Source organism: Sphaeramia orbicularis, chromosome 4 (genome assembly GCF_902148855.1).
Source record: "Sphaeramia orbicularis chromosome 4, fSphaOr1.1, whole genome shotgun sequence".
NCBI classification, from domain to species: domain Eukaryota; kingdom Metazoa; phylum Chordata; class Actinopteri; order Kurtiformes; family Apogonidae; genus Sphaeramia; species Sphaeramia orbicularis.
In genome coordinates, this window is record NC_043960.1 from 3,521,135 (window position 1) to 3,586,108 (window position 64,974).

Sequence of the window (64,974 nt, forward strand, 5' to 3'; positions counted from 1 at the left end):
GATAGTACGATGTAGACCAGAGCCTCCCACATGGCCTTCGGATCAGGTTACCTGTGTGTGTGTGTGTGTGTGTGTGTGTGTGTGTGTGTGTGTGTGTGTGTGTGTGTGATGGGATCTGCAGATGTTGCGAACATTCCTCTGTGTGGAGGTTTTCACTTCATGTCACCGCCACAGACTCTCACCACGTCCACTCCTTCCATCGCCTCCGACCTGCTGCCTTGCCCAAAGGAGCAGGGAAGCCTCAGCCAGAGTGTCGTCTGGAAAAACACACATTTGGACTTAATTTTGGTTTTTGAAGAGGAGAATCCAATATTTACTCTGCGTTCATTCTTGTTCTTTTGAATATAGAGATAGTAGATTATTTTAGGCTGAAGTAGTTGTGTTTTTTAACCCATAAAGTCCCAAACAGCCTGCACTGACCAAAAGACCACTGATGTAAAATGTTTATACCTGTTGATCCATTAATCCATACATGTTAACAATTGCGGTAAAATGCAGTTTCTCAACTTTAAATCATCATCAGATATGACCTGTTTGGACTTTCAGAGACTCTGTAGTGAACATAGAAACACCGTCATCTTCTACAACATTGATTCACCAGTCAAACCCATGGAGCTGGATCAGTGACGGTGGATGGAGACCGTTGTTCTTATGTTCAGTTATTGATGTCTTTGCTGAAAAAGTCACTTTTTCTTCAGTTTTCTCTTTCTGTATTTTCAGTTTCTATAGGATCAGTGAATTCAATACAGGAAAATATCTGATTTTCACTGAAAAAAATGCAAATTAACAAGGATAATATTACAATAAATGGTGATAAATCACTTAAGAAAGGTTCAATGTAGAGAGAAATTCATTTGGGAACTGCTGTAAAAGTAGCACTGGGTCTTTATGGGTTAAAATGCAAAATTAATAAATTAAGGAATGAATAATGATCTTTTTTTATGCATTCCTGCGTGAAACAAAATAAGCGTTTCATATCAATAAAGAGCCAATCTGGTATTAATATGTATGGCAATAAGTAACTAATAACACTGGGTTACAAAAAAATGTTTTTTGCAAGTTGTCTCGGTTTTTTCAACTGAATTGGGACCATTTTGCACCGCTAAATCCAAAAATGACATCTGTTTTCCTCAGTCAGGTCAGGTTTTTTTTGCTAATCTGATTTTGAAAAATTTGATCTTCTCACAAAATTGATTACATTTGTGTGACTTTATCAGTTGATTTTTTATATAGTTCTCACCCAAAATAGGTTTTAAGAGAAAAAATCATTTTCTAACAGGATGTATTTATTAAGTGTTACAAACTTTAATTCCTGTAAACTGAATTATAGATATTGATAAAGGTAAGAGCTACAGGACGACGTGCTGATTCAAGATCAGGATACTTGAGGCTGCTTCGGTTCTTTCTGTTGATTCCAGTCACATCAATAGCACAGAAGTAGCAGTCAGTGACATGGTTTGTCGGCTCCCTCCAAATCATGGGAATTCCAAACTTCAGAGAACTCTTCTGGCCTTTGGTCCACTGACGCAGATACTCGGTGCATGACTTGCATACCATGTGTGGCGCCCAAACTTTATCTTGGTCACCAAGTTTAATACCAAAATAAGATTGGTAAGCACACTTTATGAAACTTGTGACTTGATTCCTGTTAGGTACAATGGTGTATTCACTGCAGATGGAGCAGAATACATCAGGCTTATTTTTGCCAGATCTTCTAGTCGAAGCCATTTCATTCACCTGTAATATTAAAAAAAACATTAATCATAAATTGGCAAAAGTAAAATCTTCAGAACTCGTTTATTACAAGAAATATGAAAGAATTTAGTATCATATGATGTGAAAATGCCCATAAATGTAAGCAAAAATGTTCAAAAGCCAATATGTAGCATAGTTCAGAAAGTTGACCTGATTGAGCAAAATGAATGTGATTTTTGGATTCAGCACCAAAATGATCCTAAATCAGCTCAGAAAACTGAAACAATACATTTGTTGTTGACCTGTGTTATTTTTGGCTCAGATACTTTGTAAACCACTGATAGAAAATAAACTAAACTAAACCCAGGTCAGTCCTCCTCAGTGCTGTTCAGACGTTTTCTGTTTCTAACGTCGTGCTGTCGACTCCCTGATGTTTTCTGCTCCTGTCAGGAATGCGAAGGGGAAAAGGTCGAGTGTAACAACCTCCTGCAAAGTTCATTAAAGATGGTTTATTGCCTGTGTTCGAGGGTTTGTCAACACAGCGGGGGGGCTGCGGAGTTTCTCAGGACATCACCTCCGTTTGACCGCAGACCTTTCCTGTCACCTCCCAGCAGCCCCGGCGTTATGTAACACGGTTTATGATGACAGTCCAACTTCCTCCTGAGCCGCTGTGGATGAGACGAGGCCACCAAGGCAGCGATACGGTCTGACATTTTAGAACAAATATAGTTTCAGTCTCCAAAATCACTTCAAATATTACCCTTCCTTAAACTCTTGTGCAAAGTGTAAATATTTCCATTTTTTTACCACAACTCTGCACTTATTTTAATATAGAATTCTTGAGTATAATGTTAAATATGTACTCATTATTTTCTTATTTCCATGTATTACTTTTGTGTGACCCTTTGGTTTCCATCAAAACCATCATATGATCAATCACAACCTAACATGTAGTTTTTACATTTTATTACATTTATGTGTATGAAACAGCTAAACTATAACAAACAAAAGTACCACGATTGTTCCAGTCCATGATAATTCAGTGCATTCTTAAAGGTGTTCTATGTAGTCTTGTTATTCCAGACTCTGACCAGCAGGGGTCACTCTGGTACTAGAACACACTTAAAACCAAAACCACCAAAAAAATCAACCTTATGTATCCACAGACTGGATCAGCCACTGAATAAAGGATAAACAATTGTTTCCACACATCTGTATTTATGAATTGTCAAGTTTTCATCTTCAAACTAAAACTCATACACACTTATTTTGACAGTCGCTCAAAATAACACTGTCTCACAACCTTCACGTGCTGCATCAGCTGATAGTTTACATTATAGCTCTGTTAGCTTAGCTCTGTTAGCATAGCTCTTTTAGCTTAGCTCTGTTTTTAGACTAAAACAGCCACAGTAAAACCACAAATCACATAGTTCAGTTTGTTCATTAGTTAATAATTTTTTGTTAATTTGGTTTATTTTAGGTCTTTCTGGAATGATTGTGTTCATTTTTATAATTCTGTTGCTTATTCTGTCCATTTTAGTTGTGTTTGTTCATTTTTTTTTTGGGTTCATTTTAGTTAATTTTGTTCATTACATTTGTCACTTCTTACTTCTGCTTATTTTTTGTTCTTTTTAAAATTATTTTGTTAATTTTTAAAATTTCGTTGCTTATTCTGTCTGTTTTAATTATGCATTTGTTCATTTTTTTGTTCATTTTAGTTTATTTTGTTCGTTACATTTGTTACTTTTGCTTATTTTTTGCTCTTTAAAATTGTTAATATTTTTTTTAATTCTGTTGCTCATTTTGCTCATTTTATTATCATTTTAGTCTTATGTTCGCTTTTTGTTTGTTTCACTCAATACTTTGTTCACTCTTTGTGAATTTTAGTTTGATTGTATCCTTTTTTTTTTTTTGGTCTGCTTCATTTATTATTTTTATTTAGTATGAACCGTAGATCAACAAATGGCAACTTACCAAAGGCTATAACATCCCATAATCCCTTTAAACCTTCATTATACCTTTTCTTTAGCATCTCTAAAAGTTGTTTCTTTGTGGTTCTCATCCCATGTGATCACTTTCAGACACTTTGCTCAAAGGCCCTGTGGTGTTAGTTTTCGTCACCATGGGAGACCAGTAGAGTGACTCACTACTCCCTCTAGTGGTCACAGAAATCCACCGGCCCGTCACTGGGAATAAATTGACTTCATATCTTTACACTCCAGTGCATTGGCATCTTTCACAGAACTCCACACCTCTTTAATCTAAACACTTTGATGACAATTTTAAGTCATTTTTAAAAATATATTTGAAAGTAGAAATTTTCCAATTATCAACTTAACCCTCCGGTATCCTGTCCAGCGAGGCCCTCACTAAGCACTGAGTGTGTGTTTTTGGCACACTTGTGGAATAATGTCCAAAAAAAATTTCATTCATTTTGTTTTTAATTCTTTTACTTTTTTTTTTTTCTTTTTCATCAACTTGAGCCGTAAATAAAAATACCAAATACTCAATAATTGTCACATTTTTTAACCCTTTAAATGCGTTGTTTGTAATGTAAACAAACCATTTTTTGGATGCAAAAACACACAAAAAATATTTTTTTCAATATACTACATAAAAATTGGATCACATGTAATTTGATTTTTTCATCCTGGCGTATGTCAATGATTAACAGCAGCACTGGTTAATTTGCATTATTATTTTTGGCGCTAGGTCAAAAATGTTCAAAAACACTAGCATCTGTCACCAAGTGTGCGTAAAATGCACACCTATAAATCTAACTATTAAATATTACATATTGATTTATTTTTCTGCTCTGATTTGATTTTATTCTTGTAAATCCAGCTCAGTCCTAATCATACAGATCAAATGTTAGAAATAGTGCGTTTTAGGCACACTTGGCAGACAGATGCTAGTCTGGTCATTTTCTTTTGTTTACAATGTGCACATTTTAGTTGGTGGACAGAATTTTAAAGATCATGCAAAAATGAACAACTTTTGAATTCTAACCTTATTTAAATTGTGAAAAATAATATGAAGTTTTTTAACACAAAGTGCAAAGTGTGCCTAAAAGGCGCACCCGGATACCAGAGGGTTAAAGTGTGAAATTATTCTTGCATCAATTATGTGAAAGCCTTTGTCTGAAATAGTGATAAAAAATTGACTATATGTAATCTGATTTCCTTTTTAACCCTTTTATTCGTTTGATAAATGTGTTTCTTTTTTGTTATAGAAGACACTGAAACTGTTTTCTTTTTCTGTGCATCTGATAATAAATACTGAATTTTATTGATGAACTATCTGTTCGTGTTTGTCATAATCATTATAAACATCTGACTCAACACAAAGACACGATGTTTGTCTTGGTTTTATTCAAGTCGTTTCAATGTAAAAAGCGGCAGTTTTCACATAATGCTTTATTCACATTTGATTTTCAGATTGCTTATTAAGTTGTGTGTTCATTTTCTTCCTATTATGAAACACAGTGGATGGACTAAAAGGAAACCGAGGACACCCGGGAACACGCCTACAGAAGGGGAACGGAGGCCACCCTAAAGGAACCATGCACCTCCTGCCATCACGAAGACGCTCACGAACACGTAAATAAACAGGTTTGAGACGTCCGGGTTGGGTTGAAGTGGGAAACATTTGCCGTGGTATTTACAGAGTCCCTGTGCTGTGGAAAACGCAGAAAGCACCGTTTAGCTCTAATCGAAAGGGTCTCATTTGGTAAAACATCAAACTGCCCCTTTCCCCAGAGAGGATGGGGAGTCCCGTCACGTGACAGCCATGAGGGCCAATCAGATGCAGTTTAGTTTTGTTGGGCAGCGCGGCGGCGTCCTACTCTGCCTTCTTGGCCTTCCTCTTGCGGGCGCCGTCGCTCAGCTCCTCCTTGGTTTTGAGGGGGGAGGTGGGGGCGGCGGCGTGGTGGTCTTCTTCAGCGCCGGCCAGAGGGGAGCCGAAGAGGAGGTGGCAAACCCAGGACTCGATGAGGGTGAAGGGGGATCCGTGGGAGTGACGGGCTGTCATCACCACCTGGGGGCGGGGCACAGATAGAAGACAAATGAAATATGAGTGGAAAAGTTTCAGCTTATTTGCATTAAATAAGTGAGTTTGAAAACAACATGACACAACAATGCACACACTTTGTAATGGATCATTCTGAACAGTGGACAGTGTGTTCTTTATAGGGCTGTCAAAATTAACGCATTAACGTGGATTAATCCATCATCATGATTAATCTGATTACATTTTTTTTAACTTTATTGCCATTATCAGCAAAAGACAGGTAATGAACAGGAAACAAAAAGACTGCCTTGAGAGTAGCTTTCACCTTACATTAATGTATGCATTAGATTTCATCATACAATAAGAGGAAAAGAAGAAAATAGAAAAGGGTAAAACAGCCTTTCATATATATATCTTCCATTCTTGTAAATGTACATTCCTTTGGATTACACTGTGAAGATAAATGTACATTCCTATTATATATATTTCTACATTGTCCACATTTAGAGATGCATATTACAGTAATGATGAAACCTACAGTATACGTACATATACCATTTTATTTATTTATTTATTTATTTATTTATTTATTTTTCCACCTTGGGTTACATCAATGGGAAGAAAAAGAGAGAGAGAAAAAAGAACCAAAACCTAACTGAGATAATCAAGGATTGGAGCCCATCTCCTTTTAAATGTATGGAGTTTTAGTTGTAACTGGGCTGTTAAGCGCTCCATCATATACACGTCTGACTTTTTGTAACCATTGAACCGTCGTGGGGGGGTTAAGCTTCATCCAGTTGATAGTGATCATTTTTCTTGCAGTCATCAGAAGAATGTGTAGAATATAACATTCATCTTCAGTGAACCTGTGATCCAGAAACATATCTAATAAAACTGATAAAAAATTTTAACACAATTAACCCGTCTACTGAATGACTCTGAACGTCTCTGGCAACGTATTTCAGACAGTTTTTCCAGAGTAGAGATTCTGGCATTTTCAGAAATTTGTCGCAACATGCAATGTAGGAGGCGGAGCTACACACAGCCGCATTATGGCTGCAGCAGCAACAAACACAGAAACGGCTTCATTGCCTCTTGCTACTGCAGCTGTGTGGAGCACCCCTTCCCACAATACATGTTGTGACAAATTTCCCAAAATGCCCGACTGACCTACTAGCTCTGTTTGTAAATAAATGGACTGTTTATGGTGGAGTACACTTCGAAATTGTTCACCGTAAGGGAAGAGATTTAGGTGTGTGATCACGGAAAGGCTTAAGGATTCGTGGTACTTAGACTATGACTCGGGTTTTACAGATCTGATGGAAAATTGGTGATGAAAGACATACGCCGCTTTAAGTGGAAACATGTTGAGGTTTTTCTAAATCCTGGTAAATGAGAGAAGTTCCTGGTAAAGTTAAGGGGTTAATTATTTGAAAGCCTTTGTATTGTGACGATAATGCCCTCTGATGTGGTGATGCAAAATTGGCTAAATATACTTAATATTGTATCTGTGGTGTTCTGTTTTCTTGCTGCTGTTTTCTTTCCTTCTTTTGTTAAGGCTCTACAGGTGTGTGTGAGGAGGCGTGGCTCACAACCAACGCCTGCCTCCAGTTATCCTCATCTTCTCCTGTGTATCTAAGCCCAGTTTCTCCACTACCACTTCACCAGAGGATTCTGACGAATGAAGACCTTCATGGCTCCCCTGTTGAGGGCTTCAGCCTCCTGTTTCAGGTCTTTGCACCCTGGACTCTGAAACAACCTCTAGTATTCTTTACCAGTTCGGACCTTTCACTACTGTTACTTCATAGACAAACATTCAGTTATTCTCCACCTGGATCTTCACATGCCATGGGAATTAGAGTAAATACAAGTTACTAACTTAAAAAGTACTTATGAATGCCCCCTCACCCTGTATTTTCCACTGGAGAACTGGGAAAAAAGTTTTGATCCACAAGCTGCCAAGATGAATTGGAACTCTTGAACATGGAGGAGATCCAGAGATTCACCCCGAATGGTAAACAATACTTTTATTTTTTTTACTGCTGCTGTTAGCTGATGATTTTGCATGTTTACAGTATATGTGATTTATGAAAAAAAAAAAAAAAAAAGTATAAAGCAGATTAATTAATGTCAGAAATCGTTTTACCCAAGTAGCAGCTAACAACAAATTGTGTGTCAGCCATTTTTCATTTTGCACTTGAACATAACGTACTCCTAATGTTGAATTCACAAGTGGAAGGGACTGTCTTTCCAATAGCATGTGAAGGCATCATTAGCCTCTACTTTCAGGGTCCAGTTTTGAAATACTTTAGGCTCAGGACTTGAAAATATTCTTTTTAATTGGTTTGGTTAGTTGTTTGATAATTGTGTTTTTTTTTTAGTTATAGAAGGAATTTATCATAAACTATACTTTGCATCAGGGATGTAATCATGTTGGGTACGATACGTGTGCAGACTGTGACGATATAATCTACTGAATGCAAGTGAAGATGGAAGAATGACATCTCCACATAGAGAGATTTGTGTCTTTGTCAAAACTGGACATCCTCAGAGTGTAGTTACTCTCAAAGGTTGTTCTTTCACCTTAATAACACTGATAGAGAAAGGAAGGAGAATGACAATCATGATACTGCATGATGGAAAAAGTGGTGTTTATTCTGGGAGATTCTGTAAATTATGCATCATGATGGATTCCTTTTCTTTATTAACTGTAAACCCACGCTATCTTCAGCCACAAATAAAGGAACCTCAACTTAATATATTTAATTATTTTTCATTCTATTTAGAAGAAAATCCATAAAAGTCTCTGAACAAGGAGGTTTGAAAACTGTCAGCATCATTCATGATTCATAGATCAATACAAATTTAATCCAAAATGATCTATGAAGACAGAGAAAATAGAAAGTAATATTTTGAGATTGTTCAACGTTTCACCCATAATGATGTAGTAAAAGGAGCTGGTTCTCCTGTACTTTACATCCTCATGGAGCCAAAATCTACTAAAGAAAATTCTAAAGTGTCCAGAGACTTGATTGTGTCTACATTTACAAATGCATTTTAATGCTTTGCTGCCACCAAATCTAATGTGACTGAATTAACTCAGTGTTCTGTGTCACACATATGTACAGCACCTATGAAGTATTCACGTCAGGATATTTTTCCGTTTTTATTCCTTTCATGCTCAATACACATACTGTATATAGTTTTTCCATCTGTCTTTTCTCTCTGCAGTTGCTTGTTGTATGCTGCTGCTGTTGACTGAAATGTCCCCATGGTGGGATAAATAAAATCTTATCTTAAAATAATTGGCCATTTTTAAGTATTTGCAAAAAACAACTTTTTAATGTCAAAATGAAACAAAATTTCTAAAAGTAATATAAATTACAAATTTTATAACGTAAAATATGTTTTGATAAATATTGCAAGTGACTGTCTATCAACTGGTATTAATAGTTTCACATCTAGTGGGAAGGAATTGTCTGCATTAAACAAAATGAACATCTGGAGAACACACACTAAACGTTAGTTAAAACAGAGACCCGTTCTGCTGCCAGTGACGGTGGTTTGACTCTATAACCCCGGCGGTGTGCGGAACCACTGAGCGCTCACCTTGCTTGTCGCCATGAAGAGGGTGAAGATGAGGATGAGGGTGCTCTTGGACACCGGCAGCCAATGAGCCTCCTGCAGCGTGAAGAGGATGGCGCCGTACAGACTGGCTTTGGTTGGGCTGCAGAGATGGAAAACGGACAGATGAAGATGATCCAAAGGTGAATTACACTGAATAAAGGACTAAAACCACAGCATGAAACTAAGAATCTAGTACAAGAGCAGGTTTACAATAAAAACCTAATATAAAAGTATGTAGGATAAGGATTTAGTATCATATATGGTGTTTTTGATGGATTTCACTGTTTAAAACTGAGCATATTTGAACTATTTTTCATACGGTAGGTGGTTTAATTTACACTAATGCATCATATAATAGTAAATGTAAAGTTGTCTTATGTCTGTGGTGTTGCTGCCTTGAGAGAACCATGTATTATTAGTGAAAAGCTGATTTTCATTAAAAGAGAGGGAAAAAAAAAAAGGCAACAAAGCACGTTCCCGCAAGACAGAGTAATTTAGTTTAGTAAGGAGGAAGGTCTTTAAGTTGATCAATAAAAGAGATACTGCATTCTTCAGTTGATCACAAATAATAAAAATCGACTCATTTGCAGTTTTTCCATTGGACAGGAAGGAGATGAAAAATTGTAAAAGGAACTGAAGCTTAGAGACAAAGGTAGTGAAGTAAAAAGTACACCTGTTGCCCCTGAGATGTGGTGGAATAGAAGGATAAAGCTGCAGAAAATGCATATAATCAAGTATCATAATCACAAAAAGTAATGTTCAACTTCGGGTGGATAAGGACACATACTTTAATGATAGTAAATCCTTCATATTTTCATCTTAATATTTTTTTGATTTCACTCAGCATTTAAACTATTCTCTTAAGTGTAATTTAAAAAAAAGTTGATATGAAATTTCCTTAAACTTCAAGATTTTCATCCACCATAATCATACAGTTATGGAAAAAATTATTAGACCATCAAAAGTCATCAAAACAATGCTTATGCAATCCAGTCCTAACTCCTGTGTGTATCATGTGACTAAAACAGACAGAAAAGAAAACATGAAATGCCTAAAAGCACTGTTTTTGTCAGTACAATGCCATAGATACTGATGTAAGAACTGAAGTGATTTTGGTTTTTATCAAGAAAACATGTTAAATGGATAGATATCAGCTGTGAAATTAAACTACTATGAGCTATTTTTGTTGTTTATCATTACATTTATCCAAACAAATGTACTTTTAGGCATTAAAATGAACAAGAAATTGAAGAAAACAAGGGATGGTCTAATATTTTTTTCTGCAACTGTAGATTCAGGTGGATAAAAGTATCTTTAACGGTGTATTTTTGGATGTGACCACTAGAGGGCGCCAGTGTGACACATATAAAATAATACTCAGTAGGTTGTCTGTGTTATATGTCTGAATGCAGCTCTTTGTGTTTTTCCTTATGTGTGGGGGTGGTGGTGGTGGTCGACGTCCTTACAATGACATGTTGAGGATCTCGTTGGTCTCGGGCCTCCACACACCGCGAAGCAGCTGCTCAAAGTTGGACATGAGCGCCACTCCAGATCCTACAGAGATAAAAATAGACACCAGAGAAAAATGAGGACAAAAAAGTCTGTGTCTCGCGTCACTGCTCTTATTTGGCTTTGGCTTTCCTCCCCTTTTTTATATATGATGCCTTCAGGGTCTCGCTAGTGGAGCACGAACAGTCCAGGGTCGGGACAGTGACCGAGAAAGACAACCCCCACCCCTTTTCTTTTTTCTTCTTTAACATATACACAGCATCACCAGCTGATTCTTTAACGATTTTGTGTAGACAAGGTTTGCAACAAAGCCTAGAGTCAAACATTACAGATAAATTACACTGGTCAACAACAAATTTATTGTTGAAGTTTTTGAGCTGATTTAGGATAATTTTGGTGCTGAATCCAAAAATTACATTAATTTTGCTCAATCAGGTCAACTTTCTGAACTATGCTACATATTGGCTTTTGAACATTTTTGCTTACATTTATGGGCATTTTCACATCATATGACACAAAATTCTTTCATATTTCTTGCTATAAACGAGTTCTGAAGATTTTACTTTTGACAATTTATGATTAATGTTTTTTTTAATATTACAGGTGAATGAAATGGCTTCGACTAGAAGATCTTGCAAAAATAAGCCTGACGTATTCTGCTACATCTGCGGTGAATACACCATTGTACCGAACAGGAATCAAAGGATTTTTTTTCCTCTTAAAACCTATTTTAGGTGAGAACTATATAAAAAAATCAACTGATAAAGTCACAAAAATGTAATCAATTTTGTGAGAAGATCAAATTTTTCAAAATCAAATTAGCAAAAAAAACCTGACCTAATTGAGAAAAACAGATGTCATTTTTGGATTTAGCGGTGCAAAATGGTCCGAATTCAGTTGAAAAAACCTAGACAACTTGCAAAAAACATTTTTTTGTAACCCAGTGTTGTACACTTAAAACCAGTAACATGCAGATTCTTTCTCATTCTCCTGTTAAAAGAATGTGAACTATCTGGTGTTTTATACCACGTATACATCTAAATGTTCATCTACAGTCAGTCTGTTTGTACTGTAACTTTAGAGAAACACATTTCTGTTCTACATGCATAGTCTCACTTCTAACTTGCTGCATGTTAACACTTGGTCCGGGCATCAGTTTTCATTGCAATGAAACTCTTATAGCTCTGTTTTTCAGCGTGTAGTGTTGTCCTAAAGATGTGTAAACCTGCTTTTCTTAAACTGGAAAATGGTCAGGGAATTTTTTTCTATTGGTAACAACATATGAGAAGAACATACACACATTAATATGACATTTAAGTTCACTTTCTTAATTAAAATAGAAAAGTGTCTGATGGAAATGTTCTGAAGTGTAAAAGCAACAGTGAAAATGTTGACGTAAAAAACAAAAGCTATGTAACAGGCACAAAAAGATTTTAAAAAAAAAAGTAAATTATCCAAGAATATAAAAATTATGTAAAAGAAACAAGATGAAAATGATGTTCGGACTGTTTTAAATATGTTGTTAGTTGTTGATATTGTGTTTCGGCCCAAAATTTCATCTGTGCACATTTAGGTCCTGAGAACACATAAAATAAATTTTCTGGGGGGAGTTTTGTGTTGGAAAAGTTTCGGAACCCGTGACCTAAACAATGTTGCAACTGTGGTTTGGTTCGGACTGAAAAGATGTTGGTCATGGTTATAAAAAGGATCAGGGGGTAATGAGGCTAAAATAAGAAACACAACAAGGAAAAAACAAACACAGGAGACCAGGGTTCATGTCTTAAGTCCATAAACTTTGGTATTTCACCACAACCACCTCCTTTTAACATCCACAAGGTCATCAGCCACATCTTTTAGGATTAGAGTCATTTTAAAACCGGTGTAGTTCAGACTGTTTTTCATTTACATGTTAAATACAGAAACTAGAACATGTTCCCTCTCAACTGGGATCTGTTAAGGTTAATAACATTTCCCTGTCATCAAGTTTTTTTTATTCTTAAACATACGCTGTAATTCTACCCACTGCATGGATTTGACACATTCAGACTGCACACTGTATGTACTATTATAACTCGTATGACACATAGATGAGATATTTTTATAATTTCCCTCTACCATCTACATTTATCACACCTGTCTACAACTGAAGCTACAGGAACAACGAGTGGATTGAAAACTGATGCAAATGCGTCATGAAGCAACAGAATCTGACTATTTAAGAGTGAAAACATAATATTTGGGGAAGATATTACAAAAATAATCATGACCTCCTCCAAGGAACAGCAGAGGTTATGTTTTCATCGGGGTTTGTTTGTCTGTTTGTTTGTTTGTCTGTTGGCAAGATAACTCAAAAAGTTATGGATGAATTTGGATGAAATTTTCAGGAAATGTTGATACTGGCACAAGGAACAAATGATTAAATTTTGGTGGTGATCGGGGGCAGGGACTGATCTGTGGAGGTCTGCGCTCTCTGAGTGCTTTTCTACTTGTTAAATGTGAATGTATTTACAGAGTAATGTGTTTTTCTGCTTTGGCTTCCCCCTTTTCCCTCACTTACTGCCTTAATATCTCTTAAATTTCTTCCATTTTCTTTTTTTTTTTTTTTTTTTTTTAAATAAAAAATATAAATGAATAATATATTTTTTAAAAACTAAACTAAAAAAAACCCACATAATTAATTATAATCTTTAAAAAAAAAACATTTCTTACACACACACACACACATATATATATATATATATATATATATATATATATATATATATATATATATATAAATGCATGCATGCATATATTTTATTCTGTTTTTAAACACTTCTTCGTGCCATTGTTGGTTGTATGTGGGTGTCTTTTGTGATGGGTCAGTGTGTTTTTGCTTGTACTGTTGTAACAAACAATTTCCTGCAAAGGATCAATAAAGTATCTATCTATCTGTCTATCTATCTATCTGTCTATCTGTCTGTCTGTCGTTCGTTTCATGCCTGTGCACACTATCCGTCTTACTTACGAACATTACTTCACCAACTCGACTGAGCTCCATGTTTCCACTTTACTCCAGCAGCTCTGTTGTTGTTCACTGGTATTCAATGTCCCTCTCACCTTTGACGTATCCAACGATGACCATGATGATGAAGCCGTGGTGGTAGGCGTGGTGAGCATGGTGAACACCAGCGGCAATCTTGCGGGTGCGAACGACTTCCTTCAGAGCAACTAAGACCAGTTTGACGGGAAGGAACGCCACGCACTTGTAGAAGAGGTTCAGTGGGCAGTAGAAGATGAGGTACCTGGGTTTGGACCGAGCAGAAAGGTGAAGAACCGTTAGACAAACGTATGTCCTCTCTGATTTTATTTTCTATTTTCATCTGTCATCATTTGTACTAAAAAAAACACACATCTCCTTAAAAAACCTCCTGATTTCAACACATTAATGTCAATCAAATTAACCCATAAAGACTCAAACATCCACCAGTGACTAAAACAATCTACTGATGTAAATGATTAATATCTGTGGATCCACTAATCCTATCAATGCATGTAAATAATGGGTGTAAAATACAGTTTTTCATCTTTTCATGGTCATCAGATATGACCCATGTGGATGTTCAGAGGCTCCATAGTTACCATGGAAACACTGTCATCTTCTACAACATTGATTCACCAGTGAAACCCATGGAGTTGGATCAGTGATGGTGGATGGAGACAGTTGTTCTTACATTCAGTTATTGATGTCTTTGCTGAAAAAGTCACTTTTTCTTCAGTTTTCTCCATTTCTGCATTTTCTGTTTGTACATGATCAGTGAATTCAATACAGGGAAATACCTGATTTTCACTGAAAAAATGCAAAATAACAAGGATAATATTAAAATAAACGGTGATAAATAAATAAATATAAAGTATAATATAAATATAATAAAAATAAAGAAAGGTTAAATGTAAAGAGAAATTCATTTGGGAACTGCTATAAAAGTAGCACTGGGTCTTTATGGCTTAAAATGCAAAATTAATAAATTAAGGAATGAATAATCATCTTTTTTATGTTTTCCTGCGTGATACAAAATAAGTGTTTCATATCATTAAAGAGCCAATCTGGTATTAATATGTATGGCAATAAGTGACAAATAATATATGATAAACGTGTATGTAGTGCTAATGAGTTACAGAGAAAATATTTGATCAATTAATGGTTAAATTTCTAAGAGTTGTGTGCATATATTATGTGAAGTTTGTGTTGGAAACTGATCATATTTGACGCTGCTCATACAAGAGGAGCCATGTTTCCATAAAATGTTGAGTGAATTGAAAACAGCTTTTAAAAAGTTGCAAAAAGATGAATTAGATGCATCTCCATAAACTGTTTTGGAGCCATAAACCACTCTGATGATGAATGTAAGTAATATGAGTACCAGTCAAAAGAAATGGATTAATCCTGTTTCAATCCATTAATTACAAATATGATATATCTATGAATGTAAAAGATGAGTCCAGGAGGTGCTGTGGGAGTTGCCTCATTCTTCTACAACAGTCGGTCGACTGAGTTAAACGTTTCCTATATCAGAATTTATTCCTCATAAGAGTTTCTATTTCCCATTTTCAAAGCAGGCAAAAATGAATGAAACTGAGGATGTTTTTTCTAATGGTGTTGAAAGCTATTACACTATTACAGTATACTTCAGCTCCTCTACAGCAGCCACATTGTGTGATACTCAAGTTAGCAAACATCAACACATTATCACTGCACAAAACAGACAAAAGACCACATACAGTATGTCTCACTTTTACTTGTCAAACAGAGTTTAAGGACTTTTTCTCTGTTAGAAACCAATTCTGGTTGTGCTTCAAAACCAGATCCAATAGAATTCAATCTTCCAGGTCTTTTTCATATAAACCTTAATAGTTCGAGTTCCTCTTTTCCATCTGTAAAACCGGACCTGACGAAGGTTAAAAACAGTTCTGATGACTTCTCTCACCAGACAGCTGAGGCCAGGAGGATGTGGCTGTTGTGCTGGAAATAGTCGAGGGGGCTGTGTCCAAGCATGATGTCTGCCAGGATGTAGCTGCCGAAGCAGTAGAGCATGGCACAGAGCCACGAGGCCACGGGACTCCGGCGAGAAACCTCCACTGAGCCTGTAAGACGGGATAGGGTCGAGGTTACAATCTGAATCTCAATCCATTCAGGTATAATAAAGTAGCAGGAAAGAAATTATCATACAACAAAAAGCATAATATTCACATATAAAGCTATAACACACACACACAGATAGATAGATAGATAGATAGATAGATAGATAGATAGATAGATAGATAGATAGATAGATAGATAGATAGATAGATAGATAGATAGATAGATAGATAGATAGATAGATAGATATGAATGTCGGTGAAGGTTCTGGAGGTGTGTTTGTCCTATAATTAACGTCCACTTTCATTACTGTTGACTGAGTTGTGATGTGGTTTGTCTTATATGACCTTTTTGTCTTGTTGAATTTTTTAACTGATTTTTGTTCTTTATTTAAACTCACAAATAAGCATTTTTCTTCAACTTAACAATTGAAAAAAAAGGTGCATATAGGTTAATTGTCTTGAAAGTGCTGCAGATCTGGAGTTGGTCTCCAAGCATCTTCAATGGCAGCTCACTGCTCCTAATATGCTAATGCTAATGCTAATGCTAGGTGGGTAAAATGCACTAAACTTCCCTACTGAGATAATAAAGTGAGTTTACCTCTTACCTTTGTAATTCAGTCTTGTTTAGCAGCAGCTCCCACTGGAGCAGAGTTTAAACATTCTAAACTTTACTATTATCTCTGATAAAACTGAACTGCAAACATGATACGAGCTGATAATTGCTCCTAATGTCTGCTATGTGCTAATGCTAATGCTAAGTACTGTGTGTGTGTGTGTGTGTGTGTGTAATAGTTAAAATGCAGAGACTGAATTCAGATATTCTAAAGCATGTTAACTATAGCCTTAACATATAGTATTTTATAATAATGACAAAAATAAATAATAAAACTGAGTTCTAATAGAGCTGAAGCCCCGCCCCTTCTGCTGTGCCCCAGGGGACCTAATTTCAGAAAAAAACACAACAGCATCAATGGTGACTGATAAAAAATAAAATAAATCAATGGTGAGAGATTAATAATTTTTGATCCTGTCTGAATTATGTCACTATTTACATATATGATCATTTTTCAAATTAAAAGATAATTTTCCAAGCCTAAAAAGTCATGGATTGTGGTAGACGTAGTAAAGAAACATCTAGTTCTTCTAGAGTGAGGTGTAAAAGTCTTAAAGATGTGAAAATGTGTCTAGTCTGGTCATGTCGAAGCTGCAGAGACATCTTCAGATTCAGAGACGGTTACAATAACATCACCTCCATGACCTTCAGCGTGCAGTTTTTCTATTTCCATATTTTCACAGTCTGATACTTTAACAGTTTTACAACAAACTCACACTTTATGCACTTGGGAAATTATCTGTTAAAGTGACAAACATCATATGTGGAAATGTTGAATCATACAAAGGGGATCTCACTGTCTCTCAGTGACTGTAATACTGTTGTTTTCTGAGAGAAAGTCCCATGCAGAACCAGCAGAAGGGGCGGAGCTTCAGATCTCTATAGATGAACATATTTAGGTCCTTCAGGCCTTCGGGGCTTTAAGACAGAAAAGCTAAAGGGAAAAGTGATGGAGCGGTTTGTCATGGCTGAACGGATTGCAAACATCACAGCAGAGAGGGGTTCCATTTCAGATTTTCATGATTATTTTTAATTATTCTTCTGTTACTGTTTTGTAGCTGGTTTGGTTTAGGTTGAAAATTTCCCTTTTTTATCATGATGCAATGAAAGGAAGTCATGATGACACTTTCAGTCTGACTTTGTTGTAGTTTGAGGGTTGATCAGTTGTTTATTCAGTCTCAAATTGTTAATTGTTTGACTCATATTAATCACTCATGGTTATTTTATTTTTCCTGTATGACATTATTTTATACATATTTATACTGTGAAGACAATATGATCTGTGGTTTAAAAAAAAAAAAAAAGAAAAGAAAAGTGATCTTGAATATTCTAGATCCTGTTTCCAGATGTATTTTTCTTTCATTCATTCATTCATTCATTCATTCATTCATTCATTCATTCATCTGTGTGCCCAGTTTCGCCCATCGGTGCAGGACTGTTAACATGACTTTATCATCTCAGTCCATGTGTGTTACTGTGTTTTATCTACATCCACACCCACACGAACACACCCTGATAAACCATCAGCTAATATTGACTCAGGATCTTCACACAGTTAAGAGTCGACCGTTCACAGACTGAAAATGAGGCTTTCAAGGACACACATCTTCAACATCTGTGTAAAAACAACAGTTTACAAGTTTTAAATATTCACTTTCAACATAGGAAACATGCAGATGAATGTTCTGTGTTTTATAAACATGTTTTATACGTGAAGACATTTCACGTCACGTTACTTCGGTGTCATTTCAAGTTTGCATCATTTGTTGAACTACAGTTCATTTTTCCAGTCTCATGTTTTAGTCGAACCTGAAGTGTATGACCTTCAAACAACACACACTTTCTGTTTGTTCATTGGTGGTTTGTTTTTGAATGTCTCCTTTGTTTCTTTCTGACTTGTTTATTTCTTTGGTCTGTCGTCTTGCATGACCTTTGAAGATGCATACTGCTTGTTTGTTTGCTTGTTTTGGATTTGTTTATTTTTCCTGGACTTTTGTTTGCCTTTCCCTTTCTTTCTCAAAGCAAAATCTATGATCTTTGAACAAAACATACAATTTTATTATTATTATTATTATAACTATTTTAGCTTAATTGTTTCTCATTTTGTTCTTTATTTCATCTGTTTCTGACTTTTGTTTATTCCTTTGTTTTTGTTTCTGAAAACAGAATGCATGACCTTCGAACATTTCTTTCTTTCTTTCTTTCTTTCGGACATGTCTTCTGTTCCATCCTGACCCTCTGTCCATCATGACCTCATGTCGTTGAATACATCCTGTACTTTCTGAAACTGGGTCCTGACCCTCCCTGTTTCATTTTCGACCACAGACCCGTCATGTTTCGTGTCTACACGTTCGTCTCAGTTCGCCGTGGCTGCTTTTGTTGGTCAGCTCCAGTAAATCGAGAAGCGAGCGGCGCCGACTGCTGCACAAATCTCCAAAAACAGGTGTGTGAGAGATCCTGGTCTGGGTTCGAAGGGAACCTGATCCTGACAAATGCCGCCCTATAAATATACTGTGCTCAGATGCTTCTCCTGCCTTGCAACTGTCAGGCCCCCGTGACCTCTGACCCCTACACTTGTCTCCGTCCGGCCTCGTGCACGTTGTTCTCGAGGGCGTTCACATTTCTGAGCGTGAACTACGACCTGGAGCTGAGGTGGTGGCGAGAAGAAGATGCAAATGAACAGCAGAGCTCATTTGACTGTAAAATATGTAAAGTCACATAACTTGACTGAATCATTTATCCCTTTGTGTTTGTTTTTATCCTTCAGTAGTTTTTCTTATTTTGTGTTTCTTTCATTTTTTTTTTTTTACTTGTTTGTTTCATTCATTCATTTCTCGCTCATATAATCACATTTCACTAAATCATATTCTTAAATAAAACCAATGTTAGTCTCAAACTCCTATTTCACTTCCTGTTTTCATATATGGATGAATGAAGTTTCCTTTACATTAAACAATATGTGAATTCTGCTTTGATGTCTGCTTTTCACACCCTTTAAATCTTTCACACACTGATATTTTATTATATATTCAGGTCATAAACACCATTTTTCTTTCATACATTTACTTTACGTTCTATTACCAAAAAATCGCACAGGTTTTAGTTTTTATTGACATTTTAAACTAAATTATTTTGTATTTTTTACAATGCATTGATAATAAAGGCTCCTTTTCTTATTTATTCTGTTGTATTCTATATTTTCAATCGAGTTTCTTCACAAAATACAGATTAGTAAAAGTCAGGACATGGAAAAAAAAAAGTCCAAATTCACCTTTAATCACATGAATAGGAACTATAACTCACTGTGGTTCTTGATATTACTCCAAAAGTCATTATGCATGTCTGAAATGTTCACTTTTTCCTCAATTTAATGAATCTGAATCAACATCTATACATATGTAACTAAACAAACTAATAGAAAATCGAGGTGTGAGTAATCTCTATCTTTAAAGGTTTTATTTTAGGAACCTACTATCCATCACCAGCCATTGGTGTGAACTTCTGCTGATACTGACGTTAGAACGTGAACAGAAGTGGATTTTATTTTGATGGTTTTGAGCTGACTGGTCCTATAAACCCCTATCCACGCAAAAAACAGATTATGTGAGTCTAAAATGGGCTTTCATTGCAATAGATCCATCCAGATAACTGCTGAACTGAACATCTACTAAGTAATAAGTGCTTTAATAAAATAATCTGTATCTGTAAAAATAAAGAAAATAAATGTGGAACGTAGAATCAAACTGATTTTTGAGCATATAAATGACTTGGCGCAGTTTTTATGTTATTTTCCCACCCTGTGAGTAATTCTAGTTAATAAAACATGACAAAATTGAAGTCAAATATTCAACAAGACATCACAAATTCAAGATTATATAGATCATATAGATGTATACATATAGTTTGATGTCAGCTATTGGTCAATATTTGAGCCAAATGATGTGTATAATTCATCAGTTTATCTCTAATTGAAACCTTATAACTTACTTCCTTCTGAGAACTGAGAAAGAAATGAATGTGTAGATGCCATGCACATCAGAGGACAGTGCTAAACTTTAACATTTGAGGTTGTTGGGATGATTTTTTTTTCTTTCTGTTTTTTGCTCCAAACATCTTCAAAATAAAGACTAGATAATACCTGCACTCTCACCTAAAGTCAGAGTTAACTTTAAGACAAAACAACTGGGTTTTAGGGATTGTGTTTTAGGTTTTCAATGAACTCTTGAGTATCACAGAGTCTGTTCGTGGAGTTAAAGACACCAAGTGAGCAGCAGAGGGTCTTCAGAGGCCCACTGCCGTCTATTTCAGGACCGTCTATTTATTGCTGGTATGCACAGGCTTTCTATCAGGTTTCACCGTCCACATTCTCCTGTTGCTCAAAGGAGTTAAATCTTGGAAAATATCAGGCATTACCAAAAGCCCAGTGCCATAATCTACTCCAGTGATTTCCTCAGTGTAAATGGGGTCAGGCAGCTGCAGCAACACACATTCCCTCACATCAAGCAGCAGTGGTTTATGTAACAGGTCATGCTTTATAAGGAGAGTGTGCAGATAACAACATAAAGTCCCTGTAAGGATATTACAGAAATGTGCAGCTATGGTTACAGACACAGAGGTTAAAAATGTCATGAAAGCAGAAAAAACATGAGTTGGGTATTATGAGAAATACATGAAGATTCTACTGCAAATATCAAAGTTTCTATTTAAGTTTTAACCTGCAGCTTTTTCACATTTAAATAAAAATTAAAAAAAATAAAAAAAAAACACGTGGATTCTGTTATGTTTGTGTCTGTTGTAATGTGAGTTTGATTTTACGCACAGACATGGTGCATGTGTGCGCCAAAAATATGCAAAGCCTCCATGATTTTCTGCTCAATCTGACTGACGTGGTTATTAGTTTATGAATTCCGCATGCATAAAACAGTTATTATTAGAAATACATTAAGAGGCTAATGCAAATATCAAAGTTTATATTTAACTTTCAGCCTGCAGGTGTTTTCAGATTTAAAGGGGAAAAAAACATGTTGATTCTATTATATTTGCGTCTGTTTTAATATGCGTTTTACTTTACGCACAGAGCCGGTGCATGTGTGCGCCAAAAACATGCAAAGCCTCCATGATTTTCTGCTCAATCTGACTGACATGTGGTTAGTTTAGGAATTCCACATGCATAAAACGTAGGAGTTAGTTATTATTAGAAATACATTAAGTAGCTAATGCAAATATCAAAGTTTATATTTAAGTTTTAACCTGCAGGTGTTTGCAGATTTCAAGGAAAAAACATGTTGATTCTATTAGATTTGCGTCTGTTTTATATATGCGTTTTATTTTACGCACAGAGCCGGTGCATGTGTGCGCCAAAAACATGCAAAACCTCCATGATATTGTGCTTAATCTGACTGAAATGCGGTTGTTTTATGAACAAGAAATGCGCAAAAACACACTCACCTGGCTCATACTTGAGGTAGAGGATGGACACGATGTAATACGCCAGATCAAACACAGGAAACATTCCCATTTTGGAGAAAGCTTGGGCAAAATCGCCCAAATTAAGAACTGCCAACACGTTGTCCATGTTGTCTCCTGATACGAACCACGCAGCGAGTTCCTGTTTGTGTTTTTGTTTGTTATTGGATTTTCTTTGTTTTGTTTTCTTGTTTTTTTGTTGTTGTTTTTTTAATCCAACTGCACAGTCAGGATCAGAAGCCCCCCCAAAGCCCAGTCCACCGACTCTCCGCCAAGCCCCCCGGTCTCAACAGTGAAAGCCTGTGACACTCAAGCCCTCCTATTAATACCACTCATCTCCGCCACGGCATCATCCTCCTCCTCCTCATCCTCTCCGTCGTGTGCGCTCCGTGCCAGCTGCTCCGCTTTTCAGGCCGCGGGACGTTTGCGCGTCAGCTGGGAGAAAAGAGCACGACTGACAAAAGGGCTTTTCCATCCGCGTTCATCATCAGCCCCCAGATCCGAGGACGATGTCAGGGCTGTATTCTCATCCTCTAAAACCGACAGAAAATACATATATGTTCATCACAATCCGGATCAGACTCTGCACCGACCGGTTCTAATCCCAAACAGTTCCGCAAAATGGTGACAGAGGTGATATGACCGCTGTTTACATTCCAGCGGATGATGCAGAGGAGCTCACCACCAGACCCTAAAACCTGCACTAACACCCCCAAACACTAATTTTACATCTAATTATTTTATTTTAATATTTTCTCGTGTGACGTTTATGTCTGAAGGTGAATAAAAACAAACAAATAATGAAGGTGGCGGTCACTAGAGGGCGCCAAAAACTACAAAAGATGTTTTTTAATCTTGCACTGTAGTATTTACGCATTATTTATTCATTATTTATTATTAGGTTTTACTGTTATTGTCAGATTTATTGGATTTATAGGAGATAAAGGAAAGTATAAACATAAATGTATTTAAAAAGGGGTATAAAGAATTGTTTCTAAATAGGTATAGGGAACATGAAGGATGAAAATAGCATTGTTGCAAAGTTCAGGTGTGGTTTCTTGGAATTAAGAGAGAGTAATTCGAATTTCAGAGATTTTGATATGTGTGATTGGATTAGAGTGGAGGCAGATGTGAAGTCTAAATGAACTGGGATCTTGAGTGTGAACTTATGGAATGGACCTTATGATGCATTTAAGTTATCCACTCCTTTGGCGAAGTTTAAAAAAAAAAAAAAAAAGAATAGTTTAAGTTTAAATTATTCAGAAATATTGAACTGAGATGGTAGATGTGTTTTTGTTGGTGACTTTTTTTTATTATTATTATTTGTTATTATTATGGTGTAAATGCTCGATGCTGTACACATTTAAGTTGACATAAGCAGTGTATTAGTTGAAAAGGATAGGCAAAAAAATAAGCTTTTGCTTCTAGCCTATTCCTTTTTTGGTTTTTATCTTTATTACAATTGATGTACTGAGTACAATGACTGATGTAAAACCAAAAATAAATTTATTCATTCATTCATCCATTATTTTTAATATAGGATTAATTTTACAGGATTTTTACCATGTACATTGCTGGTCCTGAGCGCTGATTTCATTTCATGTGTATACTACATGTAATGATAATAAAGGCAAGGCGAGTTTATTTATATAGCACATTTCAGCAACAAGGCAATTCAAGGTGCTTCACACAGGACATTGAAATATAATGACAAGGGAAAAAGAAACACATTTAAAACATTATAAAAGACACATGTAAAAGGTGATTAAAAACAGCAAGTAAGAAAACAACACATAAAACCCACAAATATAAAAACACACACATATTAAAGTAAGAGTTGCAGTGCAGAATTTCGAAAGAGAATGTAAAATTTAAAAAGTAAAAAGCCTTTTAGTCAAAGGCAGCAGTGAACAGGTGAGTCTTTAACCTTGACTTAAAAGAACTAATAATAATAAAGTGAACCTTGAACCTTGAAGCAAAGTCATTTTAGGTCCAAAATAACAGCATTACACCAAAAAATATAGAGATACAGCTTGAGGGTAATCTAATTGCATAGTGAAAAATATATCCAGGTGATCATTTCCATGTTTGCACCCACTTTTTAGCTACAATAATGAGTAAAAGTCACTAATTTTCCCTCAAATTGAGTAATTAAACCTGAGAAGCCACATATTAACCATAGCCCTGATAGTAATTGCTACCAATGTGTATTTTAACTTTACTTTTTTTATTTCATTGTATCAACTAACCATATTGCTTTTGTTTTATATGAATAACTAAATGTCAACTAAATAGTTAATTAACAATGATGACAGGGACGAAAAAAAAGATCACTTGCCAAGAAGAACACATTTTGGGTTTAAAGGATTTAAAGAAGAGAAGTTTAAAATCCAAGCAAACAGAAATAAAAGAGGTTTCTGCACAATATATATGCTTTTAAAAAGTAGGCCAGATTATATGATGACATAGATTAAATGAATGTGATCAGTGTACCATGTAAATAAGTGTTTGGTGTTTTGAAACATGCATACAGACCCAGCTCATATTAAATCAGACATAGTTCTGCCTTTTCCCCCTTTTTCTCCTTTTTTCAATGGAGTGTAACAGACATACAGAGCAACTGTACGACTGGTAAAAGTAAATATAGTTTTGGCAGGTAAACTGGGTTTTAAAACAGCAAAAGTACAAATACCCTGACTGAAGTGCATGCTGTCATGCAGTATTTTAAGTATCTAAGTAAATCTACTAAGTTATACCCCAGCTGTGTTTCAAAATAAATAAATAAATAAATAAAAATAAATCTCTAAATTGAAGAAGACCACTTATTGGGAGACAAAGCCTGTCATGTTGCCTGACAGACTAACCTCAGGAAATAGACACTCCTATACGCTCTGTATACTGAAATGTGATTGGTTGTTCACGGATTACGTCACTTTACGGAAGTGAGACGGTCTGTGATGTGATGTGGACAAAATGATTGGTGATCTGTTAATATTCGGGTAATTTTTTCGATTCTTACCGCATTCGACATTTTTGTTTTAATGAATGTGTCATCTTTATGTTACTGTTGGCAGTGCTGTTGTTAAATTAGAAGGGTTTCGTGCTAAAGTACAAGCTAACTGCCTCCGTGCTAATGCCAGCTCACCATTTAAGCTAGCTCAGGTAAACACAAGTAAAACTGTGTGTTTCTCTGCAGGACTTTACTGGTGAACGCAGGGGCTGTGCTGAATTTTAAACTGTGAGTATTACAGCAATTCGTTTTAAATTAATATGCCTGCAAACTGTAGCATGTGCAGCAAAGAAATAGAAAATGTGAGAATATACAGCTGAACATAAACTAATCAACTACAGAAAGACAAGATGTCACAGCGATTCTATCCGCAGATGACACAACACCAGAACAGTGTGAACACCTAATGTTACTGTTTAATTATTACAGCAAAAGGAAGGAATCCCAAGGATTTGGAGATGAGTCCAGCGGACCAGCGACAGGTCTGTGTGACGATGAATAAATATTAAGAAGGAAATGAACAGATAGAGGTTATAATAATAAAAAGAGTGTGTTTTTAGGTGACAACATCAGAGAGTTCCTGCTCAGCCTACGATACTTTCGGATCTTCATCGCTTTGTGGAACATCTTCATCATGTTCTGCATGATCCTGTGAGTTAATTATGTGCATTTAACTTGGTACATGTAATGGTTAGATCAGACACTGAAGAGGCTGCACAGTTACAGAAAACACTTTAATTCCATTATAGATTTACTGCTTTTGTCATAAAATGTAGTTTACAGAGTTAGAATGATTTCCAATTATTGTAAATGCATTGACTGCCCTCAAAAGCATCACAGCTGCAGTCAAAACTTGATATGAAGCTGAAAACCAGAGCTGTTCAGAAACTACAGTATAAATATCAACACAAGTATCTGAATGCATTGAGCTCAAATGTGTTCTGAACACAAAGTTATGAATAAATGCGATCATTCTTTTCATCAGTATGTCCTCTAACAAAAGTTTAGTTTGAGAAAACAAAAACACAGAAGGACTGGATCCTGGAATGATATCTAACAGTTTTAGTAAAGACATAATGCTTTTGAAAAGCCCACAGTATTTTGTTCCTGGTGTGTTATATACATTGTGCTGCTTTAACACACCTGAGTTATGCTCAGTCATTTTTTTTCTCCATTAGGAATTAAACTAATCACACTTCACATAATCTGGTAGAAATTCTTAAGGATGTTGAAAGTGCCAAAATATTCATTCAGCATTAAAGTCAATGTTGTAAAAAAAAAAAAAAAAAAGTTTGTAGATTAAAACAAATGGACTTGTCAAAGTTATGATATTGAAAGTTAAGGTGTTCTGAGAGAGTTAGAGGCAGAAAACCCTCCATTTTTTGTTGGACTCCCTTGAAAACAAGATGGCACCACTCAAGGGGTTTATCCTAATGAATACATTCCTTTAAAAAATAAATATAGCTCATACTTTTTATAGGGAACAACATATGCAGAGAAACATTTAAAAAGCAGTCTGTTAAACTTGAAATGAAAGGTGGTGCCATGTTTTAGGCTAAAGTTTAGTGTCTTTTAATTGAATATAGAGTGAAGGAGTGAGGTCTGATAAGAAATGATCACCTAAGGCACATTGGGGGATGCAAATTCCAAGTGTAAATGGAAACACTTAAGTTTGTCCATTTAGTATCAGATTGTGTAAATACATGTTCATACCTGACATGAACAGATCCTGTTTAAATGCATTGGCTACAAGTGTTAATGAGTTGAAAGACGGAGTTTCAGCCATAAAAGTTAGGCTGGACATGCACTTGATGACCAGCTGAAGCATTTTGAGATGGGACTCAACACACTTAATCACCCTTTCCAACAATTTGGGGTGATTTTTTTTTTTTTTTTAAATCGTGGCTATTCAGGAGCCAGCAGCAGCCTGACATCTCTGATTGTTCTAATTCACTAAATAGAGTCAGTATCAGAAAATACCATCTGCACATCATTTTACCCACAGGACACAGGAGCTATGATTCATTAAAAGAACACCTTCTTTGCAAATACATGACAGCTACAACACTCACTATTGTGACCTTTTTTCTAAAGTTGAATGGCCCTCTCTATCCAACAGGTGTGATAGACATTGGATTTTATTTGTCTTTAAATCCCTCACTGGTCTTTTACCATCTTGTGTTAATTTTTTAGTATCTTTTAATGCAAGTCAATATCACCCTCGCTCAAAGGACTGGCTCACACTGCAGGTTCCTTCAGTGTGTACTGAATTGGGAAAATCCAGTTTTTCTTACTGTGCACCTGAAACCTGGAACACTCTCCAAAACCATCTGTAACTTACCATACTTTTATCGTTAGGACAATTTAAATCCTTAATCACTTCTTATTTTACCTCCATCTGCTCCTGTTTTTAAGTAGTTGTCTGTTTTTAGTTCATTTTTATCACTTTCACTTTGTGGTACTTCTGATATGGCATTGTTTGTTTAAAATATTTTGTGTTTTGAATCCATAATTCCATCTTATTTTACCTCCAGCGACTCCTGTTTTTAAGTAGACTTCTCTGTTTTTAATTCGACTTTGTCACTTTTACTTTTTGGTATTTCTGATGTGTCCATTGTATGTTTCAGATGTTTTGTTTTGTCTCGGCTATATTGTAAACGAGGTTGCGTCCTCAATATATCTCCGAGTTTAAATGAAGGTTATGAATAAGCCACATAACACAGGGGAAATGAAAATTAAGACATTTACAATCAAAGATGCATCAAAAATACACTTATATGTACTTGCCTGTTACATTCAAAGCGTGGTAGTTCAGGAAACTTTAAAAACATAGTTCTGAAATGGTTTTTCAGTAATTATGATACCTGTAACTGGGTTGTTTTGTGCTGCTAAAAACTACATTTTCCTGTTTGAGGAGATTCCTTGGGCTTTGTTGAGTAGAGTTATATCATGTTTGAAGTCACATTTTTTAAAGCTTTATGAATTCAGTGAACAAAAGAGTTGTTGTAGTGAAATATGAAAATATTTCTATTCAAATCGGTGCAACATAAAATAAAGCTTTCAGTTCTTACTAGTGTAAGATATTCAATGTACTTGAATTTGCTCAGTGTACATTAGTTTTGAACTCTACTTTCATTGTTTCAGTTCGTAGAAATAATCTGCTGATTGTCTTTTCAGGTTGTTTGGATCATGATCTGCATTGGTGGTGTCTGGATGTCCAACAGGCTTCACAACATGGACTCTCTAAACAGTTACTTTGACCTTTTTAATAGCAGTTATTTCCATCAAACCCTCAGCTTCTGTACAGGAGCTTTTCAATCACTGTATTTATTTTGTCTTATCTGTTGGTAAACCCGGTTCATAGATGGGGTTACATTTTTACCTTTGTTTTTCCACGCTGTAGCCGTATTATCTCATCTACTTTTGATGGTTATGTGTCGTCCGTTTCCCTTTTGATCCGCTGCAATCATCAGTGCTTTCCCATGTTGTTATTTGGCTTTTAAGTAAAGTGCCGAGGTTTAATATTATGGCCAGCTAGTCACTAAAATACTCGTTTTAAGGGTTCTGCTCTGTTGTAAAAACCTCATTTAGTACAGCAGATTTTCTCGAAATGATCTGTCATTACTGTTGCTTTTAATTTAACAAGTGAATTTACAAACACAATGTGCAGTTCATCTCCAGTTTTGGTGGAAATAGAACAAAAAATCTCTTTACTTTTTAACTGTTTTACTCTTATGTGTCTCTACAGGATATTCACAGTAAATTGAGCCATTAAGATTAAAACAAATTACATTTTTTTGCTTTAGGGAGTATGGGCTTGAAAGTAAATGTTGTAATGTAAATGTTCTTAAAAATAAAATCCAGGTTTTTTTATTCATTGTCTGTTACTTGGTTTGCAAGTAAATAAAATGATGCCTTTACCCAGTACTGTGCATGATATTTGCTGTAAAATATTTGATCTTCCATGGTTTAGGGTCATTTTATGGCAACTCGCACATAATTTAGAATCACTTAGTAGATATAGTATTCATACTGACAGTGCCCTAATGGAACTAAATACTTCTTTTACTTAAGTACTGTCCTTTAGCACAACTTTGAGGTAGGTGTAATTACTCTTTTTTTTGCACTTTTCATGCAGCAAATGCACTACTTGCAAATTTATTTATTTCGAACATGCAAAGAAACAAAACAAACATGAAGCAAATTAAGACAAAAACAAAATAACATGTAAATGAGCAGAATCTATCTTCAAGTACGTGCAAGTCTTCATTTTGCATGGTTGAAAAGGAGTAGGAAGAAGTATTAACTTTAACATGCATTCGAACGTGTAATTTCTTTTAATATAATGTGAACATATTCAGTATAGGTTTGTCAAACTGAGCAGGACCAAGCTAATAAGAAAATCATCAAATAACAAAAGGAAGAAGAAAATCATAAAATAAAAAACAGGAAGATAATAAATCTTAAATTATTGATTTAGTAATGCATTACATTAATAATAATTAGTATATAAGTATCAGTGGTAGTAGTAATAGTATGAAGAGGAATAAAAACAAACATGGCACTGATGAGTTCTACCAGAAATAAATGAACAGATAAATACAGTAGATTTTTTTTATATGAAGAATGCATTTATTATTCAACAATAGAACACACACAAAATGAATATAACAAGAATATACAGAACATCAGACATTCCAAGACACAATAATCTCAAGCTAATAATAAGAAGACATAGAAACTACAAGAATAAATAAACTAATTAAACAAAAAAAAGACAAAATATAACTAACTGAATTAAAACGCCATAGTTATTTTGTTTATTTATTTGCCGTCTGGATCTGACACGGTCCTTGGCATATAAGCATAACTCTTTCCCTCACAAATGTTATATATGGAATAACCGGAATATATGTTTCAAACGTAAGTCATTGTTTTTAAAGAACTGGGTTGATTACCGAACACTGCTGTCTGTCAGTTGTTTAACAAGGAAGGTCAGTTATTTACTTATAGTGAATTTTTGTTAGAATATTAAATTCCGGTACTCCCTAGAGAATATGCAGTTGTGTTTGATGCTATCCCTTCAGGTTTAGAAACTTTGCTATCTTCTACTATTAGTCCTTCAACAACCATTACCCCTCAAATTGTGCAATCAGAATTATACACAGGAAATTTACATCCATTCTTGAGTAAAAAAACTAATAATAAATGCATTAGAGAAATGATTCAAAGGGATACAATTTGTAAGACAGCTTCCATCTTTTTTTGGAGTAATTTATATTCTGATGTGGAATGGGAAAAGGTATGGTTATTACCAAGCAAGTTTTTTTTAATTCCAATAAAGTGACAGAGGTGTCTTTAAAACTGTTCCATAGGTGTTATCCAACTAATTCAGCTCTGATTAAGCAGAAGATCAGTGTCGGCCCTTTTTGCTCATTTTGTCATAATTTGGATGAAACATTAACTCATTTGTTTTGGGAATGTGCCTTTTGTCAAATTTTTTGGTGTGATATCAATCTTTTTTTTTTTTTTTTTAAATAGAAAGCTGGATATTTCTTTTAACTTCAAAATTGAAGATATTTTATTTGGTTTCTTTATTACTGATTTGCCTGTTCAGAAATTGTTTATTCTTAATCTCATTTCCTTATTAGCTAAATTTCATATACATACAAGCAAATTTGCCAATCAGAAACCCAGCTTTGTGGTCTTTAAATCTTATTTGAAATCCTATCTAGACACACTTAACTTTTGCACTAACCCTAAAGCTGTGAAGACTAAAGCCTTATTTGAAGAATTTAACCCTTTCATGCATGAATTATGAGAACCTGAGTCGAGATTTTTTTCCTAGGTGTTTTTATTCATCATTAGGCATGAAAAAAACAATGCGACTGATGATTTTTTTTTTTTTTATGAACCTGTTTTTCATTTAGTTAGAAAAACATCCACTTAGCTGGACACCATGCATTTAATTTTTGAAGCAAAGAAACGTTTATTTAAAACCCATAATCAGAAAGTCATATTCTGTGTGGAAACAATTCATTCATTCATTCATTTTTTGTTTATCCATCCATTTACAGAATACATGCAAATTCAAAATTCCAAAATCATTCATCTACACTCGAAAAAGACTTGGAAGAAGAAAAACTATGAAACAAAAACATTTTTCATGCAGCTAATCTGATGTTTTCTCACATTTTAACATAGTCTAATACTAGTTATTAACTTCATGGAGATAAAATGCAAAAAAAACAAAACAAAAACAACTTTGTGATGAGAAAACTGTTAATTACAGTCTAATAACAATTAGCAATTGATTTAAAGCATGTTACTGCAGATCAGGTTTATCAAGAACAGCAAAGTTACAGTAATGGGATGAATTGCAGTGGATGGGATGATGCAGAAGTGTCCATCCACTGTGTTGGCTGATATGGAACTAAAACAACAAAACCCATGAATACACAAGAGAACAGATGTAGAATATCTGTCCACTCTAGTGACCACTATGCATGAAAGGGTTGTCTTTTTTTCCCTCTCTTCTTGTTTATTCCTTTACTTTTATTTTATCTAATTTATGTAATTGTCTATCTTTTGTTTATCTATTTATGTAATTGTATTTAATTTCTTTCTGCCTCACCTCGAGCATTATGTTTTTTTTCTCCATGCCATGTTCTGGTATATGTATATACAGTATTTTGTAAATAAAGTATGAAAAAAAAAACAACTCTGGATCTGACGCACAGGATGACCGGAGTTGACGTCGATTACGTTAAAAAAAAAAAAAAATCCCATCGTGCCTTTCGCGGGCGCCTAACAAAAAGCCGGATGACGCGTCGGCGGAGGAGGAGGCTGCCAGCTGAGGGGGGTGGCCGATTCCCGGAGAGGGCTTTCCTTTCACTGTCCGAATAATCACATACGTGACGGCGGCGTCTGAAATAAACATAAAGGCATCGTACGGCATGATGCCCGCCGCCGCACGAAGCCTTCCGCGGGGCCTGTGAGAGCCGGCCGGGTTCCCAGCGCCGCATTCTTCGGGGGATTCTGCTGTGTGAGTCCGTCCGTGCTGACCCCAGACACCGCCAGGCGATGACAGCGGCTCCAGCCACTCCGCAGGGGATGAGAGACCGGCTGCTACAGGCCATCGACGGCCAGAGCAATGTGAGTACACCCGCCGGTTCCGAAACCCCGAACCGGGCTCAGAACGGCAGACAATAAGGCCAAAGCAGACCGGCCTTCGGGTGTCCACAGACGGGTGTCAAAGTGGGGGATGTCAGCTTCGGCTAAGTATTGTTTGCTTGCTAATTAGCTGGCTAAGATCAGCAGTTAGCAAAAAAGTAAAGTAATGCCAGTCATTCCAGAGCTGGAGCTAATGTTGTTGTAGCAAAGTTAGCTTTTTATGTCTGGCTAAAAATGCACAAAGCCCCAGATGAGGACACACACTGAAGCATTAGTGTGAAACAGTGCAAATGGGACAAACACTGATTTCATACAACTTTAAGTTTGACACTGTAGGAACAATGAAGCTGACATTTGAACACTGTTCCAGTACTACCAAAATGTACAGACTGTCACAAGACTACATACTGAAATGTGTTAGCAGGCTGCTGTGTAGTTGGACTGTAACAGGATGTTCCCTTTTTACTAAACACTGATGGGCAGACATTCCAGAGCTGCTGCCTGTTATTAATGTAGAGAAGTCATTGTATTTATGTCCACGTACATGCACAGGACATCAGATGTGGGTAAAGTTCACTGGGTGTTCTAAAGATGTGCAAGTATGTGGTTAGTGTGTGTATATGTGTGTATAGATCTGTGTATGAATATGTATTTACATATATGTGTTATTGTATTATGTGTTTATGTAAATCATATTATATTTGTTCATAATAATATAAAGCCAGAAACTTAATTATTTGCTAGTAAGTATCAGTCATATTATGGCATAGTGTATAGATATGATTAGACGAGGAAGGTTATTATTGTTATTAATTCTATAAGGAGAAGGGGTGGGAGTTTATAAGTTGTACTTCTTCTCGCTCCTTTTTGAATATGTATTATATGTCTTATGTTTAAGTGTTTTGTTTTTTTCTCTTCTGTTTGACATTCATGTTCGAAATAAATACACCAATCAATCAATCAAAGTTAATAGATATTGTAAATTAATGAATGTGAAGATGAGTGACAGGTATTGAGCTTTAAAGTAACAGAAAGACTGATGATTAAATGCATATGATCTTAAAAGATGTCGTATTAAAATGTCTTGAGTATGGGCAGAATCCTGGTTTGTTTTTCTGTAACGGAATGTTCCCATTAACTGAAACTGACAGATGTAGCAGAATGTGCTCAATCACTGCAGGGCACCTTAGACTTTCTGTAGAATTTCTCCGTAGCTACTTATTAACATGGCTTTTTGTTTCTTGATCGTTTCTCGGCATTCATTGTTCTGCATTTATACAACACATGACAGGTTTTTGTTGTCGCTAATTTAATCACAGCTTATTTATTTGTGAAGCAATCATTTTGTGTGTCTTTTAGCAGATTTTTGCCTTACATTTGAACACAAGCAAACCCTGATGACTTTATAAATAACATTTATGAGACATTGTCACCAAATCTGTATCCACTAAAAATGCACTGATTTTATAACATGGACACATATGTAGATGGTAGATGATGACAGCCGGTGGAAGTGCAGAGATGAGTGGTCATTAATGTTGACCGCTCATCACCGATTAATGGAGATTTAAAGTGGTTTTTAGTTTCACACTCAAGTAACAATAGGCTGATAAATTGCGTCGGTGTGGTTATGCCACTGGTATCACCAAAAAGCAAATTTAACTAAAAGATTTAATATAAAAATATAGTAAAAATAGTTCTTGCAGGAACTTGTCATGTTTGGCTCTAACAGGGTGTTCTGATTATGTCTCAGCTAGTAATGTTGGTTTTAAAGATCAATAATACAAATCGTTTGAAGCAAGAAAAAGCCAGCAGCTGATTAACTGATCAGTGTCATCCCCATAAATCAATAAATACCTGAACAGACAAATCTGGTCTTCAGTATCCAGTACCTGATAGTATTACCGGTACCTCCCAGTCACTGTTTTACTTGATCAAAAGTGTATTTACCGAACCATCATAGCCTCTCAGTTGAAGTTGGCACAGAGATGAAGAACATTTTTTGTTCTCCTGCAGCAAGTTCAGACCTTTTTTACTGTATTTTTATATGTATTTTTTCCTGTGTAATTTCTTTTCAGGGGATATACAAATTAACTTAGCTTGACTGCAGATTGAACTTCTGCTCCATTCCTTTGTCTTTCTCACAGATTCTCATGCACTGAACTTAAACATTTGCATACAATCTCAGTTTATCATATTGATCCTGAAACCAGTTTGGGTTTTGGTTTTAGTCGAAGCACAGATGCAGATATGAAAGCTGATTCAAATCTGGTCTCGAGTTACAGAAGGTCAAGATTTGTCAGATTTTAAAGTGTCTGATGTGTGACCTATGATTTTTTTTTTTTTTTTATTCATCTTTTCAGCAGATATGCAACATGGTGGTAGTTATGGAGGTCATCTCTTTCCTGGAGAAATATCCCATCACCAAAGAGGCACTGGAGGTAGGTTGGGTAAAAACTACTATGTATATTCAACATTAAATTAAATTAAATAAGACGCTGATTTTCAGAGATCCTGTGTTTTAAACTCTTCTCATGTCATTAAAGGAAACTCGTCTTGGTAAGCTCATCAATGATGTCCGGAAGCAAACCAAGAATGAGGACCTGGCAAAGCGGGCCAAGAAGCTGCTGCGAAACTGGCAGAAGCTAATTGAGCCCAGGAAGGGTGAGGTGTTGTCCAAGAACCACACCGGTGCATCATGGTCTTCCAACGGCGGTGCTCATCCCTGTGTCTCCTCTCCAGCTGCCACCATGCCTTCAGGTAAAACCGTCCCAGAGCTGAAGAACAGAAATGACTTCAACAACTGTCGCTCGCCAAGGATGGAGAAACCAAACAGGAAGCGAAAGGGCGACCAGAAGGAAGGCCAGATCGTACCAGCCAAGTTATCCAAAAAGACTCTTAATGATCAAATGCAGAACTCCAAACAGCTGTCAACCAACTGTGTGGGTGGCTGCTCAGATTTTTTTACTGACACTCATGTACATACTTCAGATAAGGAGATATCAGAGCCTGTGGACAATGGCCGCCTAAACAAAATCCCTGTCAATGCTGTAAAACCTCATCCAAGTGCCCTGGGATTCAACAAGCCCCCGAGCACTTCTTTGTTGCTGAAAGCATCCGTTCTGCAGCAGCAGCAGGCTGCCTCTGGGGGGCAGTATCGACCGAGAAGTCCTCGGTGTTCCTTGCACAGTCCTAAAACTCCAAAGCAGGAAGCTGGTGTTAAACTACAGACTACAGCACAAGCACAAAATCTGTCCAGTCCCGCTGTAAGACCCGGGTCTGTGGACACTCCTGGGCTGGGGTCTTCCTCTCAGCCTCTAAATGTTCAGGGTTTGCACACAGATGATCTGCGGTTGGCAGATACAGATTCTCAAAGCGGACATCTTCACAACTTAAACCCCTCGTCCTGCAGTGAAGATGACAACGCAGTCAGTAATACAGGGAAAAGAAAAAAGAAATACAAGCCTAAGGACTACACGGTAAATCTGGAGGATGAAACGGTAGAAGAGGGTGTTAAAAAAGTCAGGTTAAAAGACAGACAGCTGACATTTGATCCCGTCACAGGGCAGATCAAATCCTCCTTCCACAGGGAGTCTTACCAGGACGTGGAGGTCAAACATGAAGGTCAGTGGTCAGAACATCCGAAGCCGAACCCACAGATCACTCCCAGTCCGTTCCAGCAGACGGACTGGAAAGAGCTGTCTAGGAGTGACATCATCCAGTCTTACCTGAGCCAGCAAAGCAGCGTGCTGACATCGTCTGGTGCCCACACACCCGGCGCACATTTTTTCATGACCGAATTCTTGAAAAAAGAGGAACATCGAGGTAAAGACGACAAAAAGACGTTGGTGTTGGCGCCAGACCCCCCGGTCAGAGACATACCAGGGGTCAGCAGGGAGGTCAGCGCTGAAGACCTGGACAGGTTACACAAACAACACTGGCCTGGGGTTAACGGCTGCTTCGACACCAAGGGGAACTGGTACGACTGGACAGAGTGCATCTCCTTAGATCCTCACGGCGACGAGAGCAGGTTGAATATACTGCCGTACGTCAGTCTGGATTGAAACTGATGATGGGTTTCTACATTTTAAGAAGACGTCCTCATCTCTGGGAGTCAAAGTGAAAGCTGCTGTTGTGAACATGATATTAATGTGCTGCCTGCTGGGCTGCGTGTGAATAACCAATCAGTGTTTTTATGAGATTTCAACTTTTTGTGAGGTCAGCATCAAGGGAAACGGCTATGCATAATATGACAATTTGTTTATGTTCAGGACATGAGCATATTGCGTTTTTATAGATGTACACAAGACCAGAGGAGACGTTACATCATACTGCACAGCCCGATTTCTAAATATTCCCTCATGAGCACAGGCCTCGTGGAAGTAAATTGAGTGTTTTTGTTTGATTTAGCTCCAAGCATTTCTCAAAATAAGTTAAACTTTGGCTCAATCAGTGCCATCACCTGATCCTAGCCAGGTGTAGGCAGCATAACCAATCAGAGCAGAGATCAAGCATCAAATGTCAGGAAACATTTGTTCAGGTCCCCATTAGCTGTGGCCTAAAGCACAGAGAGTCTTCCTGGGGTCCACATTTACATGCATATGCATTAGAACACACTCAGATGTTTCATACACTCATTAGACATTATAATCCTCACAAATTAGCACATTTAAAATCCTACTGGATACAATAACATGTAAAACATAAACAGTACATGAGAGCAAGACTTCATGCTTGTTACAGTTTCTAAGTTTTACTGATGCACAATTTGGTGAAATGTCTGCGTTGAAATGCTGTTTGCACACGGTGACTTTTAGGACAAAGAATCACTGAAACATCATTTGAATTTGTGTTTCGTGTCTTGAGGTTTTAACGTCTCTAAATAAAGTCACATGAAACCGATGTGACTGTGCAGTTGGAGATGGAGGCTCATTGAGCTGGAACATGTGGTTAATGCCCCGTCCACACTAATGCAGATGTTTAGTAAAAAAGTTTATTTCTCTACATCCACATGTAAATGGCGTTTTAGGTCACAAAAAGATTTTTAAAGTACTTTCCAAAGTGTATATTTTCTAAACTCCAGTTTGTATGTTCATGAAAAATGTAGAAATTGTTAATCAATGGCGTCACTGCCCATTTTGCTCAAGTCTATTATGTGTTTGTGATGAAGCTGCACCTGAAACATCAAACCCAGGTGTATAAATCAGTGCATGACCTGCAGTAGATTGAGCACTGATACCTTTGGGAGATGGACCGGAGCAGCGTTATGGACAAATCCACATCATGGAAAAAATATTCTTCCACAACCAACACTTAAGCTAACACAAGTTTACAACTGAACTACACCCCCATGACAGATGAAAGCCTTTGAATCGGCTACATCCAGTATTAGCCACTGTGTCCACAGGTTGGACAACAACCAATTTGGTTTGTCTGAGACACTGGACACGTTTGGAGGTGTCTTGTGTATTTTGTGAAATGGAGAGAGAATATATCCGTTTGGAAAAATATTGTTGGTGTTGACGGGGCATAAACCAGGCTGTTGTGTATGATATTTATTTACATTTCAATGTTCATTTTCAGATTTGATACGTGTTTAGACTACAGTCGATCCTTTTCTTCTATTTCTGTATTCAGAATTGGTTTTGTGATGCAGCTGCAACATTCCAAACTTTCCCTGCTGAAACATCAGGACAACTCTCCAAAATGCACATTTTTAAAACGTGATCTGTTTTGTATTTGGATTTTCCTTTAACTGTGCATTTAGTTGTAAAATATACACAAGGAGGCAGAGCTTTGTACTGTTGGGAAGAACTCAAATGAACACAGGATGGATTTTTGTGGATAAAGAACTTACTGTCATTCCTTTAGATATTGTTTGCCTTATGGAAACCTGTGTTTTCCCTGAAGACAGAGCCTTAGTGAATGTACAGAATTTAGCCTTTTGTGTTCATCTGAATGCAGAAGAGAACATATTTGTTACTTAGTCCTTTTAAGTGGACATGTTGATATGTGTTAATAAAAAACAATTGCAGAAATCATGATTGTGTTTCCTCTGTCAGTGGCTATGAATCCTTAACGTTTTTTCAAACAAAGATTTATTTTTTTCTTTGTAGTTAATTTTGCTCTATTTACATAAAAGACTCATCACTTCTGAAATTCTGGACCAGCACTGATGTTTGAAATAATAATCTGACTAATGGCTGATGCTAATACAGGTGATAATACAATAATCTTTATTTATATAGTACTTTTAGGAACAGTTAGTGTTTTGACAGCAAACCAGACAATTAAAAACCTTTAGTGTGTTATCAGTCAACCAAACACTAATGAACAAAGCTTACAGGCAAATATACAACAGAAGACATTTCAATAGGATTTTTCATGTGAGATTTTTGCTTATGATGGAGTATTTATAACACTTAACATATTACGCTTATAGTGTTTAGTAATAAAGAGGATGCCGGTGAGATGGCAAGAAAAAGGCAATAAATAAATTAAACATAGACCATAATTCATCTTGATGACTTTCCTACAAACAAAACTGAAATGTCTTTTGACCAGTACTTGGATAAGAGACTTTATACACAATTTACCATCTAAGTCTGTATTTTTCTATCTATATGAAAACTGTCGGTGATAAACTATAGAAGGCATTTCAATAGGATTTTTCATGTATGATTTTTGCCTACAATGGAGAATTTTCTGCACTTTTTGAGCAGTACTGCACATTTAGACATAGATTAGACTGACATCTAGACAATTTTCTATTTTAATCCATTTATTTTTCTATATACATGAAGACTGTTGACGATAAACTATAGAAGGTGTTTCAAAAGGGATTTTCATGTATGATTTTGGCTTTTAATGGAGAATTTTCTACACTTTTTGACCATTACTGCACATTTAGATAGAGATTAGACTGATTTCTAGACAATTTGGTATTTTAATCCATTTATTTTTCTATATACATGAAGACCCAACTATAGAAGGGATTTCACAAAGGTTTTTCATGTATGATTTTTTCTTCTGATGGAGAATTTTCTGAAGTTTTTCACCATTACTGCACATTTAGATCAGAGATTAGACTGATTTCTGACAATTTGCTATTTTAATCAGTTTATTTTTCTATATACATGAAGACTGTGTTGATGATAAACTATAGAAGGGATTTCAAAAGGGTTTTTTCATGTATGATTTTGGCTGTTAATGGAGAATTTTCTGCACTATTTGACCATTACTGCACATTTAGATAGAGATTAGACTGATTTCTAGACAATTTGGTATTTTAATCCATTTATTTTTCTATATACATTAAGACTCAACTATAGAAGGGATTTCACAAAGGTTTTTCATGTATGATTTTTGCTTATAATGAAGAATTTTGATTCACTTCTCCATATAGTGTTCAGTAAAACACAGATTGCAGTTGGGAGCCGGATGATGAGCCGGATGCTGCCTGTATTTTGAAGTGTGTAACCGGATGTGCACCGGTCCACCAGGCGGCCGCCCTCCCTCCTCCCCGGCTCCGCGCTCCCTCCCCCGGCGCAAACAGACACACTCTACCGGTGACTCGTCACTCCGCGCTGGAAGATGGCTGCGGTGGAGCGGACCCCGGTCAGGGAAGGGATCCGGATAGTTGTGTTGTGCGTGTGCTGGTACACCGTCAGCTCCGGGGGTAACGTCGTCAACAAAATCATCCTGAATGGCTTCCCGTACCCGGTCACGGTGTCTCTGTTCCACATCATCTCCATCGTCGTCTTCCTGCCGCCGCTGCTGCGGGCATGGGGAGTCCCCAAAACAGAACTGCCGAGCAGGTACTACCGCTGGTATATCCTGCCTTTAGCCTTCGGAAAATACTTTGCATCTGTGTCGGCGCACTTCAGCATATGGAAAGTCCCGGTTTCCTACGCACACACCGGTAAGTTTCTGCTAATTAGTGCTAATTTTTTGGTGACAATGCGAGGCCACCTGGAGCACGTCAGCCGGGGCAACTTGATGATGTGTCCCCGTCAGCTGACGTTAGCTTAGCCGGCTAACGCTTCGGACAAGTCGACATTTCACCAGCCTGTGGGCCCCGGGTCAGTCCACAGCCATGTAGGCCGTAAAAAGACAGGCTTTCATGTGGAGAATTAACTTACCTGGCTGGGCTAAGAGTACATTAAACAGCTTCACACGCTTCTTTGAAATCACTAAGTGGCTGATGTTAGCTAGCTAGCAACTTGATTAAGGCTCTGGGGGAGTGCGTCAGGGGGGACGAGACCACCAAGAGCCGGCTCAGAACGACCCATGTGTCTGTGGACCCATGTGAGAGGGAAACCCAATTAAGTCAGCCCACATGGAAAGGATTTAACCAAAAAATGATGCTCATGTGAAGGGTTTATTGGGTTATCTGCTGCTGAATTCAATAACAGTGACAAGTTATACATTCATTTATGACATAGAACCAGATACTACAGCCACACTCAGACCTGCTGCACTAGTAAATACAGGGGAAAAATAAGATTAAAGTCCCCAGACTAATCCAATCTCACATTTTTTCCTGTTAAAAGAAAATTAGGTTTTTGGCTCCAAAACATAAATACTAAAGGTTAATGAAGAAGTACTGCTTACATCTACTTGACTAAAAAGTAACTAAGATTAGTAACTAGTATCTGCTGCTGAATTCAATAACAATGAATAATCCAATAAATAAAAATAATCCAATCTCACATTCTTTCCTGTTAAGAGAAAGTTAGGTTTTTGGTTCCAAAACATAAATACTAAAGGTTAATGAAGTAGTCCAGCTTATATCTACTTGACTAAAAAGTAACTAAGATTAGTAACTAGTATCTGCTGCTGAATTCAATAACAGTGACAAGTTATACATTCATTTATGACAGAACCAGAAAATACAGCCACACTCAGATCTGCTCCATTAGTAAATACAGGGGAAAAAATAAGAGTAAAGCTGCTAAAATAATCCAAACTCACATTCTTTCCTGTTAAGAGAAAATTAGGTTTTTGGTTCCAAAACATACTCTATAATCACAAAGTTGCAAGTTTATTAAAATACTAAAGGTGAATGAAGTAGTACGGCTTATATCTACTTGACTAAAAAAAGTAACTAAGATTATTAACTAAGTAACTAAGACTGGGTTATTTGCTGCTGAATTCAATAACAGTGACAAGTTATACATTTATTTATTACATAAAACCAAACAAATGCAGTCACACTCAGAAGATGTCAAACAGATGCAGCATAGACTGAAAATGTGAAAAATATTTGGTTGCTGTAGAGATATTAAAAGAATAAAATGGACTTAGTGTAATGCAACCAAGAGGTGCAGGTGAAACATATTTGGAAAATGTTTGCATATGTTTTTATGTGAGGACCAGGGAGGAGACTTGCACTAAGTAAACAGAAGTGACTTACCAGATGAAATACCAATAAAATGCAAATCCTAGAGTCTAAAATGACAGTGTATAATCCAGACCAGAGGTTTGATTGATTGGGGAGCAAAGCCAAAACCAGCTTAAGGTTTTGGGTTTTTTTTGTAATATTACATTAATCACGTCCTCAAACAACAGTTCATGGTGGTTTAAATCTGCTCTCAGTTGTCACATAACAATAGGGGATGGAAACAATCATAAATTCCCATTTTCTTTTGCAGAATTCCTAAAAATTTTGTCAAAATTTACAATGTATTTGTCCTGAAACCCACCTTGTGTCACTACATTTTTCTAGACCTTTACTTTGACAGTTAATGCATCGCTGGAAGTTTTAGTAGTATAGTACTACCATAACAGCAAGGAAAAAAATCATTACATAAACTTATTACACAGTCCATAATTACCCTTTTAAATGTTAAGTCTTTCCTTCAATAAAAACATAAATGTCTTAAAAGTTTTGACCAATACTGCACATTTAGATTAGACACCTTTATAGACAATTTACAATTCATTTTTTTAAACATTCTTTTTATGGAAGATTTTCAAAATTATAATAGTCCAGCACAGTATATATACAGGTTGTATGAAGTATGTAGCAAATCCCAAATACATCCACAGCAATGATCTCAAAAGTCCTTATAAGGTCTATTTCAGGCAGTTGCAGTCTGAGTTCCCAGATAACACTTTGCCAAACTTTTCTGTAAACATATCCTTCTGATTGTTACAAAGTCTTAGTCTTTCCAAAGAAATATAGTCTAATATCAAAGACTTCCACAGATGTATTGAAGGAGGTTCTTCTCCTACCCATTTGGTCATAACAACCTTTCGGCCCAGCAAAAACAAAAAAATAGCAGTGTTCTTATGTGTTCTCAATGATTCAGGGATATATCGACAATTTACAATTTTAATCATTTTTTTTCTGCATGACAAACAATATTTAGTAAAACCATATGCTGTAAATGATCAATATCAACAGTAACAAAAGACAGCATTGTATATTGTTTGCAAAAACAAAACAATAAAAATGATTTTAAAGTAAAATAGTACCATTATAACTGGAGAACCATATGTACCATGAATGTATCACTCCATAAAGTTTGCCTTGTTGGTTTTTGTTGAATACAAGGAACCTCCACAAAAAACGCTCATGTTGATTTTTTTTTTTTTTTCTGGAGCAAAACCTTGACTAATTGGACTAATTATTTATTTACTAATTATAACTAAGTATTCAGCGTATCTCATTGTTAACGGCACACCTTTTGTTACGTCATGTGAAAACCTGACAGACAGGAGTGGCTTTATCTCTGACGTAGGTGGCAGTAGCTCTGACGTGGGCCTACCATTAAACCCAGGGCAGGGCTTCAATTAATCCATCATGTCTCACTATCTGCTGTTTGCATTGCCTTATATCTGTTAAATAAAATGATGACAGAACTCTTAATTCTGACTCTGTTTCTTTCTCACTTCTGTCCACAGTCAAAGCCACAATGCCGATCTGGGTTGTGCTGCTATCAAGAATTATCATGAGGGAAAAGCAAACCACGAAGGTGAGTAGTTTACACTCAGCAAACATGACACAAAGTGTTCTCTGTTTCCACCAGTTCCTCAGTGTTGGAGGCTCGGCGGTGGTGATGTGGCTCCGCCTCCTGCCTCTCAGGTTCCGTTCATCTGCACAGACTTTTTGTTCCTCAAGGTGATCATGTTCACCGTGGGAAGGTTGAGTTTTTAGCTGGAAATCGAGCTTTGATTTCCAGCAGCAGAAAATTTCCAACTAATGTCTTCGAGCGACTTGTCCTGGTTGATTTATCTACCTGCTGTTACCACGGCAACGACCAGTGGGATTTCATACAGTTTAATAGTACAACCTCAGGATTATTAGAGCATTGGCAGAACTGCTTAAACCAGGGGTGTCCTAACTTTTACCACATGATCTGAATACACAAGAAGGCATCATCAGCTGCTCTTCACTGGTCAAAACAAGGTTGAATAAATGTTTTTTGCTACTTTATCTACATTCGCATGCCTGTAAGTTAGTGACAGAATGTTGTCAGGGTTTGCAAGAATAATGTTAACTAACAATCCAACATTCTGTTAATGGAGAGATTATTCTGTAATTGGACTTTATCTGCAAACGTACATATTTGTTATATTGGTTATAATAGGTCTTTATATTGGTTACTTTGCTTAAGAGTTGAAGGTGCACAACTCAATCAATCAATCACATTTTATTTATATAGCGCCAAATCATAACAAAAGTTATCTCATGGAAAGACTAAGATTTTATATTAACAATCAGAAGGACGTCTTTACAGCAAAGTTTTGGAAAAGTGTTGGAATATCTGGGAACTCAGACTGCAACTTCCTGAAATAGACTTAATACGGACTTTGGAGATCATCGCTGTGGACGTATATTGGATCTGCTTTACATTTCATACAACCTGTATGTACTGCGCTGGACTGCATAATTTTGAAAATGTTCAATAAAAAGAATGTTAAAAAAAAAAAATTTATCTCATGACACTTTACATATCAAGTTGGTTGAAACCAGACTCTAAACCAATTTACAGAAACCCAACAGAATCCTCCAGGAGCAAACAGTTGTGACTGGTGACAGTGGAGGAAAAACTTCCCTTTAACAGCAGAAACCTGGAGCAGACCCAGACTCCTGGAGGATGGATGTCTGCCTTAACCAGTTGGGCTTAGAGATAGAGGGTAAAGGAGGAGAAAAAGAGAGAGCAATAGAAATGGAGAGAGAGAGGGGGAGAGGAGGGGAAGTAGGGGGAGACACATGGATGCAGTTGATGAACAGATAACTGAACTAGAATTGTCAAAAGTAGATCGGCTGGTGTCGAACTTGACAGGTAATGTAAACTAGCAAGAGAGTATGTTCATCTTTTATGTTAACTAAGGAAATCAATTCATAAGTCATTGCATTGTTTTTATGTCTTACTCTGCTAAACAGTGGCACACTAAAATGCATCTAAAACCCTAAATTTAGGGAAAAGCAGCTTTAAATGGCTACTTTTTCAGGAAAAAACAAAGAGGAGCAACTGATGTTTCAGTTTACAATGCAGCCCAACAATCTATTTATGAAGAAATAATTCTGTGATTGGACTTTATCTGCAAAAACCTGCAGTCTGTAAAGTTGGTTACTTTGCTTCAGAGCAGAAGATGCACAGCTCACTTAAGCAATTTTTTTTCATGACTGCTGAATCCACATTAAAAACAATTCTGCAAGTTGAGGACAGAATGTTGTAATGTCAGTCTGGGATTGGAAAGATAATGTTAACGATCACCTCTAAAGGTGATAGGTCTTGTTGGCGAGCGAGGCACTGATGAGTGTGTTGCTCTTGAAAATGAATTCACTCGTTATTGTAATGTTATTAGCGCTTTTACTCCACTGTGTCTCAGTAGTGTCTCAGTAAAATGCATCTAAAACACTGAATTTGGGGAAATTAGTTTTAAATGAATACCTTTCAGGAAAAACCAAACAGGAGGAACCAGTGCATCCTTTCACAAAGTACCTAAATAATCCAGCATTGTGTTTATGAGGAAATAACTGTAAGTACAATGTTGTGGCACACTTCACAACTTCAGTTACTTCCAAGGTGCATGGAGAATGCAGCAGGTGAAGAATCCAACAGAACAGCTATATTTCACTCTAAAAGTAGACCAATGTGTTTCGGCTTGTGGCCTTCAACTAGGGCTGGGCGATGTGGGAAAAAATCATATCACAATAATTTTTTTTCATATCAGACTATATCGATATGTATCACGATACAAATCAAATCACTATTTTTGTCAAGCTTAAATTTTCCGTTACTCCTCAGTTAGTTGTGAAGACATCAGAAGGAGAGAGAGATACATACATCGTGGTACTTATGGAGAAGTTCCTCCCTCCGCTCTTACAATTATCCCCCCCCTCCACTGTTATGTATTATTCCCTGTTTTATTCATCTCCCCCCAGTCCCCCATCTTTAGATTTATTGACTTCATCTTGTAAGCTTCTTTATTTTCAGTTTCAGTTTTAAGGCTGTATGGTTTGCGTGTATAAGCATTTTATCGCCTAGTCCTACTTTCAACATATTTCTATGCTTTTTTCTGCAAAAATCTGACTTTGCTGAGCAGTTAAAGGTCTACAGCTCACTTTAGCAGCTCCACTGTGTTTCATTATTTAACCTGCTGTCAAAACCAGAATATCTGGTCTTGTAAATACATTTTTGCACAGTCCAGACTACTGTTAGCCATGGTGGTTTGATGAAGTGGTATGAAATGTTTGGTTTTTATTCATAGTAACATAATACTGCTCAAATACAGAGCAAGAAGCACACAGTGAGGCTGCTATCACTGAGAAGGGCAGATACTGGATGTGGATGTAAATACGCTGAAGAAATATGTATGAGTAATATGAAAAGTTGGGTTAAATTTCACCGTGACATTTTATAATTAAAAGGAAGTAGCTCTTTTTTTTTTTTTTGGCTCCATATCTATAGTTCCATGTTGTATGCAGGTGGTGCAGAAGCTTAAGGCGCATCACTGGATGGAATTAAAAAAGTAGAATTAGGAACACTATTTCCTGGTCTAGAGGAGGAAAAGTGTGTGAACATGAAATCACCTATGTGTCATTCATTTATTCATAAGTATCAGATAAAAGTAGGATGTTTAACTTGCAGCTGCTCATCCTGCAGCTGCAAGTGTTTCATCAGTATTACGTCAGATAATCAAAAAATTAGTCCCCAGCTAAAAAAAAAACCTTCGATATGAAATTATTTTGGCTCTCAAGGTTACTTTGAGTTATTTAGTAAGGCCACACAGAGTTTGTGAACAGGAAAATAGTCATCAGCACTCACCGATTTTTTTTTTTTTTTTTTTTTCTTTGACTGCTCATAATATTGTGAATATTTTACTGTGTCGTCATCTATAACCAGGGTTCCTCCTGGTACTGAGCAGAAAGACGATGACTGTAGCAGCCCTAAATCTGTATGTAATGCATGACAGAAAGTTGCTGTGATTGCAGATCTACTGGTCAGCTTATGTTCCACGGGTTAGACACACAGCAATATTTACTGGTCGTCGAGAATTAAATATAGTCTGAGCTTTTGGTGCTCTTTAGGAACATTTAGACCTCCTGTTTACAGCAGTAAATGTATATATCTTGTTGGAAATATAGAAATTATTGGAGATGCAGTGTGTTGTTGAGACTGGTTATGGTAGCACACACCGTGCCTAAGTGATTTGATTCTTATTGTGGCAATGCAAACCGAGTCAGAACTAACAAAAAAGTAAGCAATACTGAATAAATGTTAGTTTAGATTGTCCGTGTGGTGATACTGTACAAACAGCATGAAGGGTTATTACTGTAAAATGTTACAAAAAAACTGATAGAGGCTATATTTTTTATCCACTGGCCCGTCACTGGAGATAAATTCACTTCATATCTCCACACTTCAGTACATTGGCATCTTTGGCAGAACTTTACAGATCTTTACTCTAACTACTTTAGAGTTAATTTTAAGTCATTTTTTTAATATTTGAAAGTTGAAATACTACATATACCCTATGTCCCCAAAAAATTACAAACTGACTTTCTGCAATGATAATTTTAAAAATAGAGAATTAATCAAAATGTAATTTCAGGGCGTGAAACTATAACTTATTACCTACATCCTGCAGAAAACCCCATTTGATTTACTTCAGTGGTCACGGAGAAATGGGGATCTTTGTAAAGCATGTCAAAAGTCTCTTACCTCCAAGTTTTGTATGGAGACACGTTGTCCATTGTGTTCACGCCGCACAAATACGAAGTTGTTCATTGTGTTGTCACACAAAAATGTCTCTTTTGAAAAAGTGACTGCTCGTTTCTTTTCATTTTCAACGAACAAAATGAATAATGAATTACAAAAAAAAAACGAAGCAGATTTCTGAGTTTTGCAAATGTTGGTAACAGATGTTTGCTTCTTAGGGAACAAATGCAAAATGGTAATTGAGAGATCAATACATCTTTCAACAACAAAACCTCACATGAGTACACACCACTGATATAATGTTATGCACAGAATTTGAATTAATTTGTTAGTTGCCCTGTCAGTTGTAGAGTAAAATATTTTCATTCATATAGATACCAAGAGCATCCAAGTGCTAAATTTGGAAGAAACAAACCCATGGCATGCTTTCCAAAGATCCACATTTCTCCATGACCACTGAACCAACTTAAATGGGGTTTTCTGCAACATGTAGGTAACAACTTATAGTTTCATACCCTGAAATAGTATTTAGATTGTTTAATTATTTTGAAAGTTATCAATGCGTAAAGTCCGATTGCAGTTTTTGGGGGGGACATATGGTAGACCCTTTAATGTTTTATGTATTTAGAAAAAACATAACTGGCAGATGTTGTACTGTCTCTGCTCTAAAATAAATGTCTTGCATCAGGATCTGGAGCTAAAAGATTTCACCCATAGAATGTTTTCTTTGGCTCTGAAGGAGAGTTGAAGTCTGGCATCAACTTGTCATGTTTACTTTCCAGTTGATGGTTCAGTGTCAAGTCTGCATCCACACAGACGACGGTGTGTTGACGCGTTACTGCGTGGAGATTCAGCAGGTTAAACTCCACAGACTGTACAAACTTGACCCACATCTCACATCTGTAATATAATTCCACTGAAACATGTTGAAGTCATTTCCAGTTTCTCCTTCAGAGTTCAGGAAGCTGTTAAAGGCTGGAGGGCGGATTTCCAAATCAGCGAGGACACCTGAAGTGGGACAGGAATCTAGGCCTCTGCCAAAATAGACGAGGTTTAATATTCAGGGTTAGAAAAAGTATTCAGTCGCCTCTTTCCTGGAGCATTTTCTCCTCAAACGTAGATATGAGTTTACTGGACTCAGCAACAGCCTCCAGGAGTGTAGACAAAGGATTATGCAATCAGCGTTTCAACCCGGAATACTCCTACCTGCTTCCTCAAGCTATGTTCCAGGAAGTAGTAAAGGCCTGAAATGTTAATTATGATAAAGAAAATATAATGATGGTTGACAAGATCAATATCAAATCATTATCTTTTTTTTTTTTTGGTGAAAGGTGAAGAAACTGGATGGTTATTTAAGGGTTTAAATTATTTGTAAGACACATGAAAATGAAAATTATGAAAAAAGAAGAAATTCATGTAAAAGATGTTACAATTGAAAACGATATAAGCCATAAATAGATGAACATGCAAATGGTGTGAAAGACAAAACAATAACAGTGGAAGAGATGCAACAAGATGAAAACAACATGAAGGACTTAACAAGACAAAAGAGACACAATAAAAGACATAACATGACAGAAATATAGTGTCATTTTGTTCCAATATTGTTAATTTTTTTATTACATTTGATTTATTATCAATAAAAATAAAGGAAATGGTCAACGCTGTCTTTGTCAATAACTTGAAAACAACAGAAAACAGTAATTTGTGTTTATAAAACCGTTCATTATACAGCTACAATAAAATGTATGTTCAATGTCAAAATTTGCTGAAGTAAAATTAAATAAAGAAACAAATCATTAAACATTTTCAGCTAAGAGTGTGAACAAAGTAAATCCTAATGACAAACAGAAAACCCCCTGACTTTCTTATTATTTTTTTATCAACCAGTTCTACTTAGATTCATAATTAAACAAAACTGAAGGCCGGTCTTAAAGGTTTAGCCCAGGAGGTTTAGTGTACAGACCAACAGGTTCTACATACAACACACAGGAGGAGACAGACGAGACTTACAGGTGCAAATATTTTTACATAATTAAATGTTCCTGCATGGCTTCACACGTTTTAAAAGGATCAAGAAATAAAGCTGGTTATTGAATGTGTTATGTGTTGATAATGTGTTTGTGAGGATTTTCATTTTTTGTGGGTTTTACCTGATGATTCATTAGAAAATGTTATACTTTTACTGTCACATATTTAGCATTTTATCACCTAAGTATAATAAATAAACAGATATATAACAGAAAAAAGATTACTTTGAAAAATACAGTCAAGCATTTTATTCCACTTTCACGTCATGTTTTTGCAGGGTTGAAATGAACATGCATATTTATCCCCTTTTCTTTTCTCCATATACAACAATAAAATGCAGGAAATATGTGCACAGTTGTAAAAGACACACAAAAAGTTACTGTTTAGTGTGACCTCTGACCCCATGACAAGAAGCAGCACAAACAATTAGAAACATATGACGTGTGTTGAATGAAACCTGGTATAAAACATCAGAAAACTAACGCCCTAAATCTGAACAAAAAGGGTTAAAGACATGTTAAGTCCAAAGGGAGGTCACACTAAATACGACCACTTTGGTTTATAGAAGCTGTTTTTAACCTGAAACTTTTTTTCCCTCTGTTCATACTTCACATATATCACATTGGATCTAAATACAGAGACAAATGCATATGTGTGGACATTAGCACTTTACTAATCCAATATGTGCTGCACATGCACTAGTGCACCACCACCACACACTGCTGCTGCTGCTCTTCATTATGCAAAACTGTACACACTTAGTTTTTATTCTGCAGTCGTGGAAAAAAATTATTAGACCACCCTTGTTTTCTTAAACTTCTTGTTCATTTTAATGCCTGGTCCAACTAAAGGTACATTTGTTTGAACAAATATATGGATAACAACAAAAATAGCTCATAATAGTTTAATTTCAGTGCTGATATCTATCCATTTTCCATGTTTTCTTGATAATAACTAAAATCACTTGAGTTCTTCCATCAATATCTATGGCATTGTACTGACAAAAACAGTGCTTCTAGGCATTCCATGTTTTCTTCTCTGTCTGTTTTAGTCACATGACACACACAGGAGTTAGTACTTAATTGCATAAACATTGTTTTTGATGACTTTTGATGGTCTAATGCAGGGGTCACCAATCCTGGTCCTCGAGGGCCGGTGTCCTGCATGTTTTAGATGTTTCCCTCTTCCAGCACAGGTGACGGTCATTATCAGGCTTCTGCAGAGCTTGATGATAGGCTTAGCATTTGAATCAGGTGTGTTGGAAGAGGGATACATCTAAAACATGCAGGATTCCGGCCCTCGAGGACTAGGATTGGTGACCCCTGGTCTAACGATTTTTCCGCAATTGTATTTTAAAGGTCGTTTGTTAGAGGCTTGTGCTAATGTTTGTCTGTGTCTGCCTGTCGTCTTCGTCCTAGGTCTACATATCTCTCATCCCCATCATCGGCGGCGTGCTGTTGGCCACGGTAACCGAGCTCTCCTTCGATGTTTCGGGCCTCATTAGTGCCCTCGCCGCCACGCTCTGCTTCTCTCTGCAGAACATCTTCTCCAAAAAGGTAAATCATCTCCACGGTGTTACAGTATGTGATGATGATGTTAGTGTTAAAGACTGATCCGTGCATCTGTTGGAAAATGTGTTATTCATTTAAGGAACTTGTCCAGACACAACACAGAACACCTTATCACATGCCCACCTCCGCTCTAATCTGTACCTGATCACTAAACCCTCACATACTTTACAGGCCTGTGTTGAGCATCAGAGGCTGTAAGAATGGGACGATACTTTACTACATATATTGTATACATACATAATACTACGATCATTGTTTGATATCTGGAGTTTTCAGATTATTCAAGAGATCATGTAAACGGCATAATCCAGTATGATTTATCAGAAAACAGCAGTAATCTGATTATGAGAAATCTGATAAATACACCTGTGTCTTCCTGCATTTATACAAGTTAGTCTGATTTCTTTCTTTCTTTTACATCTGCGCATGTGTAAAAACAATTAAAGTTGAAGAAAACAGAAGTGATGTAGTCAAACATGAGCGGAAGACAATAACAGGAAGTTTGACTCTACCATCACTATGTACGTATGTACTCCGAAAGAAATCTGATACTGGACCACTCAGGCTGAGTTTGCAGAAGTTACAGAATCTTGGAGTAACGTTTATGAGAAAGTCCTCTGTTACTTCATGATTGGACAATGAGACTCCCAGAAGCCTCAGACACTTATTAACTAGGACCTCACTTCAAAGTCCAGGAGTCTAGATTCTTATTTAAATAACTGTCGCCTCCTTGACTCTTTGATCGTCTTTAGTGACCCAGAATTCGACCTCAGTGTGCCGTCTTCAGCTCCCCAACATGAGGAGCGATAATTGAAGATGTACAGCAGGGGTAGATATATTGATTTTTTTTCAATATCTGCCATTGCCCTTAATTTTTTTCCGAAAGCTGATATTTGATCTGTAATAAAAATGTTATAAAATATTTGATCAGGCACCTGTGTGGGCAGCACTTGAAGTTCAATAAGAGTACTATGTGTACATGTATTAATAATAATTTCATTTATATTGCTGCATAAAAATCTTAATTATCTGAGTGTTTCAATTGTATTTTACGATCAGTGTGCTTTAAAAAAATTGGCCTCAAAAATCAGCCTTAGATGTCGGCGATCAGCTGACTAAATTTTTAAAAATTGGCATCAGCCTTGGAAAAACCCTTATCAGCCGACTTCTAATGTACAGATGTGTCCTTTGTGGAAGTGTTCCACGATCAGTGGATTGAAACATGGTTCACACTGGTTCAACACAAGAACTATGAGGCCTGTTCGACTGAGAATTATGTGAATGGAAGGTCTCAAATTTGACCAAAGATGACAAGAAAAATGTCTTCAAAAGTCAGGAATTCAGCTTCATCAAACCTGCTGATGCCCTGATTATGTATTTACCATATGTTTTGTATATTTTAGTGTATGTTTTGTGCATTTTAGCATGTTTTTATATATTGTAGTGTATTGTATAGCTTGTGTCTATTTTAATGCATTTCACTGTATTTTTGTGTATTTTAGTGTGCTTTTGCAAAGGTTTTGTATATCTAAGTGCATTTTAATGTTTTTTTTTTTTTTTGGTGTATGTTCATGCATTTTCAGTGTGTTCTTTATGTTGGTAAATAAGAACTATGAGGTCTGTTGGACTGTTATTTATGTGAATATAAGGATTGAAATTGGACCAAAGACACAGAGAAAAAGATCATACCTCAAACCTACAGATGCTGTGATTTCATCTTTTTCATTTAAATTGTTTCACTGACCTCACTCTTGACTTTTTTTTTTTATTTTGAAAGGTGTTGCGTGACACGCGGATTCACCACCTGAGGCTGCTCAACATCCTGGGCTTCAACGCCGTCATCTTCATGCTGCCCACCTGGGTTCTGGTCGACCTGTCTGTGTTTCTAGTGAACGGAGACTTGGTGAGTAGCGTCGAACTTCCTCATAAGGAGCACCTGAAGGTTAACTTTGCTTTTTAACAGTAGAACTTTGCTTCTTTCAGTCGGACGTCTCAGAATGGACCGGAACCTTCGTCCTCTTGCTCATCAGCGGTTTCTGTAACTTCGCCCAGAACGTCATCGCCTTCAGCGTCCTCAACCTCGTCAGCCCGCTCAGCTACGCCGTCGCCAACGCCACCAAGAGGATCATGGTCATTAGCATCTCACTGCTGATGCTGCGCAACCCCGTGACCCTCACCAATGTCCTGGGTATGATGACCGCTATCGTCGGGGTCTTCCTCTATAATAAGGTGAGTCATGAGCTGGAGGTCCAGGGTCTTGTAGAGATGGACGGGAAGAATTTAAGAATCCTGCTTTCAATAGGAAGTTACCACAACAGTTTCAAAAGTCAATGTTTAGAATAATGCGGATAAAAGGTAAAAAGGAACAAAAAAATCATCAAAAGCCGAGGACCGCCTACATTTACCGACTGATTTAATGTGATGGAGGACATTTTTTTAAGGAGAAACATTCTCTTTGAGGCTTAGAACCCACATCTTTGAGAAAAGTTGGAAACGATAGATTGTTTATTAAATAATTTAGAAGAGACTGAGGAAAATAAGTATCATTATATTGTATTCCCCTCTGTTCACTGACTGAAGCTATTGACTATTTTATATTTATCCATTATATTTTCATTAGGGTTAAGGCCTTTTTGAATATTTCTTTTCCATGTTTTCTGATTACAAATTTTTTTCTTGTTTTTAGTTTTAGTTTTCCTACTTTAGTTTGTATTAATGTCATTGTGTGGAGACAAAGGTACACAAGGAGAGAATGTACCTGTTATTTATTCAGACTTATTGAACAGAAAGAAAATATTTGGCAGAGATGGATGAATCCAGAGAATATTGATGTATGAAGAGAGTTGCAGTAGAAGGTAAAAAGTAACACTATTATTTTACCCATAAGCCTCTTCATAACTGGTGTTAAATATATTACATATCAGCAGTTATGAGCTTTGTTGCTCTCCACTTTGATCATCCATTAATTTAGTTAAGTTGGTTCCCAAAATGCTTTGGGTTCTGCACCGAAGACTTGGACTACGTTCACACTTGAGGTAAAAATGGCCCAAATCTGACTTTTTGTTCATGTATCACTATATTTGTTTTGTTTTTTCATGACAGCCTGAACAGCACAAATCAGATTTTTTTTCAACTCAGACCCAGGTCACTTTCATATCTGGTCCTAAATTGGATTCATATCTGATGTTTTGCAATGTGACTTCATTCTGAACGGTCGTGTCACATTTCATCTGACACGTCATTTAAATGCGACAGATGTCACAATTCTCTGCTGGAGGAGGCGGGACCTGGAAAGATCCATATTTACTTCCATAAACACAGCGTGATGAATGTGACGTCACTTCAGGACCATAGACTGTTCACACATGAGTCTGATGGCATCGCATTTACATTATAATGTGAACAACCATGCAAAAAAAAAACTCCCATTAGAGCATTATGACTTGCAGTGTGAATTTAGCCTGATAGTTTTTGTAAAACCCTGTACTGGTTTAGATCTGCAGTCGGTCACAGATGCTGCTCTCTGGCAGATTCTGCTCCTGATGGACTGGATGGATCACATGTAAACCTTAAAGTTTTCTCTGAAGACAATAACATGAATAAATCTATGCTTTGTGATGGTTAAAAGAAGTAAGTTTGCAAATATTATCATGTACTCATGGCGTCCAGCAGACACTGACAGACATCTGAGTCTTCGCAGCTGTTTGACCCGTTTCCAAAAGCATCAGTTCCACTTATGGCTGTTTGTTTGCATTAAAGTCATGGCAGTGAGGCTGAATTATATTTGGATCAGTCCTTTCCATGAACTCATTTTCTTGTGAGACATTTCAATGCCAGAGAATCCACATCCACTCTCATCCCCTCATTTCAAACCTGTCTCTCCTCTGAATCAGAATCAGAACAGTCTTTATTGTCATTGTGTGTACAATGAAGTTATGAGTGCTACTCTAATGTAGAATAAAAAAAAAAAAACAATACGTAAGAAAATGCAAATAGAGCGAATATGAAATTACAAAAACTAAAAAGTAAAATAAGAAATTAGAATATGAAATTTTCCAAAATGTAAAAAAAGAATAGAACTAAAAGTAGAATAAAATAAAAATAAACATAATATATGAATAGACACAATATTAAAAGTATATATATCTATGAACAAGTCTATATAAATAGTGCATTTATGTTTGAATGTTCTTGCAGTAACAATATTCAGAGGATTTTGCCCAAACTTACTTCACATGATTCACTAATTCACTCTGCCAACAGGCCAAGTATGACGCCAACAGGGAGAAGAAGCTGCTGCCGACCACGAAGTCAGACCTGATGTCCTACGACAACCCGGCGCTGGAAAAGATCCAGGCCAACGGGTCAGTGCCTTTCTCCCACGGCTCGGAGCAGCAGCACAGCTGGAACAACGTGCTGACCGACCACTTCCAGTACAGCCGGCAGACCTACACGACGAGCTACGGCGGAAACCCCCAGTACGTCGTCTAAGCGGGGAGCGCGCGTCTGTGCACTCGCGCTGGGTCGCCGTCATAGACATTACCGTGTGTAGCCGCCAGCCCCAGCAGCGGGTCGTCACGGCAACGCTCCAACATGAGACTGAAGGCAAGTGCTGTTTGTTACCGAAACGTCAGGATGTGAGACCTGACGTGTCCAACGCCTCCCTGTCTCAGCTTCAAGTTCACTTCAGTTTATTTATTATGTTGGTACCGACTGTACGGCGCCGCTCCACAGAAAACAAAGCTCATATCAAATATTCTCAGACATTTGGGTGATGGATTAAGCCATGATATCAGTCACAGAAAAATGTGACTCCGTAGGATGGAAATGAGAAAAGAGGTGCAATGAACTGGTGTGAGTTTTGTTTTCACCATAAGCTCTTGGTTTGGGATTTCTTTTGTTTTTTTCTTTAATTTCAGTAGTTGTTCTTTACTGAGAACCAAGAACAGACATCTGTCAGTCCTGCACGTACTGGAAAGCCTTTACATTTTGGTTTTAGGCGTTCCAAGTCATTTTGGTTCAGTTGTCATGTCCTTTTTCTTCATGAGGCATGTGTCCTGATGTGAGGAGAAGCAATTTGTTGCCTTCAATGAATAAAATAAATTAACTTATTCTGCTTATTTGTAGCTGTAGAGACAGATTAGAGGGATTCTAGATGAGGTAGGGCTGCATGATATGTACATTATTTCAGTATCATCATTGTAATTTTTGCAAGTTAGATAAATTCACTGAATCACACTGTAAAAATGAGTGAGAAACAGGTTTGAAATGACAAATAGCAGAATTTAGCTTAAAAAAGCAGCACCAGGAATGATGATTTTTAACCAAAAACAAGTGCTTTGTCAACACTTCCAGTGAAAGTGACAAATTAATTGTCCTCAAATGTCTTCAGAAGACTCAACTTCTTTTCTGTTTGGTATTTTGAAACCACTCGTACAGTGTTAAAGTTCAAGACACAACAGTTCAGAAGTTCTTTCTCTGCATATGGAAGAAAATCACCCCAAAGTGTTTACAGCACTGACAAAACTGACCTGTTGCATAAATGTGATGTAATTGGCAATACATGTGAAATTTCAAAACTGTTTATCATTGTCCTATGAAATAACACAAAAAAAAATCAATGAATCTGGAAATTTCACAAAAAACACACCAAAACTTTTGGCCATGACTATACAGTGACTGTTTCCAAATATCTGCTGAGCATAAGTGTATTTTTTCTTGTTGCCTGTCATGATAATGTAATTGTAATTGATGATTAAATAATTTTTTCCTGTTCATTTCATGCCTGTAATATAAGTGTAACAACAGTGTATTATTACAGTTCACCTAAAGAGGAAGGAGAATCATTTATTAACACAGGAACACGAAGAAAATGATGTAAATGTCCAAAATAATAAATCCAGATGATGTTAAAAGAGCTCCAGTCAAAGCACGAAAAGTGATGTGGAAATAGTGATAAAACATGAAATTTCTTTCAGTTTTATTGTTTTTCTACAACTTAATAGAGGCACTTCTGTAAAATAATTGCAGTAAGGGCGTTTTGTAATAACTGAAATAGGCCTAAATGTAAAAAAAAAAAAGTATTTCAAAGTCAGTTTTTGTCTAAAATCATTCAGCCCTAGTGTGGAATTAGATGGTGATTATTTGAGGGAAAGCTCAGCCATAAAGCCCATAAAGCAGGGGTGTCAAACATACGGTCCGTGGGCCAAAACCAGCCCACCAAAGGCTCCAGTCTGGCCTGTGGGATGAATTTTTGAAATGCAAAAATTACTCTGAAGGTATTAACAATCAAAGGTGTCAAAATCTGTTTAGTTCAGGAGCCACAAGTGGGTCGGACCAGTAAAATACTATCAGAATGACTTGTAAATAAAGACAACTCCAAAATATTGTTAAAATTGTATTTATTTTTCTTAAGAAATTTCAGGTTGTTCATGTTATTCCGACTTTTTAAAGGATAGTTTGTAGATGTAAACATTTTCAGAATGTAATTTTACTTTTTTCACTGCAAAACTTCAGAGAAAACTTTTTTGTTGTCATTAGTTACAAGTTATTATGTTATTATTTTACTGGTCCAGCCCATTTCAGATCATATTTGACTGAATGCGGAACCTAAACTAAAATGAGTTTGACCCCCCCCTCCCCCCGTTATAAAGGTTCAGAGGAGGTTTTGATTAATTGGACATTGTCAGATCGTGTTTGTCTGAAATGAGCTGTGTTTCTTTATTAGAAATCACATATTTCAAGCTCTTATTTTCCCTCAAAGCCACATATTTCACTTCAGAAATGTCAATATTAATTATCTTTTCCTTTTGGCGGTGACACTAGACGTGACTTTTCCTGCTGAATCTTCCTTCTCTCCTCACGTCACAGACACAGATGCCTGATGAGGAAAAACGGCCGATCGTAGCCTCTGTTTTGTCTCTGGAGGAGCTCGGTTCTCGCTGAAGCTGTAAACTTGTTGCACATATCAGGAGCATTTCAGTGACGTGACACCCCCGGAGCATTTTTATGAAAGAGTCAGAACTGAACACGCTCCTAAACTAAAGTGTCCGAACCTTCCCTATAAACGAGAGCGAGACCGGTTCTGTGATCCAGAACGGTCGATGACCTGTCCACACGTCTGTCTCTGTCTTCACTGCTTGTACAAATTAAGCTCACGATTAGATTTACAGAAACCAACTATCCTCCGAGTACAAGGACGATGTGCGTTTGGTCTTTTTCTAGGACGTCTAACCGTGTAAAGTCTACTAGGAATGTTCACATGGATGCTTTTTGTCGGGGTAGTTTGCTCGAATAGTTGATTAAAGCCGTGGGTAGTTTTTTATTTTTTTTTTTTTTTTTTTTTTTAATGGATTATTTATTGATCTGCGTAGTTTCTCAGGCAGTGACAGATCGTCTCGTTTTCCTCCTTTTGGAGCCTGAACCAAAGCTGCTCTGTCATGTGTCGAGTTTGCACATCGTGAAGCTGAACGTGTTATGCATACCGTGACTGCGAGGAGACCCGGTGTTTCAGGCGCCGGGTCGGACAGTCACCGCACAGACGCATGAAATGAGTGACTGGAGATTTCATGTGGACTAGAGGTTTGGTTATCGATCACAACGGGACGTACTTTTGAATTGATTATTTATTAAAAGCCTGTTTTACTGCTTTGGGAAATGATCAGTTTCTGCTTCTCACCACAAATTCTAACTTTTTTTTTTTTTTATTAATATACAGTTCTGTGCACACATCTTAGGCCACCTTTGGCTTGTTACTCCAAGTTATAATCATCATACATAATCTTTGTATGAAGATACATGCAGACAATACAGGAAATATACTATATGGACAAAAGTATTGGGACACATTGAATTCAGGTGTTTCTTTTCTAACGGGTCTGGGATACAAAACAATAATGACTAATGTCAGAATATAGTTTTATATTGGGATAAATATCATTGCATTAGTTAGTTTGGTTTAAATTATCTTTGCTTCCAAAATGCCTCAAAGATCTTTTTTACTTAATTTCTCTCAACATTGATTTTTTTTTTTTTTTTTTTAAATCTGTGACTATAGTTTTAAGTGTTCTACCTCTAAATTTCTAAAACATTTTTCATGCTCTGACTGTGAATAATAATTTTCTACAACAACTAACCATCTACTTTCTTCACATCTCACTGAGGAAGAAAAATCTACCATTAAACTTTAAGGAAATATTGATGTTTATAAACTATATGGACAAAAATAATGGGACACATCATGTATACAGCTGTAAGATGTCCTGTTCATGATGATTTGAGAAATAAACCCAGACCCCCGTTAGAGAAGAAACACCTGAATTCTTTTGCCCATATAGTGTTTGTATTGGTTGATTAATTTAAGTCTGAAACAAATTGTCAAGAATTTGTGCAACCTCCTTTTACACTTCATGTCTTGAACTCATGCATAAAATAATGTTAAACATTGGGTTTGATGCATTACATGTTTCTTATGGTTTGAGGTATTTTTTGTTGTTGAACAGAGGTCGTACTGACCGCTGTCTTTTGTCTGTTGGAGCCAGTTAGTTCTGATTAATTTAATGTGATAATTGCATAAGGTTGTGAACTATTGCCTGTATTTTCTTGTTAACATGAACCCATAAAGACCTAAATAGCCACTGGTGACCAAAAGCAGCTACCAATGTTGATCTAAAATGTTTAATATCTGTTGATCCACTAATCCTATCAATCCATGTAAATAATTGGTGTAAAATACAGTTTGTCATCTTTTCATGGTCTTCAGAAATGACCCATTTGGACGTTCAGAGGCTCTGTAGTGAACGTGTTCCTGTCATTTCACTACAAACTCTGCAGTTTTTGATCATTTTTTCAGCTCAGATTTTACTGCAATATTTCTACCAGTCCTTGTTCAGACTTTTCTTTACAATTAGAAGTCAGAGTTTAATTTTCATTATTTCTTCAGCAGAAAAGCAACACGCCACACAACAAACTACAGGTTAAAGAGAACAAACTGAACATTTTTAATGTACTAAGACAATAAAGAATCACTATAAATAGAGTGAAATAAACTCACTCCACTAACAGTATTAACCATTAAAGTCCTAAACCGCTACCAATGACTGAAACCATCTACTGATCAAAAATGTTTAATACCTGTTGATTCACTAATCCTATCGATACGTGTAAATAATTGGTGTAAAATGCAGTTTGTCATCTTTTCTTTGTCATTAGATCCGACCCATTTGGATGTTTGGCTTGTTTTATGTCCAGTTAATGATATGTTTTGTTGAAAAAGTGACTTTTTGTTTTGTTTTTGATGTAATAACCTTTGAATTTACATGATTTGCACTGAAAAATGCAAAACACACAGGAGAATATGCTAATAAATGGTGATAAATAATTTAGGAGTTGTTTGATGTAGAGAAAAATTCAGTGGAAGTTGCCACAAAAATTGTTCCAGGTCTTTTATAAATAAAGAGATGTGAATACAGATGTATGTTTGGTATGACAAACACAAAGTTAAAGGTGGCTAAGGCTTTTGCACAGAACTGTACATGTCTGAGCATCTGAATCGACTGTATTTTCATGAACTCGTCTTCAGAAACCTGTCGTTGGTATGAGGTCAGTTTGGGTTCGTTCTAATAAAACTAAAAAGCATTTGAGTGACACGTTCAACACTGTCGTAGTATTCAGTCTGGAGAAGGAAAAAAAACTGACGCTGTGTGGGATGGACTTCCCAGGAACAAAGTATCAACACTCATCTGTTTTCTGAATTTATTAAACAAACGTCTCTGAGCAGAGTTTGTTCACACATCACCAATCCCGAAAACTGCTCCGATTTTCTCCACGATGAAAGGAAATCGCACTCACTGTGACGAGAATCTGTTTAAAACACCGGCGTGATGACGTTCTGCCAATTCTGCATGGTGTGGTTTCTGCCTGGCTGCAGTGTTTTCGGTTACTGTACTGTTTTATTTTACTTTGTGTGTGTTTTTTTCTTTTGTTGAAGGGCATTTTTCATATTCTGCTCCCTTTTTTTTTTTTTTCATGCAACAAAACTGAAAAATCACAAACTTTTAGCTCAGCTGTTTAATATAAAAACCACAAAAAAGCCTCAAAATTGGAAACAAATATGAACAAAGTGTTTTTTCTTTTCTAACATCTAAACCTGCATTGTTGAATCATTTAAAAGTGAAACACGTTACGTACATGAGTGTCATTGCAGAGATTGAACATATTTCTGCTTAACATCCTCTCAGCTTATTTCACCTTCAAGCTTCATCTCCAGAAAAAGAAGCAACAAAAGTGAACAAAGTGAAGCAGAAAATTGTCAGATGTGAAATAAATATCTGAATTTCACTGCAACATCTTCTGAGAGGCTTTATTTTATTTTGGCGGTGTGTTTTGGGGATGCACTGACACTTTTGACGACGTGATGTTATTTATCCTTTAAAGAAATCTTCATTATAAATATAGAAAAATAGTTACTGTTGTAATTCTTTCAGTTGTTTATTGCGTTATCTTTGTTTTAACAGAGTCTAAAGTACACATTTATTTAAAAAAAAAAACAAAAAACAACCTAAAAACTAATTACCCATCATGTTCTACTAATCTGCACCTGACATTGGTAAAACTATAATATTCTCTTACATAAATATGTTGGTGCAGCCATAATTCGACCTAGATTCTTTAAAACTCTACTTTCACAGATTGCATTTTAGGAACAATTCATCTCATAATTCAAATGATTTTTAATTATTGGTCATATTTTAATATAAACTACCTGTTTTTATCAGATCAGGGGTCAGCAGCTTTTACGATCATAAGAGTCAAAGAGAACAGGAAAAAAAAAAAAATCTATAGTTGTGAATAAATCTGTGGCAGCCTCTTCATGACATTACAATTCATTACAATAATACAATATTTGTTGCATTTTTAAAATCATACAACTACAATAAAGAAAACAGCTGACATTTTTGGCATCAACTGTTATTTTTAGGTTTTAGAAACAAACTTATCACCAAACACAACCTGAGTTTGTCCCAAACTAGTATAAGACACATAATTTTTTTGTTTTTTTTTTCAGATTCACGGTGTAAGGGCAGTTTTGGGCCAATGAAAATAATGATGGACAAAAATAAGTAATAAGTTTCATTCATTTACATATATATGTTTTTTGCCACTGTAGAGGCCACAGAGTGGTGGGTTGCAGACCCCTGAATGAGGAAAAACTCACTTTACACTCACTTATATCAAAATAGTGCAGATAATCAGGAAAATGGGGCATATCAAACATCAGGTGTTACATCTGACACTTACAGAATGTCAAACATGTTCATTTACTGTTCAGTCAAACCAGACTGAAAGGATGCAATATTTACATTATTTCCTTTTTCTATTTCTTATGCCACTGGAGTCAACAAACATGGTCTAAAAATGTTTCCTTTCCTTCAGCTGGAGTGACCATTTCAGTACATGGATGCATTTTTAATTTTTTAATTTTTTTTTATTTACATTTCTGTCTTTTGGTTTGTTGCCAAAATAAAAAGATCAGATTCACATCAGGACAGAGGCCTTGTTTGCAGTCGCACAAAGATGGACAACCTGTAAAGTTCAGTTTTTCGTTTTCATTTTCAGTCACGTTTTGCTGTTTAGTTTTTGTGCAGCGAGTTCAGCAGGAGAATCCACCCGGATCTGAATGTCGACTCTGCTGTTAAAGCTTTTAACTGGGATTTAAATGTAAATGAGCGCACGAAGGCGGGGGTTCCTTTGTAAAACTTGTATAATTTTTATTTTTATGTGTCTTTAATGGATCTTGAGACAGAATTTTTACTTAACCATGTTTATAGATTTTTATTTAAGGTGTTAACGTACAGAAATGTTGTACAGAGGTGCAGCCATGCACAGTCATGTCCGCTTATGTTTAGTAAATGCTATTTTTAAATGTTGGGGAAAAATAAATGCATTATGGAATTCAGAGCAGAATCAGTGTCAGTATCTTGTTTGTTTGTTTGTTTTCCTTTTCCTTTTTTGTTCTTTTTTTATGTTTACAGATAAGATCATTGAATCACCGTTCTACACCCGTGTTCTGATCTCATATCATATTGTGGTCGATATCAGGAAGATGAAGCTGCATGTTCAGGTTTAAAACATCTGCAGAAAAACCAGATGCAGCTGATTATGAACATGATGGAACATCTTGCAAAAATAATTAAACTGATAAAGATAAAAACACTGACAGATTGTTTAATATTATTGCACTACAGGTAAAATGCCTCCAGTATAAAAGTAGTGAAATTTCACCAACTTTGAGTCACTAGTAAATATAAATTTTGTCCAAATGCTGTAGTTTCCACAACACAGTCTTGGATCAAAATGTGAAATAGTGAGAACTGATGAGTGAATGGGTTTTAATCCAGAGCAAAACACTGGACATTACAATACATTCACTTTACAGGTTGTTTATACTGGAACATTTATAAATCTATTTGATAAATAGACATAATCCATTATAAATATATGCAATAACACTTTATCATATTCACTGAAAACCTCAGATAACCAGTACTTTGTCATTAGTCTTTAATTCATTTTGTTGAAGTATGTAATATTTAGCACATTCAATCTGAGGAAAATAATTTCGACCAGTTTATTAGGAAGATGAATCTCTATGTTCAGGTTTAAAACTTCTACATTCTTTGCGGAAATACTGAAATGCAGCTGATTGTGAAAATGCTGAAGCAGTAAAACTGATGAAGTAAAAAAAAAAAACACTGCAATATTGCTCAATATCAAGTATGATGTCTGTCAGATGTGTTTTTCTGCCCTCTAGTGGCCACAAGTTGGTATTTCCAAAACAATAATCCTCTCCCGTTCAAGCTTTTTATGTGTACATCTATTTTACACTGTTCTTTTCTTAATTGCATGAAATTAATTACAACCTCCAAGGCAGAAACATCCTAAAATGCTGTGGAGAACATGTCGTGCACAGTGAAGAACACATAAATGTTATCAGACTGTGGGCAGCTCATGTGGATGCGTCTGAAAAATAATCAGATCTCACATCTCAAGCAAAATTCATGCTCTCTGCAAAACCAAAGAGTAAAAATAGGTTTCCTGTACAATTTACTTATGGTTCTGCACCTTTAAAAACTCAATTTTTGTCAGTTTTTGGCCCTCTTCAACTTCTGTCTTTAATAAATCCAGTTTTACTCAGTGTGGGGATTCTGACAGATTAAAAAAAATATTTTACTGGTGTAGAAAGGAGGTTTTTGGGCCTTCTGGAGGATGACAAAGGGTTTACACTGCACTAAACTGAACCTCTAGTAAACAGGGGTGTAAGAAAATATCGGTTCTGCAATATATCACAATATTTCATTTCACAATACTGCATCGATATTAAAAAGTACTGTATCGATATTTTTAGGTATTTTTTTCAAATGTAGATATTGTGGAGGTTCATTTTTGTTTTTTGTTTTTCTTTTTTACCTCCGCCAAGTGAAACGGTGGAGGTTATGTTTTCATCAGGGTTTGTCTGTCTGTCTGTTAGCAAGATAACTCAAAAACTTATGGACGGATTTTCATGAAACTTTCAGGAAATGTTGATACTGGAACAAGGAACAAATGATTACATTTTAGTGGTGATGGGGGTGACTGATCTTTCTTAACAGAGGTCTGCTCTCTCCAAGTGCTTTTGTAGTTGTTTATATTTTATTTTCTTATTATTTAACACTCTTTTATTAAATAATGTTAGTTCCTTTGTTGGGATTGTACAAAAATAATGTTGCGATGTTAGTTCTGAACTAATAGAATATGAGCATTTGAACAGAATCTGAAACTGTAATGTCTAAAACATGAATTCTGTTTGAACACAGGAATATTTTGTGATATAACATTAGATCCTGTTGGGATCAAATAAAAATGTGTTTAGTGCTTGTGCAGATTTCTGCTGTAATTCAATTCTTCATGGAAATAATCATTTTTAAAAAAAAAGAA

General features: G+C 36.3%; 4 protein-coding genes across 5 annotated transcripts; 3 read left to right on the forward strand and 1 right to left on the reverse strand.

The window, feature by feature from the left end:
* Positions 1-5,044: 5,044 nt before the first annotated feature.
* On the reverse strand, positions 5,045-22,802 carry tmem38a (transmembrane protein 38A). The gene is made up of 6 exons (XM_030132947.1): positions 22,022-22,802; positions 15,807-15,963; positions 13,939-14,123; positions 10,797-10,884; positions 9,313-9,430; positions 5,045-5,730 (listed from the first exon to the last, which is right to left on the reverse strand). The coding sequence occupies exons 1-6, from the start codon at positions 22,146-22,148 to the stop codon at positions 5,536-5,538; spliced, it is 870 nt and encodes a 289-aa protein (XP_029988807.1). The 5' UTR covers positions 22,149-22,802; the 3' UTR covers positions 5,045-5,535.
* A 2,145-nt stretch (positions 22,803-24,947) lies between these two features.
* On the forward strand, positions 24,948-28,981 carry smim7 (small integral membrane protein 7). The gene is made up of 5 exons (XM_030133013.1): positions 24,948-25,038; positions 25,236-25,277; positions 25,479-25,531; positions 25,610-25,700; positions 28,227-28,981. Exons 1-5 carry the CDS (start codon positions 25,013-25,015, stop codon positions 28,240-28,242), a joined length of 228 nt encoding a protein of 75 aa, XP_029988873.1. The 5' UTR covers positions 24,948-25,012; the 3' UTR covers positions 28,243-28,981.
* Positions 28,982-31,880: 2,899 nt separating this feature from the next.
* On the forward strand, positions 31,881-38,263 carry LOC115418337 (mediator of RNA polymerase II transcription subunit 26). 2 transcript variants are annotated; one of them, XM_030132763.1, is made up of 3 exons: positions 31,881-32,204; positions 34,586-34,663; positions 34,769-38,263. In XM_030132763.1, the coding sequence occupies exons 1-3, from the start codon at positions 32,133-32,135 to the stop codon at positions 36,284-36,286; spliced, it is 1,668 nt and encodes a 555-aa protein (XP_029988623.1). In that variant the 5' UTR covers positions 31,881-32,132; the 3' UTR covers positions 36,287-38,263. The 2 variants fall into 2 exon arrangements, with proteins under 2 accessions (XP_029988623.1, XP_029988624.1); XM_030132764.1 differs by having other exon boundaries at positions 34,589-34,663.
* A 1,507-nt stretch (positions 38,264-39,770) lies between these two features.
* slc35e1 (solute carrier family 35 member E1) lies at positions 39,771-56,777 on the forward strand. Its single transcript, XM_030132934.1, has 6 exons — positions 39,771-40,143; positions 43,131-43,201; positions 50,848-50,985; positions 52,778-52,903; positions 52,984-53,229; positions 55,264-56,777. The coding sequence occupies exons 1-6, from the start codon at positions 39,816-39,818 to the stop codon at positions 55,489-55,491; spliced, it is 1,137 nt and encodes a 378-aa protein (XP_029988794.1). The 5' UTR covers positions 39,771-39,815; the 3' UTR covers positions 55,492-56,777.
* The last annotated feature ends 8,197 nt before the right edge of the window (positions 56,778-64,974 follow it).

Excerpts from the sequence above, each read along its gene's own strand:
- slc35e1 (XM_030132934.1), top strand. The coding sequence starts at position 39,816 with ATGGCTGCGGTGGAGCGGACCCCGGTCAGGGAAGGGATCCGGATAGTT. Across the intron at positions 50,986-52,777 it reads AGAACATCTTCTCCAAAAAG|GTGTTGCGTGACACGCGGAT; the intron begins GTAAATCATCTC and ends TTATTTTGAAAG. Across the intron at positions 52,904-52,983 it reads TTCTAGTGAACGGAGACTTG|TCGGACGTCTCAGAATGGAC; the intron begins GTGAGTAGCGTC and ends TGCTTCTTTCAG.
- smim7 (XM_030133013.1), top strand. The coding sequence starts at position 25,013 with ATGATTGGTGATCTGTTAATATTCGG. Across the intron at positions 25,039-25,235 it reads GGTGATCTGTTAATATTCGG|GACTTTACTGGTGAACGCAG; the intron begins GTAATTTTTTCG and ends GTTTCTCTGCAG. Across the intron at positions 25,532-25,609 it reads GTCCAGCGGACCAGCGACAG|GTGACAACATCAGAGAGTTC; the intron begins GTCTGTGTGACG and ends GTGTGTTTTTAG.
- LOC115418337 (XM_030132763.1), top strand. The coding sequence starts at position 32,133 with ATGACAGCGGCTCCAGCCACTCCGCAGGGGATGAGAGACCGGCTGCTA. Across the intron at positions 32,205-34,585 it reads CCATCGACGGCCAGAGCAAT|CAGATATGCAACATGGTGGT; the intron begins GTGAGTACACCC and ends TCATCTTTTCAG. Across the intron at positions 34,664-34,768 it reads TCACCAAAGAGGCACTGGAG|GAAACTCGTCTTGGTAAGCT; the intron begins GTAGGTTGGGTA and ends ATGTCATTAAAG.
- tmem38a (XM_030132947.1), bottom strand. The coding sequence starts at position 22,148 with ATGGACAACGTGTTGGCAGTTCTTAATTTGGGCGATTTTGCCCAAGCT. Across the intron at positions 10,885-13,938 it reads CATCGTTGGATACGTCAAAG|GATCTGGAGTGGCGCTCATG; the intron begins GTGAGAGGGACA and ends TTATCTCTGTAG. Across the intron at positions 5,731-9,312 it reads TCTTCATGGCGACAAGCAAG|GTGGTGATGACAGCCCGTCA; the intron begins GTGAGCGCTCAG and ends CCCCGCCCCCAG.